At 38.8% G+C, this 72,089-nt stretch overlaps 2 protein-coding genes across 17 annotated transcripts in view; one reads left to right on the forward strand and one right to left on the reverse strand.

Annotated features, from left to right (window-relative positions):
* The window catches only part of LOC139117888 (uncharacterized), a 14,301-nt gene extending 7,053 nt beyond the window's left edge, over positions 1 to 7,248 (reverse strand). For 2 of the 11 annotated variants that reach the window (XM_070681196.1, XM_070681178.1), the window contains exon 1: positions 6,999 to 7,247. The gene's annotated coding sequence lies outside the window, so the exon portion shown is untranslated. Of the gene's footprint in view, positions 1 to 1,485; positions 1,510 to 1,737; positions 2,061 to 3,735; positions 3,861 to 6,998 lie in introns of those variants that run through there. The other 9 variants (XM_070681213.1, XM_070681186.1, XM_070681139.1 and 6 more) reach the window with 7 other exon arrangements.
* Positions 7,249 to 18,653: 11,405 nt separating this feature from the next.
* Positions 18,654 to 56,135, forward strand: LOC139117998 (serine-rich adhesin for platelets-like). 6 transcript variants are annotated; one of them, XM_070681272.1, is made up of 13 exons: positions 18,654 to 19,076; positions 27,588 to 27,840; positions 38,126 to 38,200; positions 44,750 to 44,883; positions 47,106 to 47,155; positions 47,342 to 47,415; positions 48,027 to 48,273; positions 48,898 to 48,998; positions 49,248 to 49,409; positions 50,375 to 50,464; positions 50,756 to 50,921; positions 51,672 to 51,836; positions 52,709 to 54,488. In XM_070681272.1, exons 1-13 carry the CDS (start codon positions 18,961 to 18,963, stop codon positions 53,929 to 53,931), a joined length of 2,856 nt encoding a protein of 951 aa, XP_070537373.1. In that variant the 5' UTR covers positions 18,654 to 18,960; the 3' UTR covers positions 53,932 to 54,488. The 6 variants fall into 6 exon arrangements, with proteins under 6 accessions (XP_070537373.1, XP_070537395.1, XP_070537417.1 ...); XM_070681294.1 differs by lacking the exon at positions 18,654 to 19,076 and adding an exon at positions 26,123 to 26,271; XM_070681316.1 differs by lacking the exon at positions 18,654 to 19,076 and adding an exon at positions 26,393 to 26,551.
* The last annotated feature ends 15,954 nt before the right edge of the window (positions 56,136 to 72,089 follow it).

A 72,089-nucleotide genomic window follows, 5' to 3' on the forward strand; every position in this document is an offset into this window, starting at 1 on the left:
ACATCACAAATGTTTGTCCTCACCTGATTTTAGTCACATTCATACACAATCATCTTCCTTATCCGTTTGGATCTGGAGTTCTCTGCTGGCTCCTGTGTGACAATACACCTAATCTCGGAGGTTACTCTGAAAAAGTACCCCTTTTTCTCGATTTCACGGACCTAGAATCTCCGAGATGACTGAAGAAAAACACCCCCTTTTCCGTGAATTTGGTAACGCGCATGGGTACCCACCAACCCGGGGACTGCCACCACTGGGGAACAAACTGGCTGCCGATCAAGTAGGCCCTACTTTGCAATTTCAGATGTGATCAGTGCGCTGAACGTTATCTGTAGGATATCAATACTACACTATTACAATGCCACAACCGTATGGTCGTTTTGGCGCCAAAAGACACCCAGTCGGATCGAAAGGGTACGGATTTTGACCTGAGACGGCTGGGAAAAGCCAACGATACGATGACGTCATAATAACTTGATTCACTCGAAATGGCACACAAAAGATATCAGGCCACACTGCTACAAGCGGGATCCTTGTGACCCTGCCAGTGAAGGGCAGACTGCTGTTCACCAAATTCAACCGTTGTAAAATAGACAGTTAAACGATGGTTTTCAAACGGAAATGGTACTGTATTCAAGTTTACAGACGTGACACATCGAGAATAAACAATAACTTAAAAGTTCACCCACTATACGGTATGACTACAGCCTGTATAGCATACTTAAATGTAATTACAACAAACTTCGATTTTATCTCGAGTTAAAGAAAATTAAAGGAAATTCTGAATGAAGACGATTGGTTCATAAAATTCTACATCCACAAATGGCGTACGCAAATAGTCTTGCAAGTTCTCCACTCAAAGATTCGGTCATTTTTGTCGTTCTATCGTAAGGTGACCGTTCCATTTTCTGTTTCTTTCTTTCTTTGATTTGTAAAGATAATCGGGTATTCTTGATGCCCGTATAAATGTCTGTGTCTCATGGTTTTGTTGCGCGTATAACTCGCCTAAGATACGAATACCAGTGGCTTTCTAATTGCGACCCCTGTTCGAATTTGATTCTGACGAAATTTTGGTCAGTTTACACAGCGTCGCTCGAACCTACAACGCGTAAATATGCAGCTCTCTATACACTCTCTATACCTCTTTCCCTCCTGTTGTGGCTGTTGAATAAGAGTGCAGGACGAATGTACCCCTATACAAAATAATCTAAGTGTAGGCCTATATCTGTTGCCTAGGATTTAATTATAGAATTTATCCTCTCATTAGACGTAAAACCATGCCTACATTAAAACAAGCTTGAGTATTTATATATCATAAAAGATCTCATGACGATATTGCGATATTTCACACAGTGATGTTAGAGTACTGTGTTGACATCGCCGGCCTTCGTTATCGTACGACAGCAGTGCACGTGGCCACGGTTCGTACACCTTGCGAATTAAACATTAAAGCAAGCTTAAAAATACTATAGACTCGATGTTTACTTGGAAATCTTCGAACATCCTTCCACAAATAAGAATTCTTCTGAAACTATTGATATGTTGCTCCTTTTTTCTAGAGCGGATATTTCGTGTCTTCAACTTCCGATGACCATGTGGGCGTCCGTTGTCAGGCGTTCGAAGTAGCGTGTGAATGACTCGCCTGGTAATATATGCTCGGTTCAACAAACGTGGAAGAGCGCAAATAATTCTATAAACACTCACAAGCTGGTGGAAATAACTTATTAACTAGCCTACCTGTAGAAGTGGTTGTCAGGGGAAAATGTGTGCCAAATTAGAGCGCGGGAAGACTGACGTTTGAACTCAGAACGAAGCTGTAGTGAACGGCAGATGCTCTGTGTATATTACTGTTCTTACCCAATAAAAATTGAGAGCGCGTAAATCCTGGCGCAGACGAACAGCTCCTGGCGGGAAAATTTCTGCGTGGACTTCGGTGAGGAACACAGGAGCTAAGCAGTCGTGCCGTGCACAGCGTACGGTATTTTGGAGTGTAACTATATTTAGAGAGAACTGGTCCGTTGCTGTTACCGTTAAGTGTCGCTCATGAGAGGGTCAGTGACCCATATTTACCGATGGATATCAGTAGAAATGACGTCATCAGAAGGTGCGTCCATACGCCATTTGAATAAGAAGTTGTTGGAGCAGCTCTCATAGTGTTTTTCTTTCACTTTTTCAGAGTACATCGAGTAGAGTCTTGTAAAACATATCAGAATAGATTTTACTGTGAAAATCTTCCTCTTTTCCTTTCTAAGATGTCCACTCTATCGCTCGTCTGCGATCCCCTCTCTCCCTCTCCACCCTCTCTCTCTCGCACTCTCTCTCTCATTTTGATTAAAACATATTCTATATATCATGAAAAAAGTCTCATCTTGTTTCTGTGAATTAAGATACCGATAGCTACTATACTAGCTATACTTAACTTCTGCCCACGGTTGTGACACCACAAGCTAACTTTAGCTAGCTGTAAAACTTCAGAAGTGACCCCTGGGGTTATTCCTGTAGAACGGTGTAGGGGTGCATGCCGCCCAAATTGGTCACTTTTTCTTGGGGAAAAACTAAATATTGGCCAATAACAAAGGAAATGTTCCAATTCTTTTGGGGAAACATTCGCATGCTATAGAATTGTAACAACCTTGATATATCCCCTTATTTTTATCACGAAATTCCTAACAATTCGTCCATTTGGGGAGTATACGTGTGTAGATGCTTTCAACTTTGGCGGGTCCCCGTACGGAAATATTTAGAGTACCCCTTCCCCCTGCAAGAGACCGCACATCGTCCATCCAGGCCAATGGACCTTAATGAAACTCGTCTTTTAAAGTTTGACCCGACAAAACTACGATCCATCTTCCGTCCGATCGTGTTTTCTAACACGTAAGGTATCAAAGATCAAGATCGCGCGCTTAACTCCTGTAATAATGTTACAATACTCCACTGGTTTTCACATTTTTCTCCTTGTACTTTGAGAGCGAAACTGGCAACTTTCCAAATTCTTTAGTGGAATATGTTGTCAACAAATACGTTATTTCGGGCCACTACTACAACGTTCAGTTGTTATTCAGCAGAAAGTAAATATTCGTTCTTGTCTTAATCTGTGAGTTGACAGTGCCAATGTATGTATGTATGCAATTATATATATATGTATGTATGTATGTATGTATGTATGTATGTATGTATGTATGTATGTATGTATGTATGTATGTATGTATGTACATACGTACGTACATACGTACGTATGTATGTATGTATGTATGTATGTATGTATGTATGTATGTATGTATGTATGTATGTATGTATGTATGTATGTATGTATGTATGTATGTAAGTACGTATGGATGGATGGATGGATGGATGGATTGATTTATGCATGTGTGCGTATCTATGTATTTCTGTATCTATGTAATTATCTATTTTTCTCTCTACGTATCAATGTACCAGTGTGTACAGCACATACAGATATCATGTAAATACTCGCCACTATGTTTGTACAGTGATTTTATGTACAGCACCAAGCAGTAGGTTCGTAACACTGTTGACCACAGGCCATTCAAGTATCATTTAACATTTTATCAGAAACTATTTGTCACCAAGATGTCCTCTGCAAAACCCAAACAAGTACAGGGTAACGTGCATCCAAATGGAACGTCTAAACAATCGGCAAAAGAAGTCGTGCGGCATTCATTGAAGTTTATCAATAAACTGATTGAATTTGTGAAATGACTTAAGATCCATCACCTTAAAAAGCCCTTGAAGACTAAAAGGATGCTTTTCTTGTAGAGTTCCTCACGCAGTTGACGAAATGCACAGCCTATTGTGTTCCAATGGCGCGTGTCTGCTGAAAACTGATCGGCGGGGTTTGACGGTGTCATTATGCAAATATTTAAGAAAACACGGACGACTTGCAATGACTCTCCGAAGTCTATGATATGAACCGCACAATGAACCAGGATTTCGACAACAGGGTGATAGCACTCGATCGTATATCCGCCTTTGGATTCATATTCATGGTCAAATACATCGTATCATGCAAATGAGGCATTCAGATGATTACAAAGTTTTGTGGCGGAGTTCCAATTCTACAAACTCTAACGAAGCCTTTCATAGCTTCAAATTTTCCGATGCCCTCAAATTCTATACAAGATATTTCATATTCTCTAGAGAGATCACCCACTGAGAACCTAAAACTTTGAAATTACCGTGTCCGCTTTGAAGAAGGAATGACAGAAATTCAAATCATGGAAAGCTAAGCTTCTTGAACAATGCATCCCTCAAAGGTTGCTAGTTTTGACGAGAACAACGGGGTCAAAGTTAGATAGCCATAAAAGAAGTGAAAGTCACTAATCAAAGAAGGCGTGTTTCGGTATCACTGAAACTCTAAACCATGTACATAAACATAAATCTGTTCATCATTTCTTTAAGTAGACTGAAAGTTTTTACAAACTGATAACATCACTTTCTTAAGACTACTTTACTCATATAGTGTGTCCTTCGTTACAATAAAAAATCACGTGACCTCGTTATGAAAGCTAAAGAGGCTGTCATTTTTGTTGTTACGTCGAAATGCAAGAGTTCAATCTTAAACATGGGCTGTGAACAATATTAAACGTCATTGTTGATAACGGAATATCGGTTTGGACAAACATCGATCTCAAAAACTAGTCAACAGTATCGCATATCGCCCTCGATTCGTTGTGTTGGAATTTCCGCCTTTTTCAAATGAACAAACTTATGCAGGAAAAAAGAAGACGATGTGTCTAAATCATATAACCACAAAAACAAAATAACTGACATGCTATCAAAAGTGACAGTTGTCCCTCAAAGGCCAAGTACTTAACGTAAGGCGATTTTTCCTATTTCTATTTCTTAATGTCATCTGCAGTTTCTTGTTCTACTTCCCAATGTTGAAATACTCAGCATTCTACTTGTCAACTCAGTCTGTACTTGCATGTGTAAACTGCTTTGTTATTGTTGACGAGTGGATTTTCTATTTCAAACGTGAATTTATGTGTAAACAACAACATAACATTGTACAAGTGTATATACTGTATTTACAAACTGAATCGTGGGTGCCTCTCAGCATCCTTTGGGGGAGTAGAACAAAAATTTGTTATTTACATACAAAACAAAACAGAAATAGTGAAAAAAATCATCAAACGTTACAGCCAGCGGCCCTTGATATTGGTTAACTATCGCTATTTCTGAAATATCATGGCCATTAATCATTTTGAAATTAAACAGTAAACTCAACTTTGACTAAATTCTTTGACAGAATTCTAGTCCGTTTGCGTCAGAGTATGCCATGCAACTGTGAAGTTCAAAAAGTTGAACGACCTTATTATCTTGAACTTCAAGAAAAGTATGTGCTTTTGACTTTGTCTTCCAACCATAGAACACTGTGACCCTGATTTTGATCGTTGAAGATTGGCTTTTTGTTTGTGAACCGACAATGGTCCTATGCTTAGCCTTCAATCACTATCACGCATTCTCGCAAGCCAGAGCAATAATTTCCGCTCCGCTGACCTACGCAAAAATCTCTTGGCGGGTAGCGCTGAGCTGTTGCCGTAAAGAGGCACGTGGTTTACGACGATGCTATCACGGTTCTATTGTATCAATGATATCATGAAGAACGCGAAGTAATGGGGCATGCGCTGTCAAGTTATTAGACGTGTTTGGCGGTCGTCACCATCATATTATCATCATCATCATCATCATCATCATCATCATCATCATCATTATCACTTCATCATCATTATCAGCATCGTCGTCGTCGTCGTCGTCGTCGTCGTCATCATCATCATCATCATCATCGTCGTCGTCATCGTCGTCGTCGTCGTCGTCGTCGTCGCCGTCATCATCATCATCACCACCACACAACAGTAACCACCACTATCACATTCTTTTCGTCTTCGTTTTTATCATCGTCGGCAAGATCGTTTATAACTTGGCAAATACCACCCAGCGATTTATCAAAGACGCAAACTTTTCCAAAGTCACGCTGCACATTCAGTGAACATACAATGCACAATTATTTTGCTCATGACTATGCTGCATTGATAATGACTCATTATCGTCTCGAACAATATTAATTAAAACTCCTAGTGCAAATGGATACATTTATTTTGGAAGTCGAGCATAAATTGGCCTTCTATAATGTTACAAAATCATATTGGCAGGTATTGTCCGACTGTGAAAGGTTCGTATCATATAACTGCCATAACCGGTGCCGTTGAAGTAAGATAATATACTTAACCTACTACAAATAGCGAAATATGTATCAACATGTTAATATCTTGCGAGATTCCTTTACGCCATCTTTCATTGCAAATAAGATAAACACACGTCTTTTGTGGTAAACCAGAACCTATACATATCTACAAATACCGTGTCGCCATGTATGTATGTATGTATGTATGTATGTATGTATGTATGTATGTATGTATGTATGTATGTATGTATGTACTATCTGTTTGTACGTACTATCCGTTTGTATGTGTGTGTCAGTATGCATCTATGTTAATGTATCTATACCAATATCTCTAAGCATAACTTTGGCGTCATACAACTCTGCCGTGCACACTCGGAAATCATGTGACACAAAACTAAAATACGATCGCAACACGATCGGATGTAAACGTTGCTCGGTTTGTTATGGAGACGAGGTTATTATTTTGTTATGATCCTCTACTCTGTTGGGCAACACAACAAGATCTGTCTCACTTCGAATCGGTATATTTGTGTTTGGTAAGAATGTTTGCAAGATGCCAAGAACTTCAATAGCTTGAGGAATTCAGTCCGCAGAAATCGATATTAAAACGTGTTAGCGATTAATACTGCTTGAAAAACTCCAGGATGCCCGGTGTTAATATCAAATATGGTATTCTGGCCGCGTAAGCGATTCCCGAACAAAATTTTGGCGCTCAAAGGGGAACTTGTGAGGCACGTGGGCGTCAGTCGGCGTGTTGTGGTGTTTTATCAGTGCCTAAAACAGGCAAACTTACCGTTCACTGCGGTCCTTCTGACGAGCTTGTTTGCCTGTTCAAGTTGAAGGATTGGAAGTCGGCTAGCATCTGAAAATCGAACTAAGGTTGTGTTGATAATGCTCCATGCATCCTGCACACGCGATTGAGTCATTCAACCCCAGTGACCAAAGTCGAGGTCACTGATTTTCCATGGATTCCCCAAGTAAACAACTTCCAACGCTTCCTGCGTTTGATACCGTCCGCGTCCTTTGGTGACCCCGCCATCAATTATTCATAGCTACGCTCTCGTGTTCAGATTCGGCCGGTTGGAGCTCATTAAGATGCAAATTGGCTTGTATTATACTTCTACCATGGAGGTAAGATAGATGTTCTGTAATCTCTTCACACTGAGAGCCATGACAGGCCACTGGCCACACCCATTATTCAATAAAGAAGGCAGACATCTTTGTCAGCGCCTAATCGAACATAACAAACTCCTGTATGTGCTGTATCTGACTGACCAGTAAATTTCGCGTTGATAGTCCAAAGACTGACAATAAAATTTCAAGGTATTTTTCATTTCCTTACAGGATGTCATTCATCAATATTTGTATTATTATGGCGCAATTGCAACAAGCAAACAAGGTTTTCGAAAAATATTCTTCCGCCGCGAAAAGAAGAAATGCGACCTCATTTGATGATAGTTTCTGAGAGGGGCGTTTAGAGTTAATTTCATACTTAATAGTGTAAAATCAAAGAAACCGGGGAAACTCAACTGGTCGACATACACGACAGCGATAACCAAATAGTGTTTATACGAGGTGTACTTTTCAACCTGACGTTGACGGCGCTGTTTAGTTCGGGCACATTCGGCTCAGTCATCGGGTATCCAGTCTTGTTTTGTTTGTTCACAGTGAACAAACTGAGAACGATTTTGAACTAATATCGTACACAATATGAGAAGCCCAGTTATTTCTCAATCATGCGCAGTGAGACAGATTTAAATGAATGCGTTTTATTCTGCGTTTGAATCTCCGACAACACAAAAACTGTGACACAGATCCTGAGTTCATGTACTGGATTAATTACATCAATTTACAAGTAAATTGTAGATGCAAACGACCCGTCAAAATACCGTATACATTCCATTCCCAGGTTTATTTTTCAATTCCAAGTGCGTCAAATATTCAGTTTGTGCAGACTTGTTCAAAGTTTTCGAGGTAATATATGTTTGGACTGAATATTCAAATTACATTTAATCGTTTGCATTCGAACCCCTTTAAATTTATCATTGTTGACATATGAATTCGGGTCTGGACAAAAATCTGGTCTTTAATAATAATATTGGACATGACGGGCTGTGTTGAAAGGCTGCCCACTACTTCAACATGATTTGGGGAATCGAACTTGAACAAGAAACTGTATTTTACGAACCCACCAACTATAATTGAAATGCCTCCTCCAAGTTAGCTGTTGTCATCATACATAACTCTTTAAATGGGAAAATATGCTGTTAAAGAAAGAGAGTTTTTAAACAGTTAACGAGAACAGTTTGTCGCGCTTCGTTCCTCAGTATATCTCTTCTATATATGCGACGGTTGTGCAAAATCAGAATTAAAATGGAAACACGACGACGCGACTCCCCATAGTCATGGAATCAACGAGATAATGATTGGACCATCTATTTAAGATATCAGCCAATGATTGTAAGTCTTTTTTGATGTTCATGCTTTTACACTCCACATTGACATTCCTGCTACCATCAGAGTCCACTGATATATATAGATTGACACAACCAATATAGACGGGACCCGGTCACTTGGCTCTTCTCGGCAGCAGACACTGGCTGGCCAAGCTACCACATGAACACAATGATCTACGCAACAGCCTGACACTACCGCGACAGTCTGCTGAATTTTATTCCTTCTTCAATTTTGATATCTATGCCCACTCAGTTGGCTGGGAGTCAGTCTACTGCTAATACTGAACATTACGAGTCCACTGAAGTCTGGGTTTTAATGGGCGAACTCCTTGAAGCTGCCGAAAAATACATTCTTATTTTGTATAAACAAATCTTACAAAAAGCGATAGTCTGAATAGCCAAACCTTTTTGTAATGTTTAATCGTCTGTGCTCCTTTTTTGTGTTGTTCAAATATATGCCACGTTTAGACGCGTTGACACCTGTTGAAAGGGCCCAGCTGCCCGTCGCTGCTGACACGATACGCAGCGCCCCCTTCAATGAGATTATGTGGACACTTTGTTTTTAACGGTGACCCCTTCGCACAGGTCGCAGCATGCTCAGGGAATATACGGAATATGCACGCTGTAACTAGTTTTTACAAATCCTTTGATATGCACGATAGGAAACAGGACCTTTTGGCCACAAGAAACGTTTTCAAATGGGCATGGAACGAGATCGTCCTTTCAATTTTTTTCTTTACAGTGTATAAAGTTCCAAATAAATTGACAGGGTTGTGTTCATACTTGCAAAATTGTATCTACTCGGTCGCGACGACCAGTGTGTATGTGTGTGTCTGTATGTGTCTGTGTGTGCGTGTGTGTGTGTGAGTGAATTGTAGCAGTATTATTTTAAAAAGTAAATTCGCCAACATGCATTTATTTCTGGCAAACAAAATCGTTTAAGTTAGGCCATGACTCTACGCATCGTCCAATTCAACCGGACAAACTTTCAAACAGTATATTAGAACGCTTTCGTCATATCACAAAGTTAAAAATAAATTGTTTAACAAGTCAATGGTTCTTTATGCCTAACAATAAAATATGGTCGCATAACGTTTCCGTGTAAGAGCTGTAAAATTCTTGGCATTTTTCGTACGAATCCCGCCGTATATTTGAATCGTCGCTGACAGGGGGAAAATGGTTGGATATCACGCGCGTGTGTACTTAAACTGAGTCACGTCATAACAGGTCATGCGCCCTTTATGAGAACGCGTTTGACGCGTGACTATCAGAGCGTGAGAATGTGTACAATCGCTACCTGTTGCTATCCACTTTCCTTGACACCTGTGAGCGTGTCACTTGTGGAGGGGTGCAAAGTCACCCCCGGCATCGCCAAAATCGATACACTGCTGAGGGTTTTGTCCCTGTGGTGCACGCAGTCCTCATTGTTGGTGTTGAGAAATGTATATGTCGGTTAGATCTTTACTTTACTTTTTATTTGTTTAAGATTTTTTCGCTTGCGGAAAAAATTGGCTTGTCACGATGACGCCCTGCCTTGCGCTCGGCTATAAATCCTACCACATACAGAGTTGAGGACAAATATGCGGTTGTTGGTTGAAGCACTGGGCAGCGGAGAAACCGAATGACTGGTCAATATCAATGTTTCCGAGCAATCGTCCTATTCGCATGATTTGGTCAATTCTGCGTTGTGTAGTCCAGTTCGAATAAACACGTCTTTGCTCGTAGGCTGAAATATTCAGATTCGCTTCAGGGGCTCCCACTAAAACAATACAATTAAAATTTCTGTTTTTCTTGCTTGTCATAGTGCGTCTTGTAGGAGTTGCAATTGGCACTCTCACCATGGGCAGCTACTGTTCATTCTCGCTTGACAAAGTTTTGGCCGCCGGCTCCGCACCACAATGAAACGCAAAACCAACACATCTTATGCCGTAAAGGGGTGATACATTTACGACAATGCTGTTCATTACGCTGCAGCCTACGTATGCTTCGGAAGTGAAACATTGAGTTCATGTGGGTGGAGGAACTGTGACTTTATATTTCGTCACCAAAACTGAACATGAATACAAACACACGGTGCCCATGGAACGCTACAAGTTTATAAAACTTTATGTTCAAAGGACCTGACAAAATGTGTGTACACGCCCTGCCGCCAGGTACATCTTGCTCCAACTCAGGGAATTGCGGTGGAACTCGGAAACACGACGCTATGCCTAAAATCTTACAATAATTATGGCAAAAATGGTATGATACAATACCGGTATTGGGGTTCCCTCCCGGGTGCAAGCGTTTCGTCGTAAAAAAAGGTTTTTTTATATCAGCCTGAGAAAATTTTTCTCATGCCCAGTCACGGCGTTATTTGCTCGATGGGGTTGATAACACGGGTCACGGGCAACAAGCAACGTGAGCTGTGTTCCCACGCGCAGGGCAAACCATACCATCATTGTTCATTCATCAGGTACAACAAACTCGGCAATTTGATATTTGCTCGTCGGCTGCACTGTGTTGACTTGGGGCTTAGCAGAGCTTGTAAGAACTAGCCCCTTAAAAACTGCCTCCCCAAAATGCCCCCTTAAACGCCAATTTACCGGGATCAAAGTCTTACCATCGGGTTTTTATGCGTTCGGAAGTTCAGGTGCTATCTGATGAGTGTACTGACTCCATTATCAATGTAAGGTCCGGTGTATTGGAGCGTGTTGGAGCCCGTGTCCTAACGTCTTTGCACGCGGTTTGCCACAACCGCCAAACTGCGTTCATAGTTATTACGACAACAATCTCGTATATGTGCCGAACACAACAATAAAAATAAACGAACAGAACTTCTATTGATCACTACTGGAATACAGGCCAATCTAACAAAGTTGCTGTGCAAAATTTAAGAAAACACAAATGAGAATCCAACAGGTCGTTTCTGAACGCTTGACTTGTACATGTTTTCGAAAACATTGAGCTCAAATTGCCATGGTATTGTCCAAGCTTGCATCTTAGTGTTGTTCCTGGACAATACAAACATAAAGCAAAACAAAAGACAAAATAAACGACGAAGAAAGGCTGTTAACTTCCATTGTTGCGGCAATTAGCGAACCAGCCTGCTCGATTCTGGCTCATTTCACAGTGTTGACAAGAAACTTGCAGGACAACCCTACAGTTCTTACTTTATACGTTTGTCTTGAAATGAACCCACTCGTCAGCAACCAGTGAATCACACCGCTCTCTGTCCAGGGACCGTGTATCAACCTTATTTTTGCCCAAATAAAATCCCACGGTAATAGGCCTACAGGTTTTAAGCAAGTCGATGATATCTTATAAAATGATCCATTTCGTTCGGTTCCCCCTCTCCATAGGCTTAAAGGGATGCAGTCGTCAGAAACGCTCTCAAAAGGTCGTCACATGGGACCCATGCGACCAATGTAACCACTGTATCCAAGATACGATGCTGATTGATGAAAGTTATTTATATTCATGTTCAGTTTTGGTGACGAAATGTAAAGTCGATGTTACTTACACACGAAGTACACTGCAGGCCGCGGCGTAATGAACAGCATTGTCGTAAATCTGTCACCCCTTTACCGCAAACTGCGTTGCAGCTATGATGATGAGATGCGTCTAGACATCATGCACAAAATACATAAACAAGAAAGTCGCACAGGCGCAGTTCCGATGACCGTTTCCCTTTAAAAAGCCAGTAGCTGTACATTTTGATCACTTTTTACTATTATATTTTTAACGTCAACTATAGAGTTTCTTGTTCTACTTCCCAAAGCAAGTTAGCATGTCAACTAAGCCTGCAGGTGTGCGGACTGCATTGTTATTGTTGACAAGTGAATTCTGGTACGGACAAGAATTCAAATTGTATAAACAATTAAATAACAGAGCATTTCACGTGCATTGATAATGTGTTGGCAAGTTAAATAGTAGGTATTTTAACACGCTTACCGGGAAGACAACAAGACCTTGCAATTTGCATAAAAGGAGTGAAAACAAGCCCTCTACGGACAAGACACTATAAGAAGCGAACGCTGTGCGAGAATTTTTCCCTGATGCGTGGTTCAAATTCACAGGGTGTACTTGGAAACACGCTATAATTTTTTTCCTTTATTCAATCTCTGGCTCTCATCTCTACGGCGTTTGCAGACACTTTCTAAAGCCAACTAACCATTTCTTTCCGATTATTAGTCGATATGTGTCGTATGTGTCTTAAAAAGTACACTTTTGGCTTTTTTGTCTTTTAATTGTAACTTACATAACATCAATGCAAGCATTTAAACAGAACAGACTTTGTAACAACGCACTCAAAATAATTACAATAATGATTTATTGCGTACATTCATATAAGTATAATATAACGTAGTGAAAGATGCGTTGCAAGGTAATGTAATATTATATCATATCATATTATATGTATTATATTATATCATATGTTATATTATGTTACATTACATTGAATTATAATACTTAAAACCGCACCCAGCAACGGTATACCACGAGATTTTGACCAGTGCGCTACATATATGCACGAGCGATAGCGAATGCATATATGAAGTAAACTGGTCAAAACCGAGTGGTATACCGTCGATGGATGTGAATTTTTGGCGTGGAACGTCAGAAAAGGATTTTTGCTTTTGCCCTGCAGAAGCGCGAATATACAACGGTTCTCTTCACGTCTCGACCAATCAGATCGCTGCATTTGCGCCATCAACATACTGGTATGGTATAATATATTATATTACATTTGAAATTTGGAATTTCTTAGTTTGTATAATGTGAATGCATTTGAAATGAAAGCTCTCTCTCTCTCTCTCTCTCTCTCTCTCTCTCTCTCTCTCTCTCTCTCTCTCTCTCTCTCATGTGCAGGCGCGGGCGCCGCTTGTCACTTGTACAGAAAACAACGATTTGTTCATTGATATGAACGGATATGGAATAGGCGCTGGGAAAAGAGCAGCCGGCTGATATGATATCAAATGGGTCAAGATAAACGAACGACTAAGCTAGCGAATTTTGAGAGACACAAGACGGACAGAACATAGATGTGTATGTATACATGATACATGTACATATGTATATATATATATATATATATATATATTATTTTATAGTTTTAGAGTTTTGGCGATGCTATTTTTCGATAAAGAAAATATCGTGGCCTATAATGCTTGATAATCGGATATCTTATCAGTAATAATCTTGGGGTTGACATCACAAATTTCACTTGTATCGACAAGGCTATAATAAAATTCACAATAACATCCCCAATGGTTATTCACTTCGTTTAATTTGTGGGAAGAATCTTTCAAGTTAAATCCGCAAGCGTGTCTACATAGGCCTAACAAGAATTTGTATCAGTATAATCCATACGATATCTCACATGAGAGCGCATTCTAATTGCGAATCTGTCTTTACAACATCGCTTGCGGACAATAAAAAGGGAGTTAGTCTGGGCAATTGTGTCTGAATACATTATGCACTCTATCATTATCAGTGAAATACAGACTTTAGCAAAGAGAGCTAATCCAAAAGCGAGGCCACGCCGCCATTTCGTATTTGGTTATCGCGCCCAGAGATATTACCACTCGAGTGTGTGGGACTGGTTACTCACAATAGACCTAACCTTTGAACTGCGGTTGAGACCTGTCGTTAATTGCCAGAACTCGAGCTGTTTGCTGATAAAATTCACACGCCCATTGCTCTCTCGTGGCCAAATTTATAGCAACTGGGCTTGTTCGGTATACTAGCCACGGCTTGTTAATCTGTTGAGATAGGCCTATGGGGTAGGCCAAACCATAGACAGTGTCTATGGCCAAACCTATATTGAAAAATCAAAGAGCGAATTTCTCTCGCATTGGGCAGCGTAGATTTTGAGTCCGACGATATAATTCCTGCAATTTGAATATTGCTTCTTTGTCTGTGATGGGAGTGAACGCTGACCAGCGTTGTTAAGGAAACAACGCTCTTACGTTTAAAACTTGAATCATTTTGAAGTTTTTTATCCATTTTAGCAGCGATCGTGATTTATGATTTCGTGTCCTGAATTTTATTTTCAAGTTATTCAGCGCAGTGCTGTAAATAAAAATAAAATCAGAAAACCGTCTAGACGCGAAGACAGTTTGTGAAGTGGTATCTGTTGAACTTTGACTCATACATCTTACAGAAACAAATTACAAATGTCATAAAAATGACGTCATCCATGATTTGCGGGCTACGACAAGTGTCACTGCACGCGCCCTATTGACATAGTACGCTCTGCTTGGATGTAAATAAGTCTGGACACGTCTAGGTGCGGAACGACAGGTTGTTTTGTTGCTTTTCACTCCCTCATTACATTCATGGGACTTCATTTTGGAGTCCATTGTGGGCCCTCGACTTGTTAATGGGCTCCATTACGACCTATGAATGATAGCGTTGCCATTCAATAACGCCCTCCCCGTGTTTCACTCAAATCCCACGACACTCGCAGGATTTAGATATAGTCTAATACAATTCAATGCCGACAAGCTCATGTGCGGCGACAGGTATATCGGCTGTACGGCCAAATTTGAAATTTTTTGGCAAAGTCCTCACAATCAATAGCCACATACGCATGAAAATTTCCACAATGCCAATAATATCATTTTTTTCTGTCCCCCCCCCCCCATCACACACACACACACAATGCAATCCATTGTAGGCAAAATAGCAAGCTTTCTCAAAGTCTCGGCTTGTGGAGGGAGCCCTCGGGAGGTACTGCATTGGACTCAAATTTAAGATATAACTGTGAGCGAGACTTTGCGCACTGTTTCTTCAAAACCGAACCGCAGCTTTGCTTTAAGTGGTGTATTGTGTTCACGCTGAAGGAATCCGCCTCGAAAACCACCGGACAGAAAGCGCACAGTATGTTGAACAATTAGAGTGTAAAATTGCTCTGAAATGCGTGACAGACAGCTTGTTTCACTGAAACCTGCCATGCGTGGGACCATGGCGGTAGCAGAGACAAGTGGTTTCAATTTTGGCGCGCTAAATGACTTCTCGCCGCAATGTCACAGAAGTGGTCATACCTCGTCTTCTTCGATGTAATTTGTAGGTTGTATGCAACCCGACTCAAAACAAGCTGAGAACTGTCTGTATATGCCATTGTGGAAATAAGCCCTATAGAGAAAAAACATACCTCCAGCATGATCAAAATACGGTTGAACAGTAAATACGCCACCGTTACTTATCGCAAGGAATGATACTATATTTGGAAACTAGGATTGACCCCGATTAACCGGCTAAAACCCACTCCCTCCAAACAGCTCAATATGACTTCTGTTCGGCGCACTGCAGCCGTCACGGAACATCTGTGCGCCATGCTAAAATTTTAGCATACTATTTCGTATTCGGTAAAATTTCGTTTGACAAGATATTTTGATGTTCTATTGTCAATGCTAATTAGCGACCTTCTGACCATTTACAGTTATTAACTTAGAATGCGCCCCAGACAAATCACTCGGACTCTCACGGTTTTTTACCACTTGTGGACTCGAAGTTCATTAAGTTAAATAACTCTTCATCGACTCAATTTCGGGAAAATCGAAAATTAATATTTTCCCCATTGAGTAAACGCATGAAAGGCGGCCATTTTGAATTTCAAATATCGGTAGTTTATAGGAAAACTGGGTGATTTGTTTCTCAGGTAACAAAGTTTGCACGATGACCCCTGATTTTTATTCTTGATTTTTATTTTGAAAGAGAATGGTTAAACGTTTCCTTAAGGGATTTGGGCGGCAGTTTTATTTCGATTGCAATAAAAATAACCTTGGTAAGATATCATGAATCCTTATCAGTTTCTATGTCCATGTTTTTTTTAAACTCTTCCATTTGTCATGGTTATCCTATGACATTAACAGACATACTTGATTTCGGTTCCATGCAAGACATATTTGGAAAAAATTCACTTCTAAACTTTGTTCTCGAGTCTCACATAAAAATTTAAAAAAAATAGAATTGGCCGCTTGAACGAGTGTGACATGCAAAAGATAATTGCAATGTCAATTAATGTAATTCGGCTTCTTTGTTGATACAAGGTTGACTGTTTTGGTGCATGGCGCTAGAAACGTTTCTAGGGAAATGTTTGTGGAATGCGCCATCGGGAATATCAGCTAAGCTTAACCCTTTCACCACCATGGTTTGTCCAAATCCATCGTTTTCTATGGTAAAGTTGGACCTGTATACAGGGAACGGAGGGTCAGCTAAGCTTAATATTCGGACTTTCAGACTTTAAAATAACTTTAAGTTGCTCAATGCTGTTTGGGCTCATGGTGAAGCCTGTGAAACAATCACGTTTTCACTGTCTCATTTTTGCGTCTTTTTATATTTTGATTTTTTTTATTTTTGGTGAAAATTTAAATGTAAACCATAGAGATTGTCTATGGTTAACCTTTTGAATGCTGCCATTGTTCCCATTAAAATTTTAGTGCAACATTTTTACCAATTTTGATGAATTTTTCTGTAATTTTTTTATAATGTTGGACCAAATGGACATCACATTTCATTGGTTATAGTTTTTTATCAAAACTTTGACAAAAATCTGAAAAACATTGACTGGAGTATATTTTCTAAAAGTGACAAAATTTGACTTTGGCGCTCAAAGGGTTAAAGCCGCATTCCATCGGTAGCAAGGGACAATTGAAGAGACTTCTTGCAAGCTAGCGACCAATCGTGAAATGCCTATTCGCTACGTACCTTTTTTGCCCGGCGGTTGCTCGGTCAACGGGAGTCGAGTTACAGCATTTGAACGGCTTAGTCACGATGGAAACGTCAGAAAACATGATACAGCGTATACTTTGTGGACCGGGCCTCGGCTCTCAGTGGTTCACGCCTGCAACCGTGCGACGACCATCGAGCGCAGCGCTGGGGTGACCATAAACGATTTTAATAGCAAACTGATTTAAGTTTTAAACGAGTTAAGTGCAAAATATGAGAAAATTAATGTGGAAATATAAGGCCTACACGTAAAGTTTTGGAACCATACATGGTTCACATAAGCTTACGCGGTGAAGTGGAAACGTTTTTTTTATATATACGTTGCAAGGCTAGTTTTTGTTTTGTTGAAAACCTTTGACTGCTGATGAAAATGTTGAATGCCACAAAGGAGTACCTATTGACGTATATTGCGGCAAGTTTCGCGAGGCCCGAGGCTATTTGGAACTTATTAGCAGTTGCCGGGCTTCGCCCCTTTAGCCAAACAAATGCTGCGCAACCAATGTACACAGTTGCATTTTTTATTTCAAACATATCATAGCACGACCCAAATCCCCTTTCACGCGACACCATCGTTGGCTCTGTCCGCGGTTTATTCACAAAGGCTAGAACACACCTTTTTTTTACCTTCTGATTGATAAAAACAGTCTTGTCGTGAGACAAGCGTTTTGTGGTCTGACAACACTGACATGACCGCAGAGCAGACGTGGAGGCTTTTTATCAAATGTGCAAATTTATCTCCCGCCAAAGTTGAACATGTAGGTGCGAACAACCGGTTCGGTCTCTGCAAAACTTTCAGCTCGAAATCAACCGTTTCACTTTTTGCAAGTGTCGACTTGGCTCGCGAGAAAGAAGCTGATTTTCTGTCTGCTCACGTGATATCCAAGACTGCAGATTATGTGAGCTAAACACTTGTTCTTCGAAGGGTCACGGAGTTCAATATTATCCTGTCTGTTGTGGACGACAGAAGTCAAAGGTTATCGCGAAACAATCGGCGCCCTCTGTACTACGAATTGAAGGCCTGTAATTCCAATAATTGACCTGTAATACCCCGTATTTCGCTCCTCGTGGGACGAACATGAAACCTGCGCCGACGAGTTATTGTAAAGTGGGCAATAAAGAAGTTTTGTCGGCGGTATACCCTTTGTTACGCTCTGTCGTTCACTTGCTTTGTTATTACGCTTTGGTCCCGTTCAGGTGAATAGATAGAGGGCAGATAGGCGTGCGCCCTCTGGAGCCGCAATTTGCACTTGGTTCTCTTTACAAACAGTGTATAGCAGTGGCAACTTGCAATAAATGAACGGATAACTCACACAACTTACTAAAATTTGCCGCATGTTCAGTGTTTGAGAGGTTGAGAGAACTCCAGCAGACCAACGAGGAAAGAGATAACAAACGTGACGACGATACGCACGCAGCCAGCGTATTGTACGATATGGCAATGTGGACACAGCATGCCCCGACGTATGGTCCACAGAGGTCATGTTATGGCATGTGGGGATCGCCGAGCGTGTTTCATCGAATTCGCACCGGTGCTGGGTTTTTTAACGGTTTGCATTCTCCGCGGCTGTTCAGTCCCGCACGGCGATGTCAGCGACACTCACCTACCGGACAGAAATGTCCACGCTGTCCAAATTCATCGACAACAACATGATCGTGGACCTGGTCTTCAAGCGACGGAAGCTGACTTACACGAAGAAGCGGTGAGTAGCCAGGCCGGTGGTCAAGCCGGTATTATTTCAGCCGGTCATGGCATTGATGAATGACCCTGTGAGTTCATTTAAATCAGAAATCGGGGAATCTAGCTGAGGGTATTATAAAACCATCGACGATATAGCGGTAACCCCACGGTGACCATATATCGCTGGAAATGCAAATTTAATATACTAAAATATTTCACCCGTCTAAAATGAACTCAACGCTGTTAAGATTTCTGATAACGTATACGATATGTGGCTCTCCGTGAAGCTGAGCTGCGATACTGTTTTTCACACGGACATATACACAACAGGTTCACATAATATTCTTCGCACTCCGAGCTAACATTTTTCCGGTTGCTAAGTCAGTGGCCGAATTGAAGGTTCGACCAAAACTTAACAGCGTTCGGGATAAATATTTTTTTTCGTCCGAATTAAGCCTGTTTGACGTCCACTTTAACTTTCCTGAAATAGACTGGCGCAATACCACTGGCGGCTGGCCAACTCTACGCTTGCAGGGTGCGGGCATGTTCCAACAGAGAATTCGTGCTCAAAATATTGCTATTTTGGAGAAGATAAAACATGAACAAAAATTTTATTATCATAAATAAGCTTTCATTTATAAATGAACATTCAATTATTATATAGAAGGTTATTGTCTCTTTGTCTAAAGTATACCTGCACAAACTTGAAATTCAGCAGACTGAAGGAAACTGGTATAGTCAAATATATATATATATATATATATATATATATATATGTGTGTGTGTGTGTGTGTGTGTGTGTGTGTGTGTGTGTGTGCCATGTATTAATATGTTTATATATACGTATGTGTCCATATATGTTTGTATATACGTATGTGCGTGTGTGTATGCAAGTTTAGAACATACGCTCGGCTGCATCGGGAACAACTTAGCGGTAAAAATTGACTTATATCCATTGGCTTATGTGCTGTCGGCTGATAGGTGTAATCGCTTCGTGCGAGTGTGGGACACTTCGGTCAGTCGGTTTCAGCGACGTGCATCGATGCTTCATGTATTAAGAAAATCGCTGTGAAAAAATTGTTGAAAAAGTCACGAACTTTTGAATTTAATATTGAAATTCGAGCACCATTACGTATAGCGTAATGTATAGCATTCCATACCTACGTGGTTGCTGATTGACAAGTCAGAGATCAAAACGTAACGCCAACGATTCGTAATTTGAACTTACTCAACCGTGACGTTTGTGCCATCCTGGTCTAAAGTGAAATCCAAGGTCGAAAACACGTTTAGGAAGATGCCGCTTACATGAATGAGCCCCTGCCCCACCCGACACGGTATGCCGGTTTGATCGATATCGTACACCGTTTCCAGCCTGGGCCGCTATGCGGTTTGAGCAGGCTTGATGGAGAGGCGATGTGTCTTATCGTCAATTTGCGTGTGTCACAATTCGCTGTGAAACACCTGTTGCCAGTGTTGGGGAGGGATTTTTTGGAATGCATTAATTGGCTTAGATGATTACCGCAACTTCTCCATTCGATTATTCCATATTGCACTTATATACCTCCATTGTGATGTCGATATTCGTCGAGTATTCCAGAGCTAGGTGGACCGTATGTTCAAGACAAATTCCTCTCTATGTGCGACAGCTTCTAGGTGATAAATCTTCGAGAAAAGGCTAAATTATTCGTCAAGACACAGTCCGGAGGGACTGCGGCGCGTTCCTTCATCTATCTACAATCTCTGTTATCAATTCTGGTGTTTTATAAAGTATCTACATTACAAAACATTCATCGCGATTATCTTAATCCAATTACGTAAATGAGATTTGTAAGCGTTCAAAGCGTACCGGCAGGGCAGATCGCACCATAGACCCTTGAGCTCGAGAAAAACTAGGGTCTACGATCGGCACTGTCCTACTGTCCATGTAGCCGGCAATGAGATGCTAATAATAGGGTCTACGATCGCACTGTCCTCCAGGCAATGGCACATGATGAAGTATGCGAAATTGGTAGTCTAACATCGAGCTTTGCCAAGTTTTGCACTCGCCAAAACACACAGACGAGGGAAGTGGAAGGGCTACGTGTCCGCAGCAAGGCGCGCTGAGCAGCGTTATCCTGTTCGATGCAACAGGCCACTCTGAAACTCCGCCCAGCCTAAAATTTAATACGAAGAGAACAAATGTACCAAAATATTTCATTTCGAAAATATTGTTTCCTTTCCAATTAGCTGTAGAGGCACTATCAGTCACCCTTTACCGTGAGAAATGCTAAAAAGTAAAGAATTTTCGGGCTTCGCGATAATTTGTCTGCCTCCGTCTTGACGACAATATACGTATACGGGAGAGAAAAAATTATATTCACATTAAATTTAGACAAGAGTAAATTTTCGGAAATTGATTTTGAAAAAACAAATCGATGTTAAATAAATGTGCATAATATGTCACATGTTCACTAACTTTATGGTCAGTTCAGTGGCTGAAAATGCATACGTTTTTCTTTTTTGTTCCTTTTTCGTTTTTTCCAGAGTAACTTTCGGTATCGTTCATTGGAACTATAGAAACCAACTTGACAGTCATTAAAATTCCAGCTACATTGTGGACTGTTCTATAGCCTAGTATAGAAACTACCTCAATCACCGTGGACGTATATACAGGGCTCGCCAACAGCTTGCATATGAGAAAGTGTAACAATAGGTGTTTTATTTATGTGTGCACATGCTATAAGAACACAATTGCTATTCGTATCTGCCCTCCCGGCCCGCTACGATATTAAAACTTTCTCATACCACCCATAATAAGTTTTCCTTATCCTCTCCCACCTCCAAGATATCTTCCCGCTACCCCTTCCCGCTTCAATAAAAAAGACTCCTAACCGTGTCTTCTCCTCACTGCGAAAGTTTTCACTGCCATATCTTTCTGCACACGTGGCATATTTTGATCCCCACCCGTTCCCCTCCCCCTGACACATAAAAACTGTACACTTGCCCTGCCGTTCTTTATTAGTTAGAAAAAAACACTATTTTTCAGGGCGCTAATACCACATCCTGAAATGAGACACTAAACCACGTTTTCGCTAGCCACAAATTTCACTGACTTTCGGTGATTACCTGTAATGGATGTCATCAGCCGTAGAGGGCGCAATCTCAAACTGCGCTGGCACCTGCCCGTTCCCTGGTAAAGTCACAGTACCAAAGGAATTATCAACAGCCCCATTTGATGATCTGATGATAGATTTTCTTTTCGTTTTGTTATTTGTATTTCACAAAGTCGGCGTGATCACATAATTCCGTTGCCTTCGAAAAGATACCAGCCTTGTTCTCTCCTGTCTCTCATTTGCAAAATGCCGGGTGTCAGCACAAATCCATGATACAACCTAGCTCTGCATGGCAGGGCTGTGTGTTATTGTATCAGTGGCGGCTAGCGGTTCGCCTGCATTGACTCTAGAGCCTGTGATACAACCTAGCTCTGCATGGCAGGGCTGTGTGTTACCGGCGTTATACGGCCCCACCACATGTGGTGGGAGGCCGTATAACGCCGGTAACACACAGCCCTGTCATGCAGAGCTAGATACAACCCAACTGTAGGCCCTCCAGGGACTAAGCTTAAGGGAGAACCATTTGATTTTGGGGGGGGTATGGAGGAAATGGGTATGGGAGCAAATTTTTTTTTCCTGTCACAGTGACAGCAATTTTTTTTTCTACTGTCAGAGCTGCATCAATTTTTTTTTTCAAATGGAGTAGCAATGCAATTTTTTTTTTCTTTGTCATCAAGTTTGTGATGCGTTGTATATAAGGGAGCCGTAATTATTTACGGCCTGAAACTCAGAAATTTCAAGTGACACCCCCCCCCCCCGTCAACCATGATGAATTTGAGTAACTCCCCTCTCTAACTCTGAAATTTTGACTGATCCCCCCCACTTAGAAAAGTTAAATACAAATACATGTATTTGTAAAATTTACAAAATACAGCAATTTAACAGTAAAGACCTTTGAAATCCTGATGTACTCTGCTAGACTATCATCAGTTATCTCATGATGGTTCAAAAAAGGTGAACCCATCAAAATGAAATTGCAAGTCACAATAAAATAAAGATATAAAAGCTCACGCAGTATCTAACCATATAGTATATTGTTTAATTTGGATGGGTATTATGACAAGGTTTTCACTAGGATATCTGACCGGGCAGAATTTTAAAGTACAGGGGGAGAACACGCGAGAGGCTTAGGGGGAAAGTGTCACAGGGGCTTTCCCGTATCTTGCATGGAAAGTTTAAGATATTGATGTGTGCAATGGTGCAGTCTGGTGCTATCTGAGAGGTGTTTTTTTAATTTTTTTTTTACTAAGTGAAACTGTTAGAACACCTCAAGGGGGGAGAGCACGAGAAGGGGTTTCCCCCTCTTGTATTGGAAATTTTGGGAAATTGATGTGTTTAATGGTGCAATCTGAGAGGAGTTTCAGGTTATTTTGCATTTGGTAAAACTGTTTGAAAATGACATTGAACACTGCAATATTTTACATTTTATGCATGATCAGTGTTTGTGTCACAATATTCAACAACCAAACGATGACAATACAATTTGTGAAAAACAGTTCTGTTTGCCAGAGACTGAAGATAAATAAATATACAGGAACGGAAAATTTGTGACCTTCTTGTGTCATTTCTCATGCTGCCAGCTTCTAAAGCTTGAATATGGTATGTTTAACTGTCAAAATGGTCATTGAAGTGAGGTAAATGGAAACATGTCTCTGTGATAATAAAGGATGAATTCACAACAGTTCAGTTTTGTCCTAGATCCTGGGAAAATTTTGAGAAATTGATGTGCGCCACGGTGCAGTTTAGTGCAATCCGATAGGTATTTTAAATTTGTCTTTTACCAGTAACACTGTTAGAAAAGCCAAGGGGGAGAGCACGAGAGGGGGTGCCCCCCTCTCGCATTGAAAATTTTGAGAAATGGATGTGTGCAATGGTGCAATCTGAGATGTGTTTCAATTTATTTCGCCAAAATAAATTGAGTAACCCGTCCCCCTCTTCCTCTCCACATTTTGAGTAACGCCCCCCTGAAGTTTTCAATTTTTTAGTGATCCTCTCCCTTGTATTCATTACATTTGTTGTTCTCAATTTTTTATTGTCAACTTGTACATCTTCCTAATATATTTATATTGAGAGAATACTATATTGATTTTAACACTAGTTTATTGACTCCTGTCTTGTGTTTTAAATTTTCACAATTTACAGAAGTCAAAAAGTCCCCTTTAGATAGTGCCTATGCCATTGAGATATTGCAACAGAAATCCTGAAATATGATTTCTTGGGTCAGAAAAGGGAAGGAAAACATTGAGTGCACTGAGGTGTAAGTAGACCTATGTAGTGCATGCTTATATCATAAGTGCTGGGAAAAACATAAGAATTGCTTGTGGTAAAAACATTTGCGCCGCCTATGGCGGCGCGCCGGCAAAGAATACATGAGAATAGGGTTTCCAAATTTTGCTAATTTCTGGTGCATTGTGACAATTTTTTTTTTCACTTCTGTCTGTTATGACAATTTTTTTTTTCTCAGGCCATGGCAGGATCAATTTTTTTTTCTTCTATCTCACCTGGCGACAATTTTTTTTTTTTCTCAAAATCCTCCATACCCCCTCCCAGAAATCAATGGTTCTCCCTTAAAGGCCAAACCGAGCCACACAAGGGGCCCTGATCCCAGGCATTCTCTGGTATCTTTTGCCCGCGGCTGAGTAAGACGCATATGTGGATAGTATAAGAGCATGTCAACACTTATTTCCAACGCGTTCGAAGGCTTATCATGATGGCAACATCACGGTCGAGTTAGTGTGGCGAACTTGAAGACTCACAAGTTTGACAATTTCAAGATAAATTTTGGCCTACAAGATACCAGTCAACAAGTCGTCAACAACATAACCATGGTAGTGACTCAACATAGCTAATGAAGCTAAATGAACCGGCAATAGAAGACATCGTAGGGCCCAACCGAGGCATCGTCCGCTCGCACGGGTCCGGTCGGGGAGCATCCATCTGCCCGGACAAGAGATCTTAGCAACTGAGGATGGCTGGAATGTTAGCTCGATGGAGTGTCTCCCTCTTCACTAGCAAGTGAAGATCTAAAACGGTCATTTTTATCGTGTTATAATAAGACTCATGATGCAGTTATGAATTCTAAACTACGACGAAAATATAACCGACATTTTAGGAATGTCGATACCAGATAAAGAATTAGGCCGAGGGACCTAGTACCAGATTGAGAAAGGTGAACAATCAATATAGATAAAGCGTTAGGCCGCCATTGAGAGATTTCTAGCTGAGAGTAAATTTGAAGATTTTCACTCGTCCTTTCGAAAAGCGACAGTGAGTTTCATCATTTTGAACAAATTAAGCAGAGTCGATCGTGCCGTCGCCGAGTGTACCTAATCTCGAGCGACTGTACGTTGAAATTGATGGACACTTTCCTCCGATATTTAGAAGCACCGCGTGAAATACCCCCCCCCACCCAACCCCCCCCCCCCACCCCTTTCCAGTCACTGGCGAAGTGGCACCGCATACGCAGATGACATGAAGGTCGGCCTGACAGGAAGATGCGAGTCCAGACTCTTTCCGGCCCAATAATCCACTAGATAAAAAATTCTTTTTGTGTGTGCGTATAGCTGTCGAAATGACTGTTTTCCGTACTTTATTCATTTAAATTGAGAAATACCGAAATACTTACGAAACTCCGATTCATTAAGGTGATTAACGAATTTCAAAGCCGTGCCTGAGATTTGGCAAAAGTTCATGATCATGTGCGTACATCATCTCATTGTCATAGCGTTTACAACGATATTGTGAACGTTGGTGGCGTCCTGAAGCAAACACATTTCCAGGACTGTCAGCACAGCATCATTGAATACGGCGAGAAATACGGCCGCTTTTACTTGAATTTAACCATTAAAAGCACCTGAAGAGCTACACACATACATACGCTCCTTTCCAAACGGTAGCATTGTCTAATTTTAGCAATTACGTTATCTGGTTGGACCAAGTCCAGAAAGTAGGTGTCTTGCAGGAACTTCGCATGCATTGTTTGGCTCGGTCGCAACAGCCAGACATGTCTGGACATGCCCAATGTTGATAGTCATCGATGAATATTGTTGCGAAGAAGAAAATCTTTTTCGCCTTGACAGGAAACATGGAAACTGTGTTCTGTGTGCCGTCTTTCAACAGATTGAGGTGAGTTACCGCGAAAAAGTGCTTCGATACGATGGTGTCGCTTTGCGGCACCCGGGCGTGGTTTGAACGAGGGAAAATCTGCATACGCGTGAGAATTTCCCGCCATTTTGACGTAGTTGCCGATCAGCTGTATTTAAATGAGAAGTCAACGTCGATGTACACCGCGCGGCCGGCTAGACATGACCTTAGCGTCCGAATACGGCGAAAGTATGGCAACGTCTTCGCAGTGCACGAATAAGAAAGGCGACCCGACAGCGTGATAGTCCAACATCTCTGTCAGGTTTGGCGAAAGATCGGTTTAAACCGCTATGTTTACATGTGTGCGTGTGTCTTGTTTTGTGTCAGCTCCAGTCTCTGTCAGCATGCATGTCCCCCAGAGGTCATGTCAAGGTGGTAAAAAGCAATATGTCTATGAACTTTGAACTTAAGCTGTTTGTCTTTGTGGTATCTTGTCCCATGTTTCCATCCCTTGTTTTGTCCGTGTCGATGCATCGGTATTTGTAAGCGAGAATCGTTTAAATGCCCCGGCCAGTTGGAAGCGAAGGACATTTAAAAGCAAGGGGAATCCCTTCGTAACTGAATTGGCCTGTGAGGGCTGTATTGCTATCACGACAACAAAGGGCGAGCGTGTTGGAACTTGTCGGGGATTGCCTCACAGTGCTCGCATTTCAACACACCTGACGGGTCGCCTTGTCATTTAAAGATCAGATGTGACGACGCAGCCCGACCATTAGCGAGAACGTCTCCGCTCTTGCAGGACCGCCGCAGCATAAAATGCGTCTAACGTGTACAGCCCTAACCGCTCCGATATCTCCAATCAAATATGTCTGTCCGTCGCCTCTTTGTCGCTCTGGCGACCAAACCAGGTGAAAATCATCGTCACATTTTCATTACCTTTAAGCTTTAAGGGAATTTTGGGTCCGCATTTTTCGATTTCGCGCGAAATCAGCACGTGACAAGAGAGGCTTTGCTCTTTAAATCTTCCAATAATGTGCAGCGTTGTTGGTCTAAATATAGCGATACTGCAAGAGGTTTCCGGCCGATCTCTGTGAGAAAAGCGAATGAATCAAATTTTGCGTCATTTTACAAAGTGTAAGAGTTCTAGTCAACAGCCAGAGCTCTGTAGCAGGTAATATTTTTGAAATGGGGAAGCGAAACAAGTGTAAAAGTTTTGAATGTTGTACTTCCCTGTTGAAGCAGAGTGTTATTTCAGGGGTTTTGGTCTGAAATAATACCGTTAGATATTAAGATTCAAATGCTGCTCTTCAAGTCAAAAGCAAGTCACTTAATTTTCCCATTTTTGATCTTCGTTCCAGGATGCCCAAAGGGCATAGAAGGAGAAGGCGTAGAAGATCCCGCTGCGAGTCACGCCAACGGTCCTCTAGTTCCCAAAGCTCTGTAGAGATTACAGCCACAGCCAAATCGCCTCATGGTGGACCCACAATCATTGCCACAGCAACGGCACCGGTCAACTCCCGGTCTGACAGGGAAAGTGCTGCTGTTGCCATGGCAACTATCCTGGCCAAGGAGCTGCAGCCGGAGCACAAGTTGCCAAGCAAAGAAATCACAGTATGTTTTTTTTACTGTTTTACTGAATTTACTTTTTCTGGAAGTTCCAAATTGAGCATTTTTAGGCTCAGTAAATATAGCTCTGAAGAAGTTGGCACACCTTTGTGTCAACACTAATTACTGTAAACAGCTACAGTTTCAAAAGCCAAGGGCTGATGATCTGAAAGACAGCCAGCAAATCCACAAAGTAACATTATGTCCATTAAATGCTCCATTGAACAGAGGAAAATAAACTATTACAGAGCCTTTTTTTGAAATCACTGTTTATCCTTTTGGCTTTGTATTCTTGTACTCACCAAGGGCTATGCTTCATTTAAGTAGTTCTCACCTCAAAAGTGAAAGACTCAAACTTTTGCTCAAATTTTCCTCAATGAAACTTTCAACCAATCTCTTTCAAATTCAAGAATAAAATCGGGGGTCACCGTGCAAATTTTGGTACTAGAGAAACAAATAGCCCAAGATTCACTGACATTTAAAACTCGAAATGGCCGCAATCCCTGTGTCAACTCTATGGAGAAAAATAAAAATTTCGAATTTTGAAAAAAGCTAATCCGGCAAAACTTACACCAAGAGCTTTAAAATGAAACCCCACAAGTGGTAGATCAGAAAAGAATAGAAAAAGTTGAGAATCAGAATATCTGTATCCAAGGCGCGATCTACCTTAAGCAACTGTACCAAGTGTTTTATTGTTTTGATATCTCTCTACTGATAACTTGTTTTCATAGTCTTTGCTGTAATCGGGGAAAAAATGACAGAATCTGATGAATAGGGTCTCAGACGCTGAAATCAACATTGTAGTGAGAAAGAATTTTTTTCTTGACAAGAATGTGTGTATTTGGTTTGATGAAGCACATGTCAATGATAAGTTTGCGTACATATACTTGTATACCTTCATTGAGTCACAGTCAGACATCTGAACTCTATGAGTCCCTTTCCAGATACTGCACAATATGAAACGTTTTCACAACAAAAGGACGGCGTGTACATCAGTGCTTCATTGAATGGGTGTAGAGGGTATATTTTCTTTGATACTCACAAGAACCAGTTTCTATGGAAACCAAGATAACCTCCTTTCTCTGCCATTGAGGATTTCGCAGAGGCAGAAAAAAGGTTAAAAATATGATATGTGTCACGATAGAAACAAAGTCACATCTTTCTGGAGCGTGATACCGGAGATGGCCCGGAATACAAACTTTGAAACCGTGAACCGCCTAACAAGCTGAACCATGCAAATTACCTTAATCCCCTTTATCTGATCCGCATAAAGCAGTTTAATCCCCATAATCCAATATTGGAATCAAATCCACTGAAAGTAAATCAAAAACAAAATCCCATGCCATTTATCATCTCAAGTATTTTGTATGTTGTGATTAAACCTATTCACCCCCATTTCAACATGAAGAGGTCCAACTCTGGCATGAAGACAATAGGACTGGTCCAAACCATAGCAGTAAAATGGTTACTGTTGCTGAACATTTTCAGATTCTGTCAAACGGAATATTGTCATAGACTGTTTGTATTTACCAAGTGTCTATTCTACAAACCTGCGAAATACAAGGCTTCGTCTACAGTCTTATATCGTATATTCTAGACTATATGATTTATATTCAGTATAATTGTAAAGTTATTTGTGGTATTTGAGCATATTGTTGAACAAGGAACGTTGGCAAATAAAAATCGTAATCTTTCAAAACCTTAAGATAGTGAGCATTGCTCAACTGTTAATCTCAACTGTTTATCAGACTACATTTTTATAAGATTCATATGCCCAAGGCAGAGATGAATGAAGTTGATAGAATAGCGGAATTCCAAGGCTGAAAAGTCAGGTCTGGGAAGGTTGTCGCAGTTAGCGGATTTAAAAACGTCAAACAATGGCTAACATGCAAATAGATTGGAGAAGGCCGCCATACAGGTGCGTTTCTCAGAAAATAATTGAAACTCAATATCCATGCACTTCCTGTTGACTGTTAAGTTTCGTACAAATGGAAATTTAGTGGAGCGTACTAGAAAAGGGCTGCGAAGCAGCTACCGAGAAATCAAAATTTTTCAAAACCGTCCAAGGAGAAACTTAAACAAGTGGTACACCCTGTTTCAGCTGCCATACAGTGCAATATTGAATTTATCCAGTGGAGGCTAAACCCTGTGAAAAAGACAAACAGCAAAACTGAAGCTTAGTGGACACAAAGAAATTTTGTTTGAATTTTTAGTAACCTGGGGAGTCTGCCCATACCCACTCTTTTATTTAGGGCCCCTTAAGAAAATCCTTTTTAGTTTGCAACTAAATTTGTGTCCACTCTTCAGTGGTCCCAAAGAAACATCTCTCTCCTGTCACTGTGACTTTGTTTCTTAAATAAAAAGGCGGGAAATAAACAATTATTCAAAATTTGAAAGGTAATTAATTTTCTGATGATTTTGGCAAGATCCATAACCTGTCCCTGATACTGCTACACACATCTGACTTTTAGATTTAAGTAATATTTTCTGTGTTCTTAAGCTATCTTACGGGATGCAACATTACATAACCTTTTCAATAACTAACAGACTTCAAATTTTTTTAACATTTAGTCATATTTATGTTTGAAGAAGGTACAAACTGCAGATTTTGATGTGGTCGAAGTTATCCATACTTTTCTAAAACGTAAAATGAACATGTCTTAGAATATTGTGATCTCTTCATCATCGTAGCGTGAGCTTTTTAGTCAAAATGGTGTTTGTGCAATTGTAGAACCAATAGTTGATAGTTCTTTCATCAGTGAAGGGTGGCCTGACACAAAATAATTAAAAAATTTAAACAGGCATATTTTTGGTCATGATGCAAGAAAATGTACCATGAACAAAATAAATTGCACGATTGCACAAGAAAGTGTCAAAGAGACCACAGCTGTCATCTGTCACATACCAGCTGGAAAGATAATTGTTAAATTGTCTTTCAAGAGTGAAAAATGTGCCGTATTAAAAATGCAAGATAACAGACGTCACATGTCAGTATCCTTGAGATGTAGACAGGGAAATCGCATTAGCAGGGTGATGGACAGAGTTTGTCAAGAATTTGCCGATAAATACTCGAATGCATTGTACTGTCGGTATTTGATGTTTGTTTGAGATGTCTAGTTGACAAAAGGATGTTTTGTCTCTGTGTCCCAGTTCTTTCATCATTTCTAAAATTAGGAAATAGGTCAGAAAGTGTTTCTAAAAAAAGGGAGTGGAACTCTGTTGGTGGGCCGCAAGGGCCTCTTTTGACCCAATGTGACCTCGTAAGGTCGAGGGTCATAGGAAATGTACGTAATATTTGTGAAAGAGGGGGAGAGGTCAGCTCAAGCTGCAGGGGGCATGCTGTGTAAAGTGAATCAATACACGTCACTTTGTTTGAAAAGTATTCTTTTTTGAAGATTTCTGTGCAAAATATGAAATGTGATGTAGGTATATGATTAGAACGTTGCAGGTCAATTTGACATTATCTTGATCTGTAACAGATATTATTATAATTGACTAAAATGACAGTGGATCCTCTGATAAATGCAGGATTCGGAGCTAAATTTTTATCAGTTTGAAAGGTTTATTAAACCAGACATTGCTACAAAAGCTTTTTGCAACTATAAGTTAGCACAGTAACTGTTCACGTATATAAAATCTGTTGTTTCATCTGTTACAATAACCAGTTACTTTTGATGTGTGAAATTAATTTAATCCTTTGAGCGCCAAATACAATTCTTTGTTGCCTGTATAAAATATAACCCAAACAATTTGTTCTGATTTTTTCCAAAAATTTGACCCAAAACTGAAGTTTATGATAAGTACTGTCCACTTCGTCCAAAATTTTCAAAAGAATTACCAAAAAATTCATAAAAATTGGTAAAATGTGTCATTGTAATTTTGGTGGGAAAAAATATCCACTCAAAGGGTTAACCATTTCAAGCCCTAACACTCTGGTAACATAACATGTACACACCCAGATGTATGGGTCAGGCTTGAGTGGGTTAACCACAGACCTTTGAGAAATTCTTGAGGGTCTCAGGTTTAAAGCTGTAAGTGGATGCAAGAAGCACATTAGTTTCTGATAAAATATCTGCCTATTAAATGTCGGAATTTTATGTGCACTACAAAAAAAATAACAGGAAAATTTACAGAAAGTTTAAGGTTGATAAATTTTGAATTGTTTTTCTTAGTCACTGGTTTAAAAGTGTCACAGACTTTAAAGTTGATCGTGAAAGATTTTGTATCCAAATATGGAATGGAGATAGATTCTTCCTTGATGAGTCATAATGTCATAAGTATGTAATTTGTAGCATGTCTTAGAATGAATCAAGACAAGTGTCTCAAGACACAGTAGAAGACAGATAATGAGTCTTCAAGATAAAATTATTGTTATCTCTGTTTTCACAAATGGAGTATCATTACTGAAATGTCAGAAACAAAATTATTTGGTCAACATTTCTGATTTGCGTCTGTTTGAAGGAATTATACTCCGACAAACCTGACCTACCGCAGGTGTTTCCAGGGACCACCTACACCAACCCTGTATATAACAAGGAAAGTTCCAAAATGATGAATAATGTAACGTGGGTGAAAAACAATTTGCATTTTTAAATATGTGAAACAGGCAATCACATTCCAGTGTTGCAGCAAGCAAAGTGTTAATGAAATCGCTGTTTGGACTATTTTTAGGGTTTTGTATTCCCGTGGCAGTCCTGACATTTGCTTTGCGGGATTGTTGTCGGCAAGCACTTAGAAAACAGGACCTCTTAAAACAAGCAATGACAATAACAGGCATATAGAAACATGACAAAATTTTGCTTGAAGGTCAATTTCAAAGTCGTGTCAAAATAAATATTAGTGACAAATCTCAGATACATGAGAAAAAGTGCAACTAGTGATCGATTTTCTACAAAAATTTATACTCAAGATTTTAAATTTCAAAGTGAGAATACGTAGCACTGTCACATTAAACAGATCGCATTGAAGAGATTTTGCGACGTCAAAAGGTGTAATGAAACTTTTAATTACACTGTAATTAGAGTTAAGTGACTTTACAACAAGGTTGGACAAATTACGTGGCTTTTTTAAATCACAAAGCCAGTTGCCATGTCAACATAGGACTCACAACAGATCCTCAAGGTGTCTTGGGACTTGAGGTGTCACTCCCTTGGCCCTGAGGTAGAATTTTCGACTTTTAGGTCAAAGTTTAGCCAGATGTTTAAAGTTAAGAATGAAAAGTTCATGCCGACAAAGAATACCGGTGATATTTTTTCATCCGACATGTCAGGGCAGGTCGGTACCTCTCCATGTTGGCTGTTATCCAGAACAAATTGTTTGCAAGTGGCGACAAAATTCCTGATAATGGTGAGGTCGGCGTTGCTCAACAATTGCCGCCCTGCCCACCCCTAATTCTTGTGCCAGGCAAAAGAATAGGCCTGTTGTAATCTGTTGTAAAGTGCGACTATACCATTTGTAGATAGGGTTGGCAGAGTACAATCTGAGGGGTAAAAACTTCAAGATGACTTGTTGTATATCATTTAATCAGAAAACATTGGAACTTGAAATAATATTGTGAAGACGGATTTGTAAAATGCTACATATTACTTCAAGAAAAAACACTTATCTTGTTTCGGTAAAACATTATTTGTAGTAAACATTCTTACGGTCAGTTTTCCAAATTCCTGCAGCAATCAAAGTCACTGCCGATGGGAAAAGAAAATCTTCAAGTTAAAACCTTATCCATAGTTTGTCTGAACTTTGGATTGGGATGTCCGAAATTTAAAAATCAAGTAACATACCAATGATATTTTATTTCAAAGAGCATGGTATACATGTATTGTGTTTATGTTTGGTTTATGTTATTCAAACTCCTGTTTATTCCTTCATTCTTGTTTTAAAAACAAATTTTACAATTAATTTTTATACAATGATAACTAGAGTTGGGACCTCAAAGTCAAAACTTTTTTATCAAATTTCAGATATCTGAAACATTTTGCTTGTTCGGTCCATTGTCATAGTGACAACAAGTTGCAGAAGTCATGGCGTTTAGTAGATCTACAAGAGTGATTTGTCAAGTTTGGCAATATTTCAAAAACGGCATCTCAGTATAGATTTCTCATTGAACAGGGGCATTTTTGTGGTTAATTTTTTTTTTCGGTCACAAAAAGAACTGCCGTGTGCAGCTTTGTTCAGACTTGTCAATTTCTTCAAACGTCCCCGCAAGGTGTTATCGGTGTGACAAACGTTGAATCAGTGTTTAGTTTTGCCAGGTTCTGTTTCACCCACTATTTAGACTTTGTCACCGGCAGCATGTTCTCTCTTGTTGTCTTCTGTTTTCGACTTGTCCGGGCACCTCTCCCGTGATTGGCCGAGAAAGTTTCATTGTTTAATGCAAGGGGGAAGGGGAGCAGTGAAAGATTTGTTGACCCCTGTACATGCACACAGTCTATTGTTTAACAGATGATTTGATAGCCCAGGTCTCCCATGGCAAAATTATTGAACAAAGTCGATTGTTCCCGAACTTTTTTCTTGGGCTTCATTTCATCAAGAGTTAGGTCGATTTTTGTCGCATTTATAAATATAATGTAGACAATTTTTTTCAATTTTATACAAGTTTTGTTCAGACTTTCCCTAAATTTTGATCAAAAACCGTAGCCAGTAAAATGTTATGTCAATTTGATCCAAAATTATCAAAAACATCACAGAAAAAAATTCATAAACATTGGAAAACTGACACAAAAAAATGTTGGCGGGAAAAATTGCAGCACTCAAAGGGTTAATGCAGCTGTGTCAAAATCACTTGAAATATCTGCAGTCAAGCACTTCTTACTCGACAATGATCTTTATACTTGAAAACTATTGTCTATAAACTTTATCATAGTTGTTGTCAAACTACAACAAAATAACATGTCAAAACATTTATGTAAATTCTCTTCAAGACAACACCTGGACTGCAAAAACTATTTTCTCTCACTTGGCAATGTTTCTGACAAGTGTTAAACGGTGAGTTGCATTACCATGAAGAAAAAATAATTGGAATGTATAAAAGTTATATGAAAGTACACTATTAAACTTGTTTGATTATTTTTTTGCAAAATATATTCATAAGACAAGTTTTTGATATAAATTCAAAGTGAATGTAGGAATTTCATTCTTTTTAGTCTAAAATGGATGTCATATTTGATGAAAATTGATGAAAAATGATGAAAATTGTCAACTTTTCTCGGATGGTATCTGACACATGTTGAGTAATAGTTGCAAATGTTGTTACAAGCTGTGGGAGTGTGTAACAGACAACAACATGCGAGTGAATTGTCGGGATTTGGTATTGTCAATTGTCGTCAAGTGGCCTACCCAACCACATCCTGGGAATCGGCTATCCGGTCTGTCCCTCAGTGCAGTAATACGGCCCACAACAACGGCATTGTCATGTGATAGCCGGCGTTGTCGGGAAAACAGAGACAGTGAAGTGTCATTGTCCGCAGCGTAGGCCGGAGCATGTCAGGACAGGCCACAAGCAGGCACAGAAAATCTTGTGTCATGTCTATGTTGGTAAGAAATCACAATCTTGTTTGAAGAAGCCATGATCTTGTAAAGTATCAAAGATCTTGGGAGGCTGTTCTATTGTTTGTGTCTAGATTAATTTGATTTTAATCTGATTTGAAGACTCCATAGAGCGCTCAATTTGTGTTTTGCCATTTTGTAGTGTGTTCTATTGTTACTTGAGCTAGTTAAAGAGATTAGAGCTGACAGCAGTAAAGTTGAATTGCTATACCAGTGTACATAGGCTATAAGGCTTTAACTTCTAACAACAATATCAGTTCGTAAGAATCTTATAAAATATGCATAAGAAAGGACCTATTTCTCACAACGAAATTGCTTTTTTAATTGCTTTTGTGTACAGCTGTGCTGGCTTAAACAATACGACAGACATGTCAAAATCTACAACCAGCCTCACCTCCCTCCCCCCAATTCCAACCCACCTGTGTACTCCCCCGAGCACTTTCAAAAAAAATAGTTTCAGCAACTCGAGCTAGGTCACATTGACCTCAGGAGGTGGGAAAGACGCTGACGGAAATTGCTGGAATTTGGAGTTTTTTTTCACTCAAATAGGGAAGACAATTGTTTCCGTCACAAAGACATTCCAAAGGCTGGAGTCAGTGAGGGAAAAATCTTGAATTTCAAATGCAGTGTATCTTTAAATGCATGACCTTGTTGTGTACTTGTAAACACTTCAGCAAAGAAATACAAATGATTGTCATGAAATCTCTGTAGTGGAAACACAGAGAGATATTCTATCAGTATTTAGTTTGGGTTAAAATGATAATTTTGTTACAAAATGATAATTTTGTTACAAAATGGATGTGTCAATTGTCTTTTCATGCAGCGAGAGAGTTTCCCATCCTGTATGTGAATCCTCCCCATGATGAAATGGTTCAGTCCAGCCTTGAAACCCATCCTTTCCAAACCACTCACCCCCCTAAGTACAAGTGGGCACTTGGAAAACTGCCACTGTTATCGCCATAGAGAAAAAAATATTGATTTCTGTCACGCAAGGAGTGATAAACATGTACATATCACGTTCGTTTCTCCCCTGTGATAATTATCTCTGCCTACCTTCAAGCGGTTGATGAGAAACGTGTTCAGGGTTGTACTAGATATTGCCGACAGCAACTTGAAATAAGATTCGCTGTTGTGTGCCAACACTTTCATCAGATAGTGTATCAATATCTGTCTTACAAATATTGAGAAGTTGTAAATACTCTTTCTTTGCTCATTGAACAGCTTAGCAGCTAAACTGATCTTCGACCAAAAGAAATTTCTGATACCAGAAAATTTTATACATATTAGCCATACTACATGTATAAAGGGCAAGCACAAATATTTCTAGAAATTTCTGGGTGGATTTAAAGAGTTCAGAAATATATTGAGTTCTGAGAGGGTATACTATTGTAGAACCAAATTTTACCCTTTCACCACAATGGTTTGGCCCAAGCCTATTGTTATCAATGGTGATTGTGGACCTGCTTACTGGGAATTGGGGGTGAACAGCATAATAAAAGTAATAAATTTTCAAAATGTATCAATCTATAGTGCAAAGCCTAAACACTAAATCATTCAATGTTCTTTGATGGTCAGAAAAATACTGAAAAGAGAAAATTTTGAAGAAATACTGAAGAGATGAAATTTTGTGCAAAAGGAAAATACATGATACCAACATTACATGTTGGCAAGCCAAATTTAAACATGATTCGAATCCAAGATGCTTTAGATAAGCACTGTGGTATATAAGCTTGTCGGCTTTTTAAAGTCAATTTTAAAGCCACTGGCAAGGATTCAAAATTACCATCTTCAACATGAACCCACACTTAATCTACAAGGCTTAACTCATTAAAATGGTCTCCTCAACTCGATGTGTTGTACAAAACAAGATTAACTGTAATCTCATTTTAAGCGGCAGTTAGTCAAGGATTGTTGTCAAGGTGCACCATTTGAATCAGCCTTTGACAATTTTTGTTGCTGTAACCTTAATCAGAATGAAGTTAAAGCTTCGACATGGCAGCTGTGTGTGAAAATTGTTGCTGTAATTCACTAAAAAAAGAAGTTAAAATAACAACTTTTTAGATAATTATAGAGAATCTTGCCAACAGTATTATCATAAGCACTTGTTCATGAGCTTGAGGAATGGTTTTGTAGATAACTATAGAAACTAAAAAAGTTTGAGAGTCTGAATATCTGTCCTGATGCATATTCTACATTATAAACTTCGGTATGTTGTAGAATAGGAAAATTGTAGAAAAGCACAGATATTTTGTTTCAGAAAAGGAACAGTGACAAGAAGGGGAAAATAATACCGCCTCATAAACAGACGTTTTTGACCTTGCTCATGAATGACAGATCATGGATGCATGCTCTTTTTAGCCGCAAGGTATCAAGTACATGATGATACGCAAAAATTGCAATCTTTCAAACTATCATTTAATTTTAATCGATGTCCTCGGTTTGGGTCGTCAGTTTGTCCATGGCTGAAGTTTTACAGTGCTTGCTATCAACTTCAATAATCTACAGTGATGGAGATAAGAAGATCTCTCTGTAAACAACAAAAGATACATACCTGATACATAGCACACATGAAGTGATCAATCCCATATGCTGCCACCCACTCCACTCTTAACCCTCCCCCTCCACTTCCCACTCCTCGCAAGAAATTTTATTTTGGCTGTCTTCTTTAATTTTTATCCTTAAACAGACAAAAATGATAATATTGTGAGCCCTGATAACTAATCATTTATTTTTTTTTTGTCTTCAGGTCCGACCCAAGCCAGCATTTCTTGAACTGTTGAACTCCGTTGGTGCAAAGGGCCACATGTTTACAACCAGACAGGTATGCAGTGAATTTTAAGTTGATTAAATTCCTTGATCATGGAAAAAACGCCCAGTCAATCACATGTACAGAGCAACTAGTTTTAGAGTTTGTGTCGTTTGAAAGATACTGTCATATCAAACTGCTGTGTGTGTGTCGACATGAATGCATTTGTGCGGCTACAGTTTATATTCGGTTCGGAACAATAGCACCCTTGAAGAAGTTCGTCAAAGTTTCCAGTTGCCAAGCGCAGATGATTCGAACAAAACTCGTCTTGTAGGTGGTCTGACTCAAGTTGCACCTCATTAACAGCTCAGATCTATAGTGTATTCTATGGTGTCGCTGACCAACACTTTTCAAGTGTCTGGCCCTTTCAGCGATGAGACACACACACTGCCCTCTAGCAAGAAAAAAAGGCAATAGCCAAGACCTGTTCACTGGAGCGGTAAACGCTTCCCCAGGGTACAGTCGATGCAGGTGATGTTGATTGTTTTGGGGTGTAGTGCTTGTTGTGGCACATTGATTCGGTGGGCAATCTTGCTTGCTTTCATGAACATCTACGCCACAGGAAATAACAACATCTTGTGATGTCAACAACCGATGAATTTGTATTACGGCAGCTTGCATCTGAAGTTACCTTAGCTCAGAGATTTGTCCCGTAATTCACCTGGTAAACAGACGTAGTTCCACACCTATTCTGGTATGATATAGGTCTGTTAAAAATGCTTCTGCATTAAAGGATGGGGTGAAGGGGAGGCGGATAGGGAGGGGGTTCCTGTCTTTCTTGTAGCATCTACCATAAAATTAATCATGTTGCCATCACTTCAAGTGCCATCAATTGAAACTTCTAATGCATTTTCCTAGTATTTTTGTTCTGTTTGTGAAATAATCTTTTATTCTAGTTCCTCGTTGAAATGCGTAGAGTGGTGAAAACATCGTGACAGCGCCGTGTGTTTAATCTCCGATGTTAATTTTGACCACTGAATTTTAGTTCAAACTACTGTGAAATTCGTTTTTGAACATAACATTTTATGCACTCTGGGAAGAGGCCATGTTTGTCAACAAGAAAGCCATGCAGCTATAGACAGGATAATCCCTCTCTAAGAAGTCACAATGCATAATGTTAATCCGACCAATACTTTGTATTTTGAAGTACTTTTTGGAAAGAGAGACAACATATTTATTTTATAGAATAAAAATAATTCGAATAATATCAAAATTTACCCCTGTTGGCCCTTTATCCCTGTCGCAACCATGCGTATATTGAATCCAGTTGTAATCAATATGTTGAGTTAGTACATGTATGAGTACCGTGAATTGAGGGATGTTTGGGGATGAAAATGCAGGGATTTTCAACCGAGAAGTTTGACGTGAAAAAGTGCAAAGTTACTCATTCATCTGCTGTGGATTATAATTCTGTCTCTCACTTCCTATTCAGGTACACCTGTAGCTCGACTGTTGTCCACATGTAATGGAATTCCCCTGAAATTCCATGAAGATATTAACCCTTTAACCGCCAAAGTCAATTTTTGTCACCTTTAGAAAATATACTCCAGTCATTTTTTTTTTCAGATTTTTGTCAAAATTTTGATAACAAAGTGTACACAATAAAATGTGATGTCCATTTCGTCCAAAATTATCAAAAAATTACAGAAAAATTCAAAAAAATTGGTAGAAATGTTGCACTGAAATTTTGGTGGGAACAATTACAGCACTCAAAGGGTTAACAGTTTATTTAGGAATATTCCATTGAAAAGAAGCCATTCAAACAACAGAAAAACATAATTCAGTAGAAAGTCAATTTGCTTGGATCTGTGTCCCATGTGTTCTCCATACATTGTGCGTACAACATTCATGAAACAACAAAAAATTATTCAATTTGAATAAACCAACAGTTTTTCGTGGATTTTGGTCTATTAGTCTCAAAAAGGTGAAAATTGTGAATTTTCAGTGAAACGCTACAAGTGTACTGTGCAGTGACTTTCCACCAATACTGGAAATTTATCTGAACAAAATCTTCCGCATAATCTCCCTGGACTTTTTTGTGTGCACAACAAAGTGGAGTACAGATGTTAAATCTCCCTCGTAAACTCACTTTGATGAGAGGGTTACAATGAGCGTACTCGAACTTTGTGTATTCTCAATCAGATACGATGCCCCTATGTCAAACCTGCTGGCTGGTGAAATGGTTTTTCTCAAATGATAAAACATGATAAAGGACAAAGTGAGATCTTTATGAAGTTAAGATTTCTTTTTCGTGCCCACAACACTACCCGTCCCTCCCTCCCTCCCCCCCCCCACGCCCACCATTTGGCCAGACAGTATCACTTCCCCATCTGCCAAGTCAGTGTGTAGCAGTGTTGAACCAAAACCCAGAGCACCACTAGTATTTTCACCCAATTTGCTGGATTTGTTTATAGCAGCGTTAGTCTGTATAAATGTTTACAGTATCTGTATTTTCAGGGGCCTTCGATACTTTGATATTTTGTTAAAATGCACCGTATTGGACATGTTGTGCTTCACTTGTTTTAACAAACTTGACCTGAATGGTGAAATATGAACTTGGCAAGATAGAGGTTAATATTACGTACTTTTCAGCTGACCAATCAGAATGTAACCAGAAATGTTAATTTCATAATTGTCATTCAAAAGTGTAGTCATGAATACAGAGATACCACATTCAATTTACAACTGTGAGCAAAAGGTATATATACAACGATTTCAAAAATTTCCATTACTCATTTGATCCTAAACTGTAAATGACTAATTTTGATATATCTAGACATGTTTTTTGATAGAAAACAAAATTTGAGTATTTGGTAGTAATTATTGAAATATTCCATTGAGCAGATATTCTAATATTGGAAGTTTTTGTATGAATAAAATGGAAAGAAAAAAAATTGCTGAAATTAATCGTCCTGGTCGTCTAGAAAATCCCGTATCTCACAGGACTCTATTGTTGGCAATTGTACTCAGAGTCAATTACATGTTGCGTCTTGCATTGTATCAAATTCCATTAACAAGAAATTTCAACACACAGCGCCAGTTTGGACAAGTCGAAACAAAACTGCCAATGTTCTGATAAATCATCAACTCCACCTCTGTATACAAATGCACGCAAAAAAAAATTTTATTGTCCAAATTTAAACTCCATTATTTAGTTATCTAATGTCGACAAGCCTTGATGCCTTTTTGTTTACATATAGTTCATTAAAGCAAGTCCCTTCTTGTATGTTCAGTATCAACAGCCACTCCCTATTTCCTTATATTTGATAAATGTTCCGGCTCCACTGTGCACAACTCTTGAGGGCGCTGTTCAAACAAAAACTGCATGCTAAACTCTTGCGATGGTAAATTTTGTTGTAGAATTGATGACCAATTTGACACACACATCTCAGACGCAAACTTCAGTATGAACATTTCAAAACATTACCAACATGATGGGCCATTAATATTTTCTCACAAATTTTCAATTGTTTTTCTCATTTATGTTACCCAATGTAAAATAGCAAGCTGCCAAGTTGACAGCAGGTTCACTAACAGTGTAACAGATTATCTTTACTCACTTTTTTAACAAAAACTCATTTGCTTTTGACTAAGTTATGGCATTAGCTTTCAGAGATTGCCCTTTTTTCTTGCAAGGTAAATAATTTTTTGCATGACTTGAAAAACAGAAATGGTATGAAAGACTAACAGCTCATTTATAAAGAAGGCCTTATCCCTTTGAGCTGATCTACCTCCTTCTCCCCTGTTCACAATGGTGTATTCCATCTTAACTTTGAAAATAACTGAGTTATGTATGGAATGTTTGTTGATTTGTTTCTTGTTTGTTGTATGTTATTACTGTTCCAGACCTGTTTTATGTTGAAATGCAAATTTGAAAGTTACCTTTTGCAGTTGTTGAGAAACGGACACAAAGGGTTGTGTGGACAATGAAACAAACGTCAGTTTCATTTCGTGTACGCTAGAGTTTAAAGTGTGCAAACAAGTGGGCAATTTATTTCACGTGTTATGAAAAACTCCTGAAACAGACCCACGTAAACACCACTCTGGAGTGTATAGTTTCAACCACCAATGTTGGGTTCCTGGTTACATGTCAAATCAAAACAATCAAGCACTTGAAAAGAACAGAACCTGTCGATTCATGCTTTCATGGAGATAACACAGGTACTACCGTTTTGTACACAGTTTCCTAAAGTTTGGAAATTCCGCACACGCACAAATATTTTTTTTCACAACACTTGTCTAAGAATGTTAAGTGTGCAACGTTTTTCACTGGATCTTCACATGCCTTTAGTACTGAGGAGAACTGCCTTGCATATTTGCATATGTTTACACGTTTTTACTCGACAAGTACCGAAACTGTGTGTCAGTTGTGGCTTTTTTCGTTGAGAGGGGAAGGTTAATCAGATAATTTTAAGGTGACCTTCCCCTTGAATTGAATAGCTTTTTTGCCAATGACATTTCCAAAAATAAAGAAATTTAAGTTCCAATCAACCAATGTAAGCCCCTAGTCTAATACAATGCAGGTAATCCTTTGAGCGCCAAAGTCAAGTTTTGTCCCCTTTATAAATACATTGTATACCCAGTCAGTTTTTTTTTCCAGATTTTTTGCCAAAAGTTTGATAAAAATCTGCAGTCGGTGAAATGTGATGTCTGTTTTATCCAAAATTATCAAGAAAATTCATAAAAAATTGGTAAAATGTTGCACTAAAATTTTGGTGGGAAAAATGACAGCATTCAAAGGGTTAAATTGATGTATCAAACACCAATAGGATTTTGCTGGAATATTTTTATAGTATTCACTATGGCACCAGAGATTTCTGGCATGTAAGACAGTCAAGGGTTTAACCCTGTCAGTGCCATGGTTTGACCCAAACCCATGGTCATCAATGGTGACTTTGGACCAATTTACTGAAAATTAGGGGTGAACAGGTTAAGAATAATAAATGTTAATATTTCATTAATGAAAACAAATATGCATATTTAGAATGCTTATATGGGCATTACACAGACAACATATCGAAAGAATTGTAACGGTGAATATAGTGTGATCTGCAATTTCATCACAAATTGAACATGTCATACTTTTCAACTAAACTCTGTCTGGTAATTGTGGACTGTAAGTGCTCCCCCTATTTGAAGAAGGATTAATCATATTACATTTAGTAAAACTGGTAGAAATCAAATATTTTGTTTTCGAACAAGTTAAAGTAACACTGCGTTCACAAAAAAAAGGTTGGGGGGGGGGGGGGGCTGGAGGAATTCAGGGGGGGGATTCGAAAATTTTGGGGGTAGTGGAGGGGGGGACTTGAAAATTTTGCTCTACCTGTAGGGGGGGGACTTGAAAATTTTTGGGTCCCTTTTGAGTTTTACATTTTCCAATTCCAAGTTTTTGTAGGTAATTCAATGAAAAATGAATACCATTTATGTCATCAAAATGTTGTAATGTTAGTAATAATTTAACAAAATCTAGAACCATTCTGTCACATTTCATGACTTTTATCTCGAAAAAATCTAAACGTGTGATTTGTCGTAAAAAACAAACTTGAGCCTCGTAAAAGGGCAGAAGCTGCAACTGTTAATGATTTCTGCAATATTTCTATGCAATATGACAACTACAGTTTCTTGCTATCTCCCTACAGCATGCTCAAACACACAATATTTAGTTTGACGACAAAGCCTGTATATATAAATATAAATATGTATTTGGTGATAATTTAATTGGAGTCCAGACTGACAGTCAGTTGTCAGTGATACAAATGCATGGTACACATACATAGGCTGTGATAGCAAGCTGAATACTGGACAATTCAACATGCTGTAGTGAGTAGAACAAGAACGCAGTTGTAAAACTGAATAAAAATATTGCCAAAATTATCAAAGTTAATACAGCTACTGCCTACGGGTAGTGTCACTGTCACTGCATACCTGAACAGTGACAGAGACAGCTCTGACTCTGGTGTACATGGTAGTTGAAGAAGAGTTTTGGTCAAATGATACTCATGACAGTGAAACTCACTTGTACACAAGATCAGGCCAGAGAGCAACACATGGAAGAAAACATAGAAATTTTTGAATTTTTGGTAGGTCACTGTGCAATACGGCAATTAGCCAGAATTCACAATTTTCCTACTCTCTCATGATGCATTTTGTGTGCTCTTCAACAGGAGCAATTGACCTGGCCAGAGTTGGGTTAATTCAAGTTGGCTTTTAGACCAATAAATCTAAAAAATTCACGGATGCATTTAAAGAACTTGCCTTGGGAATATGACTATAGAAAGTGCTAAAACAGGTTGTGTTGAACACCTGTGAGCAGAACGGCGCAATACATGTTTATTTGTTCTGCGCTCACATCCTTTACAAATATGCGGGCCTGTGATAGTTCGGGGGGGGGGGACTTGAAAATTTTGACCATATAGAGGGGGGGCATTTGAAAATTTTTTAGGGTACTTAGGGGGGATCTGAAAAAAAATAAGATTTCAATCGAGATTCCTCCAGCCCCCCCCCTAATCGTTATTTGTGAACGAAGAGTAACACTGTCTATATATCATTTTCTGTCTTTTGCAGCTCTTGTCATATTTGATCAAATATATCGGAAATCGTCATCTATACGATGAGAACGACCCACGGAAGGTGTATTGTGAAAACGATCCACTTGGGAAAGTGTTTGGTGTTGCCGGATTCACCATTAAAGATGTCAAGTAAGTAGCCCCTCCATATCACAGTTGGCTCTCCCTATGAGTTGCATCGTCAAATCCACTTTGAAAAGATGGCAGCCACCATGTTGAATATTTAGGGGTTGTGGCCTTGCCTGGGTGCAAAGGAACAATTTCATTTGAAGCATTTCAAGGTTATACAGCTGAAACTTTTGACGCATGTTCAATTATCTTTATTCTGTTTTTGAAATACTCTTTCATATTCTCCTCCTGAAAGCATTACACTACTCTTTCAGTGCTCAATATGTCTGTACATGTCTGTAAGTCTTGTTAGAATGTACCTCAAGTACAGATATTGAAACCCCGAATTTTTTTAAATTCTTTTTTGATCTATCACTTGTGGGGGCTCATTTTGAAGCTCTTTTGGTGAAAAACTTTCACCGTCTAATTTTTTTTGAAATTAGAAAATTTAATTTTCCCCTTAAAGTTCACAAGGATGACTGGATATAACTTTTAACACGATGCTCTGGTCCCTACTCAATGCAATTAACCATGAACTTTAAAAGTTTTGAGATTAACCTTGAAATTGCAAATGAACTTTACTCATTTTTGACATTGTAAATATTCTATTTACACCGCTGATAACCCATAGATAACTATAGCACTGTGGAAGTGACATATCAGAGTGGAGATTAAAACAAATATTGTAAATTATCTTTAGATGCATAATATTTTGACCATTGCCCGAGCAGTAGGATGACACCACACATTCACAGTAATCGTAATGCATTCAAAATTTACAATATGAAAGCACATATATAAGGTTTGAGCTGCCTTGTCTTATATGTACCTATGATGTATTTCACCCTAGCCTAAAATTGTTCTAGCTCTGAAAATCTCATGATCACGTCAAATTAAGCTGCTCACCCAGATTCCCTATAGACAGGTCCAAAATCATCACTGATAGCAATGGGTTCGGACCAAACTACGGTCATGAAAGGTTTAATCAATGCAATTACATAGGCAGGGATTCGTGGACAGTAAAACAATCATGAATGAAAGACGCGATCTCCAATAAAAAAGAAGGTGAAAAGGAAATTTTCAAAGTAGATATAAAATTGTCATTCATGTTAGGTATATCAATTTACTTTGACTATGCTAAGTCTTCATTTGGTCATTAATATTTTTTGGAAGTTCAAGGTTGGTGACTAACTGTCGCTTATCTGCAAGAAGAACTTGCCCCAACAAAACTCTTTGGATTTTATCTGGTCACAGCTAATTTTAATCCCCAAATCTAATCTGCTGTGTATCTTAATCTTGTGATAGTTTAAGTTTCAGTTGTGACAGCAATTTAGAGCATATCTAATGATAAGAAGTGTTTTTGCCAATTGGATTTCCACAGCTGTACACAGTTTTCCCCATTTTCAAAATTCTTGAAAGAAAGCTTTTTAGTGGGTTTGTAGAAGTATTTGAGAGATACCCCATTGCCAGCATATGCAAACCTGACCAAGTTTTCAAACAAAGATAAAAAAGCCATACAACAGGATTAATGAATAAGTTTTGTAAGAAGATAGCTGATTGGGTTAGTGACAAAAAAGATTTTCAAGTTTTGTCAAGTTGTTGCATGATTTTATAAGAAGACTTTGCACAAACATGTCTACTCTGACAAAACTGTATCGTAAAGATAAGAATGTGAAAATGATGACAGCAATGAGTGTGCACATGTTTGGTTTGCTCGTGAAGAAATTGTTGTAAAAGAGAGGAAAAAAACAAAAAAAATAATAAAAATTAATCTTACTGTGATGAGGAATATTACTGCTGATGTGCAGCGTGCTCGGAAGGTTATATCTGATTGGTCGTTTGTCACTATTCACAGCAACTTAGGGAGTCTTTTTGTATTATTGAATCGGTATTACGGTAAGATTCAGTCACCCAATTGGACATCAGCTTCCAACACGCTGCACATCAGCCCAAATATTATAGTAAATATACCGCCCTGTTTTCCAAATTCTAAACCCTTTCACCACCATTCTATAACCCAAACCAATTGTTATCAATGATGCTTGTGGACCAGTCTACAGGGATATGGGGGTGACCAGATTAGTAGAAAAAGAGTCACACATTGAAAACAGAAAATTTGATTTTTGAAGATCCTCGAGACGTGCTGTACAATGGAAGTGTGAAACACTTGTAAAATTTGTAATCTATATTCAACAGAAATTTTATCAATATAAATAACGTTTTGGTATTTTTGTTTTCGTTTTCAGAAATTTGATGTTCGCTAATGTGAGTGTTGTCAGTGATCCAGCAAACCTTGGTAAGTGTTTCAAACTTTAATGTTTGTCTGTTTATACATCTGTCACCCGATTTTACACTATGTTTGTGGACGAAAACACCATCAAGGATTGTCCATCGGTTGAAAAATCAGCCTTTGCTATATACACAAGAATTTAATAATTTTATTTCATCACAAATTTCTTTCTTTCTTTCTCCATTTCTGTAGCGGAACACCATAACCCAAATTACCAACATCAAGTAAGACAGTCGTACTACACTCTACAACATCACCATCAGCAGGTAAGACTTTAACGCCTTTGTGAAGTTGTTGTATAGATGTGGGTTTTAGTGTTGCATCAGAAATTGAATACCTCTTAATAGTAGCCAATCTGTTCATTAGTTACTTTTAAGTATGGAAATCAATAAATGGTCATTAAAATGCATTTTATGAATTCCAAAAGTGATATGAAATTCAAATGTGTGACCATGACTTTTTGAAGCCTCTTTAATCATGTTAGTGCCAAAGTCTATTTTTGTCCCCTTTATTAAATAAACCCCAGTCAATTTTTCTCTGGTTTTCGCCAAAATTTTGAGAAAAAACTGCAGCCAATGAAATGTAATATCCATTTGGTCCAACATTATCAAAAAATTACAGAAAAATTCATAAAAATTGATAAAATTTTGCACTAAAATTTTGGCGGGAGAAAATTAAGCACTCTAAGGATTGAGGACTGAACAGTGACAGTAGTAGTTTATTAATCAATGTAGCCTAAATGTGCCAAAATTTATCTTGATGAAACAAAACAGCTACCATTGTTAAAATGTATGTAACTTTTATAGTTTGATTGAATTTTGTCAAAATGTGTTTTGAAAACATCTCAAACATTCAAACTATTCAATCGCTTTTACAGATGGTGTCAAGGAAGGAGGCAGGTCACGTTACCATGGCATCATGCTCCACCGCCAAGGCGGCATCCTCAAGTACTATGGCAACACCCATAGCAACAGCAGCCAGTGGCTCCATGCCAGCGCCCATGCCACCTGTTGTCATGGAAGCGGCGGTATCAACCAGCTCCACCAGGTCACCTTCAAACTCTCCAGACTCCAAGGTCAAGTCGCTAGGTGGCGCTGCTTACATCTCACCTGCAAGAAAACCAGGTATAGTTGCACATGTAAATGAGAGTTAGAGTGTTCCCTCTGAGTGAAATGACACACCAATACTCAAGAAAGTTCTCTTTCAAGCAAAAAAATGTTGCATATAATATATTCCGGCATACAGCTGTTAATAACAAATTTACAGAAGTTTGTTATATGACTCAGAGAATTGAGAAGCGTCGCAGGTTAGAGGGCGCTATTCATGTTGCTTTGAATGTAGACTTAGCTTTGTCTTAGACCATCTAGAACAGGCAAGCTCTGTGTTTCAGGAGCTTGTAAAACATGCCGTTTTACAAAATAAGTGTAGTTGAAAATAGGACACCATTGAGCTATTAAAATGTAGCATAAAGTAGCGAATAGCGTAGCATTATATGTGTAGGTAAATGTATGAGAAATGGTACAAGTACCGGTATGCTTGCCCTGATTGGTCAAGATATTCTTCTAAATAGGCACATTGTTTCCTTTTTGTATCACGGCCATGCTTCTTTGGGAGAGAGCAAGTCAACAGGTCAAAGTTCATGCAATTGTAATGACAGTGTCAAGAGAATGTTATTTCCAAAGAAAAATTATGTATTGAAGAATATTGCTGATTTTCAAATCGCCATGTATTTTCTACTTTTTCCACAGATTGCGTGAGCAAGGAAAAAGAACCACAATCCTCAACGGAGTCCTCGGCAACAGTCGAGAGCAAAATGTCACGGAAAAGTACAGACATTCAAAGTTTACAAGTAAGAAAATTATTCTCCTTCAAATTCATTAGCTTTGTCTGTAGAAGTGTCGACTTAACCAACTGTTAATTAAGCATGATTCTTTCCTTTGATCCCATTTTGAAACACTTTTTGACAAACAAATCAATTTTTTCCCCAAAATGAAGATTTTAATCAGTTCCAATCTTATGATAGAATAGGTTGGTCTGTCACACATGTACAGGTGTCATTTCAGAGGTATAATTTGTATTCTGCTTTCTAATCACCCAGGGACATGAGACAGCATACGTTGCCGACTCATCAGACGATCTCTGGTTCTTGGAAGAGGATGATCATTTTTCCGTTGAATACGAAGTTGAATCTGAAGCCAGTGAGGGGTATCAGTTTGGCAACACTACGTCAGAGACAGACAGTAGTGATGCATCCACAGAGGTCAGTACTGATTCCATTATCAGAATAAAACTGACCCTCCGATACAGTCACTCATTAAAGGAACAGTATTCTGTTTTTTAAAGCCTAATCCTGCCAGACAGTATCACTTCCCCATCTGCCGAATCAGTAAAAAGCAGAATTGAACCAGACCTATACATATTTTCATCAACTTACATGTAACAAGGTATGTTGTAGAGGGCTGGGTCACCAATCATCATATTTTTATGCATATTCTAGATATTCAGGGGCCTTCAAATATTTAAGTTTTTGTTAAAATGCAACATATGGGACCTCTCACGCCTCACTGGTTGTAACCAACTTTATCTGATGGTGACATAAGAACTTGGCAGGTTAAGGGTCAATATCAACTACAGTTTCTTGTTCTTTTCCCCAAAGCGTGTTGAGATACATAGTATTCAGCTTGTCAACCCAGTTTTTAAGTATGTAGGACTGCATTGTTCTTGTTGAAAAGTGAATTCTGGTCTGGACTTGAATAAATTCAAATGTACCGGTAAATGATAACAATGCATTTTACACATACAGAGGCTAAGTTGACAAGCTAAATAGTTCAACTTAAAATCATACTAGAGTAGCGATAAATGCTTTACAGAAATCAAATTGTCTGCAATTTGCCACGTCTAAGGAGAAAATACACTGATATCTCTACCCTTTCACAACAATGGTTTGGCCCAATCCTTCATTATCAATGGTGATGGTGGACCTGTTTACATGGAATTTAGGGTGAACAGATTAATAAAGGTTCTCTTTTCAACAAAATTTTCCACTGTAAACAGTGATCATTTTTTGTGCTTTATCGACTTAACTAAAACTGATTTCGACAGCGACACGTCACTATGTATTGATAAATATATCTCCGTTTTACTTAAACTGTCCACATTCACTCTGAACAGAATTCAACCTTCTTGTATCTGGACTAAATTTTGTCTCTGATTCCATCATTCCAGGTTTATGAAGTTTTGCAGCTTTGCGATGACAATGATTCGTGTTTTGCTGATGATGACAGCAGCGACACTGATGGTGAACTTACGGATCAGGTGAGTTGTGTGTTTACAGTAGCTGTTGCTATGGCAACCTCTCCTTTGAGCCATACATATTTCACATAGCTGCCGGCTGTTTAGAATATTGTAGGTTTAAGATTATTGCTTTGGTCAGTGTCATGTTTGATTATGTGTACACAAGAGCTTCTGTTGCTTTTGTGTCTGAACGATGATGCTATTGCTATGGGTAACCATCAAGTTGGATGATGAATGATTACCATGGTTACTGTCACATCTGGCATGTCAAAGTTAACCGGAATGTCTCTCTCACAAATCTCCAACTATCAGGATAAATGGGCTTGCTCCGAATGCTCTACCTGGAATTCACCCATCCGGAGGAACTGCATCCGGTGCTGGGCCTTGAGGAAAGGATGGCTACCGGACAGCGAGAGACTGTCCCAGCTCAAAACAATCCGGGAAAACCGTCAACTGCAGAGATCAATATCTGCGCCAGGTAAGGAAAGAAGTTGATGTTTTATCTAACAACTTGAAACCATTTTCAGCGGTGATCTTGACATTACGGCTAAACTATCGTCTCACTACACCAAACATCTGTACCCAGTATTGTTTGACCCTATCATGGCATCCATGCAACAAGTCCACGAATATGTGTCAAAAAATAGCCGAATTTACATTAAGTCTGTTCAGATAATTTCAGTGTTTGATATCATACTGCTGATTAATTATTACATGAATACATAATTATGTAAAGTGCATTGTGGGTAACATTCTCCACTAACAACATGTCATAAAATTTTCATACAGAAAAAAATTGTTCACACACTTTGCATAAATGATAATTATTCAAGCATGAGATGTAAATTAACCTGTTCTACTCGTTGACCCTTTGAGTGCCAAAGTCTATTTTTGTCCCCTTTATAAAATACACCGCAGTCAATTTTTCTCAGATTTTTGCCAAATTTTTGAGAAAAAAACTGTAGCAAATGAAATGTGATTTCCATTTGGTCCGAAATTATAAAAAACGACAGAAAAATTAATAAAAATTGGGAAAATGTTGCACTAAAATTTTGTCGGGATAAAATTACATCGCTCAAAGCGTTAAAAAGTCCGCAATTACCTCTGATAATGATAGGTTTGTGCTAAATTATGGCCACTGGGTGAAAAGGTTAAGGGTTGCATCCTACATACATACGGCCTTCACTTTGACAAATTTTCCAAAATATCCTGTCTGTTTTGATCACAGATGCAATACTACACCAGACTTCATCAGCCAGCGGTAGCGCCTCCGTGAGACCAGGTAGCGGCGGTCTCCATCGTCCCGTGCCAATCCGCTGTGGGGAACCAATCAGTAGTCTGGAAACATCCATGAGGTCAGTCGCCGTGGGTGGATACGATGAACCTGATATTGGTAAGCAACCAGAAATTGACATCACTCGTATAGAGTTTGGATTCCTTGTCTTATTTTCTGTTGTCTACACTCTTGATGCAGTATTTTTTTCAGTGATAAACCTATTGTGTTACCTGGGTAGAATGCGCCTCAGGGACAGATATTCAGAATCTCAAACTTTTACAATATTCTCTTTTCTAGCACTCTTAGGGGCTAATTTTGAAGCTTATGGAATAGATAAATTTTGCAGGCTTAGTTTTGTGAAAAGCAGGAATTTTATTTTTCTCCATAAAGATAACTCAGGGATGGTGGCCATGTTGAATTTCAAATAACAATAAATATTGAGTAATTTGTTTCTCTAGTACCGAAATATGCATAGTTAGCCCCAAGATTTATTCTTGATTTTGAAAGAGAATGGTTGAAAGTTTGAACTGCGTTAATTAGTTCAGGGAGCCCAGGAAATGCAAAACTTAGAACAGAATACAAAGATAAAGAACTCAAATTCCTAATGAGTGGCATGACAACAGAACTTACTTGCCATTAAAATGTAATGGAGGCCAGGGCTTTTGGTTGAGTTATAATTAATTAATTCAAGTTAGGCACTGATCACATTCATGCCAAGATTTTAGTATCACAATTCCAGTAATTGACATTCTGCCTTCATCAGGGTCTGTCTAACCTGCTCACCTCCATTTCTGTATAAACTGGTCCACACTTACCATTGATAAGGATAGCTTTAAGCCAAACCATGGTGATGAAAGGGTTAATAACAAAAATGGCTTAATTCCTCAGCAATGAATGTTCATGAATCAAAGTAAGTTTAGGATTAACCGTAGTTATGTTTCCAGGTTGCAATTAATATGTTTCTATTTTTCTTTTGCTCTTTCATTCAGGTATTCCAGGAGAACGAGGAAAATCTTCCCAGACTGGACAAAGTTTGCAGAATTCCCCATCACGGAAAGGAAAAGATTTTCCTGATAGTTCATCCAGTGGACCAGATGGCCCTGAGTCTTGCACAGTTGATGATGCTGTTGGACAGAGAGAAATCCGACTTGCCGAGGATGAGGCCGGCATCTGGCCGGTACAGGGGCACCAAGCTGTGCCTGTCATTGCTCCCGGTGATTTGCCAGTTGCAGCTGATGGAATTGGAGCACCAGCTGCCGGTGATGTGCCAGACACAGACCCATCAGATGTGGCTGGCATTCCTTTGGTCTACGCCCATGCCGGTCCACACGACGTTCCGGACACAGATCCAGCAGATGTCGCCAGCTCTTCTGGAGTCGCTGCTCAAAGCAGCGGTGCCTTTGGAACGTCAAGTCCTCAGGGCACAAAGCGGTCATTGTCAACGGCTTTGGATTCGCCGGAAAGACTTCCCCTGAAGAAGCGGAAGACGAGCCGGGATAGCCAGTCTCCAGGAACCATCAGTCCTGGAAGTGACCGGCTCTCTCCATCTGGCCGGAGACTTGATTTCAGCTCACAAACAGATACAGATGTCAATGAGTATGACGCAGAGAGAAATACATCGCATTTTCAACTGAGAAGAAGTCCCCACATCCAGACGCTGAGGAAGGATTCGTCTCAAACCACCATCTCACCCCAGTCTCAGGGTGACCCATTCTCCCAGCATGCATCTGGCTCTGATGATAAACTCTCACCTCGACTCAGAATGCAGCGAGAGGGACGCAGTGACTCAGGTGTGCACATGACTTCACACTCGTCACTCGGAAGTGAGGTGTCGACATCGAGCAGGACGACGGGACTGTTTCACCCGCAGCCTGTGTCAGCAGCATCAGCAGCTTCATCATCATCATCACCGCTGAAATCGTTCGCCGAGAAGCCCAATCCAGCGATGGCGTCCACGCCATCTACGTCTCGTACGAGTCCAACCCAGCAACCCGGACCGTCATCATCTACTCCCAAGCCGCGAGACTCGCACAGCTTCAGCGATATGTGCATGATCTGTCTGACACGGCCAAAAGCCGCTAGCATCATCCACGGCCGAACAGGCCATCAAGTGTGCTGCTACTCATGTGCCAAAAAGCTTCGTCGCCATGGTAAACCATGCCCGGTCTGCCGACGCCCAATCCAGCTGGTCATCAAAAATTACCTTGTCTGAATATTCCAGTGTATTATTTATTGACCCTTAACCTTTAACCCTATTGACCTTCAACTGTGTATACCCTTTGACCCCATGAGATCCAATCATCATACTGAAGCTGTAAAATTAAACCAAATTCATTTTAGGGGTCAGAGGTCAAACTCGTTTTCTCATTTAAATATGTATGCAACTTTAAGCATTTATTTTCATAATAATCTTGGTCTGAAATGAAAGAAATTCTGCTTGCCAATAAATTATTTTCTGCTTGGAAACTGATTTCACAAAATCAGAGAAGCTTTGGTGGTTTTTCAAACTTTTATGCAACCTATATCTACATGATTTTATTGATTTAAGGAATCACCAGTGCTACTAATTGATGTTATCATTCCTTGTTTAATTACAATGGTGCAAAAAAAAATCTGAAATTTTTGGTTTGAGGAGAGAAAAATTGACATTCTCATTATAAAATTTACTGCATGTTTTCAAAAATCTGCATCTGCATTTTTGTCATGGTACACAGAGTATAACAGTTTGTAAGATAACTGATTAAATTTTAAATATGATTTGGTTTTATATATGGAATCCTGCTTTTCTTCATGATATAATTTTGACAATCTAAAGTGATCCAAGTGTTTGACTTTTTTAAAACATGGTTTATATCATATGTTTGAACCATTTTGAATTGAACTCACCGACTGAAAATTAACAGAGAATATTCTCTAAATAATCACCTATTTATTATCTCTGTTGTATGATTTTGACAGAAAGCCTGCGACCAAACGTCAAACTTTTTCAACTCTCTGTGCCTATGCCACTGTACCAGTGTCAAAGCCAGGCATACGGGGATCAAACCAAATTTTGATGGTGATGCATTTTCTGTTCTCACACACAACAGAGTTTTTTTTTCAAAAAGTAACATCAAACGGACTAAGTTTTGATAATGACATGGAGCTGACCTGAATCGCCAAGGTTATACATAGCTAAACTGTATACTAAAAGCTGCTCAGAATAGATTGCACATTTGATGAAGACTGCGGCCATTTTCCAGACGGCATGAACAAGTGCTTGTCTCAGGGTGCCTTTCATGATGAATAAATACAAGCATACCCCATAGGATAATGTTGAATTGCACTTTAGCTCACCACGGGCCCAGTATGACTCAGTCATCCCAAATAGACATATTGTCCTCTAGCAGGTGTACAAAGTAGTCAAGTAAAATTTTAGTGAACCCTATTGTATTCAGAGAGGTTTTGCAACTTAACCTTTTTAGCGCCAAAGTCAATTTTTATCGTCTTTACAAAAGATACCCCAGTCAATTTTTTTCAGATTTTTGCCAAAATTTTGATAAAAAACTGTAGCCAGTGAAATGCGATGTCCATTTGGTCCAAAATTATCAAAAATATTACAGGAGAATTCATAAAAATTGGTAAAATGTTGCACTGAAATTTTGGCGGCAAAAATTGCAGCACTCAAAGAGTTAAGGTCAGCTCAGCTCAGTTCAGTTTCAATTCATTCAGGATTGGATATTTTTTACAGTTATAACATTCCATTCCATTTTCACGTTAGAGAAATGCCGTCAATATTTTTCCAGAGCTTATTTACATGCCGGGAATGAATGCCAAGGTCTGGTAAGGAATTCCGCTCTGCAATAACATGAAGGGAGAACGAGTAATTGCGAATGTCAAATCTGCTCTGATTAGAACAGAGACCACTTGGAGGGGTTAAACTGTATACCAGCTAAAATCCCAAATTGTTAAAAAATGTGAAATCACACTACCACATTCTGTATGTACTAATTTACACAAAGCGAGTCTTGCGGTAGAGAAAACACAATTTACAAAGTAATCATTTTCGTGCCTTACACAAAAGAAAACGCTCTAAGGTGATTCCACTCTAACTTCGGGTATAATTTGTTGCTTTCAGATAAAGAGAAATTTTTAACCTGCAAAATGCAGGGAAATATAATATTAATGTCTAAAGTTAAATTTCCATGAAACTTTGTTGCGATACTCTGTTAATTTCTCTTTTACAAGCTGTATAGGATAATGTATTGTGGCAATTACAGGTTCACTATTTTAGCCTGCAGACCCTGTTTCTAAATGGTTTAGTCCAGATGTCAGTAGATAAGTTTATTTGCAATTGATGGACCATACCACTGGTACAGAGAAACAGGGAATATAACACTCTAACAGTGCAATACAAAACATTTTTTCATTATTTAATCAGTGTAGTGTTCAGTTTTAGTTTTGTAAAGTTTTAACTTTCAAGAGTAACATTTTGAATTTTGCTTCATATTTTATTAGGTCCACAACCATCATTCTCAATCAGTTACACAAAATGTACCCATTTTTTTTTCACCCAGTAGATCAAACCCTTCATGTCAGAGAATAGGGCTAAATTATTTAACTAAGTGGTGGGGAGAGTCACATGTGGTTGTTAAACAACTGATTTCTAGTTAGTTCCAGATGGCCTCCAGAGGGCGCCCTCTGGAACTGTTGGTTTTGCACGTATTCTTTGGGCATTTCTTTCCGTTTGAGAATTTTAGTTGATTTGGTTCCCAATTGTATCAGTTTTTACGATGGAATGCTTAGATCATACTGGGAAAGGCAGTTTCTTTTGCAAGTGAGTGCAGATTGAGAGCAAATTTCATGTCTTCTTGTCTGAAAACATCTTCAAAGTTAATACATTTAAAGAGCCAATGCATAAACTTTGAAATTTCAAATTTTATGTGTTCCTTGGAAATGTAGATCAGAAATATCTGTTAAGTTTCCGCAGTTCAGACTCATTTTTAAGGAGTTATTTTGATTTTCCATCACAATATTGCCAAGAGAATGACAGTCGCTGGATGAAAATTTATTTTTTCATTCATAAACTGCGATTACAGAGACTATTGTGAAGCAAAGGGCTGTTTTTGTGACAGCCGAAGAGGTGAAATTTTGCAATACGACTCTGAAACCCCTCTTTTGTATTAACATAGATTAAAATCACTCCTAGAAAATCCTTAATAGTGAAGCTACAGCATGTAGTTCGTAGAGAGATGTATGAGATAATTCTGTACCCATATGACTCAGTAGGTCTATAAACAAACTAACTTTACACATCATTGTACATAAGAAGTACATATAGGTTTTGAAGCAATGTAACAAATTATTCTGCTTAACCAAGCAATGACGCATGTAATATGAAACTTTGTCAGTAACAAGAACTCGGATGCATCATAGTTACATGGCACCATAGAGGGCGCTCTGTAACTATCTAGCTAAAGCAGGTGACTTTTCTTTTGTAGTTGGCAAAACTCTAGTGCTTCTCTGTCCTAAAATTTGGATGTTAATTCAAAAAATGTGCTCTTTTCGCGGGTTAAAATTTTGATAAAAAGTAATCTGCAGAAGAATTGATTTGTAAAAAATATTAAATTTTGAATATTTGTCAAATTTTGCCATTGGATAACAAAATGTCCATTAAACATTTATTCAATTTATGCATGTCAGGGAAAGAAATTATTTTGATGATCATCATCTTCGAAAAAGAATTGTTGAGATAAAGTTTAAAGTGGCCAATTGTCATTTCAAATAAAATTTTTGACAGCAAATTCAAAATTTCATCGCTTTGATTGTATTCACCCATCTTTGATGAAGTTAAATTATTTCAAAGTATTGTTTATGATTAGCTCTTGCATTTGGGTCAAAGTTCATGATTTGAATAATGTGAAATGTCACATTTATCCATATTGGGAGTTTCTGTGGATAAATGTGACATTTCATATTGTTCATGATTGGCTCTTGGTGTTTGGGTCAAAGTTCATGATTTGAATAATATGAAATGTCACATTGATCCATATTTGGGAGTTTCTGTGCTTCCATATATGGAAATAGCTGTACCAAATATGGGGACCCTCTTCCTTGATTGTGGTATAATGGAATGTTCGTACTATCAAAAATAATGTTACTGTTATCATGTACATATGTTTAAAATAAAAATATATTGAAATCAGAAAAGTATTCTTGTCACTGTCTTTGTTTTTTTGGCAGTTCTTCAGTTTTGTTCTGTCCCAAGCCATCACGATCACCAACTTAGCTCAGAAGTTAAATGTTATGATGAGAATATCAAACGATGCCAATCGGATCTCAATGTAACTCAAACACCCCACACCCCGTATGTTGGTTTTTCAACCACAGAAATTTTATTCGAACAGCGCATGTCGACGGATGTTTACCAGTTAGTTGCTCCATGTCAGAAAACTTTTCAAATGTACCTCTAAAATACAGGGCTGCCTGCTAACTACAATTCAATACCTGTACTGTAAAAAGTTGAAGAATATTAGGAAATTTATCCAAGTATAAAAAATATCAGAGCTTACAGAATCATAAATTTCATATTACAACAACGATTATCTCAAATCTTTGCAATACTTCTAAATTTCTGGTTCATTCTGAGATTTTTCAAAAGAGCCGACGGATAAGGTAATATGGGGATAATATGATTAATTATCAACGAGGATGATCGAGTTATCAACGAGGGCGCTGACATCACTCAACAAATCCACAACAGTGTGAAAAGGATTTGGTATGATCTTACCGCTGGGGGCGCTACGTTACCGATTTGTCGATGTGGGTGTCTTTGCAGGTACAGCACAGTGCAGCACATTTCAAGGATTGTACAAAGGTGTGTCTGTGTCTCCCTGTGAAAAATTAATCTCGTATAGTCGTCTAGAAATCTAACAACTCAATTATAGACCAGCTCCCGAGTGCCGGCGGACATAGTAACATCGAGCTCTGGAAGGTAAAATTCTGGGAATGACACCTGGTTTATCTTTAGTAAAAAGAATACGAAATGTTTATGAGAAGGACTTCGTCTGCCTTCACTTCTAACGGCATGTTCATGTCGAAAAGTCTACGTAAAGGTCCAGGAATGTGTGCCGTGGCGATAGATTATTAATTTAAAAGAATAACAATAAATTATTTATCAATTTAGACTAATAAACCATTTACAATGAAGTCACAAGGCCCATGCAGGATGAGTGCCTAGGTCACCATTTTACCGTATTTGTCGTTCTTCGTTCGTTAGTATTTATTTGGATGTTTTTTGTTTTATTTTATTTCTTTTTTATATCACCTTATCGGTACGCTAGTTGTTTTGCGGCCGTTTTTGTCGTCTTGTTTCTCTAATCATTTTCTATTGACATAAAAGCAATAAAAGCACAACATCCAAATTTTGTAGCATCAACGAAAAGGTTGTTACACAGCCTCGTTTTAATTTTAGTCTTGAGGTTCTTGGCATCGTTCTCTGCACTTCATTATTCCACTCTATTTTGCAGTTGGATAGGCAATCCAACTTGCAATGTTTTTCCAGTTTTTACAACAGGGTTATTTGATCGTAGCTGTAAAAATGTGTATCATACATCGCATAACAATTTTAGACTTATAGTAGTATGCACCTCGAAAGTAAAAAACAAATCTTTTGCTCTAATTTTCCTTAAGGAATCTTTCAACTATTCTCTTTCAAAATCAAAAATAAAGATTTGGGATCGCCGTGCAAATTTTGGTACTAGAAAAACAAATAACCCAAGATTCACCGATATTTGAAATTCAAAATGGCTGCCATCCCTGTGTTAACTCTATGGAGAAAAATACATTTTTCGAATTCCGAAAAACTAAGCCGGTGAAAAGTTTTCTTACACCAAGAGCTTTAAAATGAATCCCGACAATGTGGTATATCAGAAAAGAATAGTAAAAGTTTGAGAGTGCGAATATCTGTCTCCATGGCGCTTCCAACCTTCAAGACATGGACGAAGACAAATAAACTAAGAAAAGATTTTATCGACATGTGATTTGATAGCTATTAAGCTTCTCCGCGACAACAGGTACTACAGTATAGGCGTGTGTTTGCAGACATTGTGACTAGACATGGCTCGGCGTTTAACCTTTAAGGTAGAAAGTGGACCCGATGTCGCAGGTGGGCTTTCTGGAGCGAGATGATAAAAACGGGAAACAGATGATGCGAGTATAGGAATGCTTGTCTGTGCAAAGGTGAAAAGCCATTTAAAGTGGCGGCATGCCCGTCGGAAGACACGATCAGTGAACTAATGTAGTGCAAGTTGCCGAAGAGCGTTTGAATAATTTAATTGCAGCTAGAGCGCGACGACACACTAGCCAGCTTGCGGCTTGCGACATTTTAGTTTTGGGAATTCAGTTTTTGTCGCAGAGCTTCCCCTTCAAAAGATCTACAGCGAGAGACGTTGTTATACAAGCCTTTAGGGGAAATGACAGCTGGAGCACGCAATTAAAAATAATGGGTCGTGAGAGATGACGCGTTGTGGAGAGACTGCAACGGCAAGTAAAACTGCTCACACCTTTTGTAGAATTATCCAGCTTCTGCATCCATTCGACGGAAGGACTTCATAATAAACAAATATCATCAGCATATATTAAGTGGTTTATGAAGCAACCCCTTACATATCACCCTGCTAAAGAATTTGTAAGCCGTACACTTAACTGATTAACATAAACATTAAAGAATTTGAGCTGATGATTTAACTTTTGTTTAAAATTTCCTAGATAATGTAGCATAGCATACTTTGACCGTGAACTTAGGGAACGTTTGTAAGGTTGTAGGCCTATATATTGCCTGTGTCAACAATTTTCAACTTCCTAGTGGTATTAAACTGTTTAAAATGGTTCTTTCATAGCACAAACGTGGACAAATGTTGCTTCGATTATTAATTAATCGAAAGTAATGTTGTTTGGAGACTGTATCTGTACAAAACGCTAAATGTACCACATTTAGTTTCGCAATATTTTTAGATATCGCAAGCCGACGACGCATTTAAACTCTGGTAGATGTAATTTTGATATTTTTTTTGCATATGTTCTCATTTTTTGTTCTACTTCAAAATCAGTTGGAATGATGAGTGTCTAACCCTTTTACCCCCATTTCCCTGTCGGGAGGTCCAACTTTACCATAGGAAACAATGGGATTGGCTCAAACCACGCTGCTGAAAGGGTTAAAGGCCCAGTAGCTGTAACGTTCGATGAGCATTTCTTTTCACTTTTTTGTTAAATGTCAACTACAATTTCTCGTTCTACTCCCCAAAGCAGGTGAGGGAGACATTATTAAGCTCGTCAACCCAGCCTGTACATGCGCAGACTGCATTATTGTCGATAAGTGAATTCTGATACGGACTAGAATTCAAATTTAAACAATAACTATTGTACATATTCCACGCATAGATGCTGTGATGACAAACTGAAAAGTTGGAGTTGCAACATGCGTGTAAACAAGGAACTGTATTGACATGAAAAACATAAAGGCAGCATTATACAAGTGGTGTAGCCACAAACTGATGACGTCAAATCGCCGTACACAAAACACAGACGCCTTGTAATTACGGCACGGTGTATTGTGTACGACTATTTAACGTCATCAGTTTTTGGCTATACCACTTGTAAAATGATGCCCCAAAACAGTAGGAAGAATCAAATGTTCAAGGTACTGGACCTCTAACTTGTCAACTCCACCTGTATGTGTGCTATGTACAATATCGTGGTCGATAAATGAAATTTAGTCTGAACTAAATTTTATTTGTTAAAGGTATACAGTCACCTGTAATCTAAATATGCCCATATATGGTCAAAGGGGCGTTCCTTGGTATTCAGAATGCCCTGTGAGGGCGCTGTTTTTAAAAGGCCACCCGCTTAAAATCTGTGATTGGTTAGATTTTTTCTTTCCATGGTAACTGTGGCAAAATTGGAACAGGTGACAGTATACCTTTTACTATCAAATCTCATACGATACACGATATAATTGTGTTGGAAAGGCTTATATTTTCTGTTTCCACAAACTGGATGGAGAGGAATGAGAACGTTTAATTTGTTTATTCCTCAGTAAAAATAAAAGATGTCTTGTCCCTTCAAACGTTCATGTATTTTTGTAACGTCGGTTGTACCATCACTGGATGTGTAGCAAAGACGCTCAAGCATTCCTGCAGCGACTATTAGTACTTGTACAGTTCTACGGAGCTCAAGTCTTCTCGATTGGTCTGATTAATTGAGATCAGAAACTAATATCCGGGACATGACACAGAGCTCCCAGATGTCATGTAACGTCAGTGATTACGCCATTACGGGTGCCTGAAACTACAAGCAATCAGGGAGGTGTGATGATGGATGGATGGACGGGTGGTCTAAGGGATAAATGGATTGATTTGGGTGTTCAGGAGGTCAGCGGATGTGCGTCTTGGAGAATACCTTGATTGAAGGTGGTTGATAGATGGAACGGTGTATGTATGTATGTATGTATGTATGTATGTATGTATGTATGTATGTATGTATGTATGTATGTATGTGTGTAGGTAAATATGTATGTATGTATGTATGTATGTATGTATGTATGTATGTATGTATGTATGTATGTATGTATGTATGTATGTATGTATGTATGTATGTATGTATGTAGCATGTATGTATGTATGTATGTATGTATGTATGTATGTATGTATGTATGTATGTATGTATGTATGTATGTATGTATCTCTCTATCTATCTATCTATCTATCTATCTATCTATCTATCTATCTATCTATCTATCTTTCTATCTATCTATATCTATCTATCTATCTATCTATCTATCTATCTATCTATCTATCTATCTATCTATCTATCTATCTATCTATCTATCTATCTATATATCTCTGTATCTATGTGTGGATCTATGTATGTATCTGTGTATCCATCCATCCATCATTCCATCCATCCATGTATTCATGTATCAATGTATGTATGGTGTAGATTCATGTAGGTAAGGAGTGTCTGCACTGATTGATGAATGCCTGCCATGATTTACATGTAGCCTGTCATTATTAATAGACTGTTGAAATTAGAAACAAGTAAATGGCGGGCGAATGGTTTGTTTAATGTAATGACTGGTGAACAAGTGATGGCGACTTGCTGATGGATCGACTGGACGAATGGTCGCTGTCGGCCAGTGTCGCCCTTGATGGCCAGTGACAAGGGACAGGAGACAGTGTGGTTGAGACTTGGGAGTCAATTTAGTACCTAGTGACACATCATGTCTGTGGCTCTTTAGAGCAGAGTAGAGAATAGAGATTTAATGAACGTCCCATTAATGGTTTCTCATCATGAAATCCCCGAGTCTTTCGTGAGTGAGGTTTAACCTACAACCCGTATTTCGAAGATTAGTACACAGATCCAACCATTTCTAAGTAAATCTGAAAAAGCCATTAGCTTTCAGCTATTTTTTCTTTATTTTTCCTTAACATCAATTTCCTTCCGTTCGAATCTCTGAAGCATGATGAAACGCTCCATGTTTTGTGTCACGGTCCTCCACAGACTTTTGTAGAGGGACCGTGTTTGTGTGTAGTGAGCATTGTTAGTCTTCTATTAAGGTAGTATGCACCTCGAAAATGAAAGACTTAAACTTTTGCTCAAACTTTATTCAAGGAATCTGTCAACTATCCTCTTTCAAAATCACGAATAAAAATTAGGGGTAACCACGCAAATTTTTGTACTAGAGAAACAAATTATCCGATATTTCCCGATATCTGAAATTCAAAATGGCCTCCACCCCCGTGTTAACTCTGTATAAATTTTCCATTTTCTAAAAACTAAGACGGTAAAAAGTTTTGTTACACCAAGAGCTTTAAAATGAGCCCCCACAAGTGGTAGCTCCGAAAAGAATTGTAAAAGTTTGAGAGTCCGAATATATGTCCCCGAGGCGCGCTCTATTAAGCCCGAACTTTCAAACTTTAATGGATTTGTCAACAGGACAATATCATTACGCATACTCGGATAGAATACAGGGCATTTTAGCATGGTATAAGAAATTCAACCCATAGCAAAATACAGTTTGTACATGGAACACATCTGCTGCAAAATTAGTCGAAAATTACGGTCAAGGGATTTTAAATTTCACCCACCAACTTACATGCACAAGAATACGTCTAGCCATAGGGCTGAAAACTTCAAAATTACGAAATTTTAATTTGGATTTAAACGTTTCAACATCATTCCCTTATTTCCACAATTGCCCCCCCCCCCCCCCGAGGATTGTCATCAGGAAAGTCTCTAAGACGGGGGAGGGGGTCAAAATGTGGATTCGTCTGTTTGCCCAGGGTGAAATCCATCTCTCTGATGATGGGGGCTTCTCAATCCCCCGATGGCTGGAAGGTGATCCGTCAGCTGCAGATGATCAAACGTTCATTCGGGAGAGATTAGACCGATCAGCCGGAATCAGCGTGAGAACCACGTGCGGGACGTGATCAGACTAAAATGAAGCCACTTCGATGAGAAGTGACAAACACGCTTCGCCCGCCCCCGTGTGTCTAGACGACAAAGAGCATAGCTTGAGAAAGCTCCTTCTAATCCCAAATGACCCGCTAAAGAATCTAACTCTACCTACTGTGTCGATTGGGACACAGTCCGATTAGGTGTGACACCCCCGGTCTTACTGTCGCCATCAACCAAAAATAGGTCGTCGTTCACAAGAACTGGGGTGCGGCTCGCGTAAAATGCGCGAAAGTTTCTACGTCCCAGCGCCGTCGAACTCTTCATATATCATATAGCACAGAATAAACAGAAGAGTTTTTAATTATCTGAATTTCTTCGGTGACATGAAAGGTGTTACGCTGGCGGGAACGAACCATCGATTACCAAGCGTTTTGTAATATGTGTTTTTAATGAACTCACAAGTGGCTATTCTCTATAGGGTTTTCGCTAACGTCCACAATAATTAATCATGGAGCGGTGATATTTAGTAGGAAGGCAAATATCGCTGCCTAATATCCCAAGTCACAATTTGAAGAAAATTGTAGAATAATTTGTATGGCCTGCAAACATACATGCCGTGTTAAACTTGAGTCGGTTACCCAGACTGCTCTGCGGGACTGTTACCCACATTACAGAGACAAGTGTTAAACTTGACTTTCTCATTTGTTTCAAATACACCGACCAATTAAAGCTCAGTCTCTCTGATTCGAATGCAATCCGTAATCTCAACAAACATTTGGTTATTTGGAAGATCCTGTATTTGAGAAGCAATGCTGGTATAACACGAACACTTTTATTTCATTTAATAATTTCATGAAGTTAATTATCTGAGACAATGCACAGATGAAAATCGTTTCTTTCCTCACGACAGCACCAAATATTTTGTTTGTTTTTTTCACGACTCTGTCAACTATATGTGCTACCCGTACACCAAAATCCGGAGCGGTTTATGTCAGCTAATTTTCTCATTTCACTGCATTCAAGGGAGAACAGGCGCACAACAAAGTCAAGTTATTTCAAAAGTAATGAAAAACGTGCCTTAAGCCTCGTTTTCAAGAATCGTTCGATTTTATGCCATGCCGTTATTTTTTCACTATTTCCCCCGAAATGAAATCTCACAAAAGATTAATCAGCGCGATAAACAAGGATGGCATTCTGTCGAATTTGACAAGATTCATATATTTTCACTTGTTGATATTACTATTCGACAAGCTTGCAACTTTTTTTTAAAGTCTAGACGTATCGTTGACAATACAAAAGATTTGTCAGATTTTGAAGATTCGAAAATCTGTTCCCGGGGCAAATCCTGCGCATGCCCCGTGCTAGCTATTTCTTAAATATATTAGCTATCCAGGGAAGACAAAAACAGGCTGCGTAAATCTCTGACAAGGGGAATCAGACAAGATATATCATAAAAATCTGCAATCTACGAACTCTTGGCACACTGAAGCATCGATCAAGGGCACTTAAGGAAAAGGATTACACAAGAATATTCACGACATTAATAAATCTTCAGTAATTAGTCGCCAGGCGAGCTCGACAAGCGGATTAATATTTTCAAGAGAGTTCAGATTTTTAGAAAGTCTAAGTGAAACAAGCGGTTGCAAAGCCTGCTTAGGGTAACTTTAAGATTTATTTTCAGAGGAATACAGATTACGAAATCTTGCAACAAATACACCCGCCGGCAATTTTGTGTGAATTTTCGCTAGTTGCCGTGTCTATGTTAATTATGTATTTTTCCTAGGTACACTGTGTCAAAATATCTTATGCGGCGATGTGAAAGCACTAACATCTTTCTTGCTATTTTGCGTTATTTTCAACTTCATGAAATTTCTCTCCATTTGGACTTCACCTTACATGTCATACTTTCATTTCCTTTTTTCTTTTTTTTTTACTTTTGAATATGCTTTAGATATTAGCCCTTTGAGCTCCAAAGTCTACTTGTGTGTCCCATTTATAAAATAAAAACCCAGCCAATTTTTCCCAGATTTTTGCCAAAATTTTGAGAAAAAACTGTAGCTAATGAAATGCGATGTCCATTTGGTCAAAAATTATCAAAAATATCACAGAAAAATTCATAAAAATTGGTGAAATGTTACACTAAAATTTTAGCGGGAAAAAAAGTACAGCGCTCAAAGCGTTTAAGGACCAGTAGCTGTAATTTTTGATGAATGTTTTTTCACTATTTTTGATTTGTATGCCAATGTTGACTTGGTTCAAGTCTGTGATTTGTGAACGTGTGGATGGGGTGAACGCGAGTGCTCTGTTTTCATATGAAACGTGTGAATTGGTTGAACGCGATGGATGGGCCGTACGCGACACAGGAGAGTTTCACTCGGAATCAGGCAGAAACTAACTCGCTACTGCTCAGACTCAAAGGTAACGCATTCGATCGGTAGGAAAACCTGACCTGGGCTGCCAAATTTCAAAAAAAAATTGTGTGTTAAGAAGAGACAAAAGACAAACTGTTGCAAATTATTTTTTAATGAAAATTCACCGACTTGAAAAAAGTCTGATGCCAATGTTGAAACAACTTTCTTTCTCTACTCCGCAACTGTACATGCCGCATTGTTCTGGTTGACGAGTGAATTCTGATCCGGACCAGGATTCGAATGTAAATAATAACAGTGGATTTTGCACATAAAGATGTTGTGTTGATAAGCTAAATAGTTGGTGTCTAAACATGCTTGGGGGAATAAGCGAAGAATTTTGTAATCAACGCATAAAACAAACTTTGTGAAAAATATTACGAAAAGCCAGTTACAGCTACTGGTCTATTGTTGCGCGAATATCAACACATCTTATTGATAGTTTAAACTTCAGTTTTTTTAAAATACTGCATCTGTCTGTCTGTCATTCTATATATTTTAATCAATCAATCAATCAATCAATCAATCAATCAATCATCTATTTATCCATCTATCCATCCATCCATCTATCTATCTAGCTAGCTGGCTATCTGATCTACTAGTATCTATCTATCTGTCTGTCGAACTGCTAGCAGTTACGTATGACTTAATCTGAATTATTTATTTATTTGTTACTTATTTATTTATTTATTTATTTATTTATTTATTTATTTATTTATTCATTTATTATTCATTCTACCCTTTGCAGGCGCTCTGTGTGCTTTCAAAGTCCTTGAACTACAACATGGTAATTTGAATTTTAAGATCCGGATTTCGTTTAAGTTTTAATCGCATCATTGAAGGTTTGTGTCGGAGCTGATTCGCCTTCAAGTTGTAAAGACTCGCATGTTCAAATGCATTGAGAATGATAGATCAAAAAGCATTAGTGAATACAGACATTAATGACAACAGGGAGATTTTTGCTGTTGATCTTGCTTATTTGAGATTATGAGTTTTCGAAATTCAAAGCAACGGAACTAGTTCCATCTTTTCTTTGATACATTTTTTTTCAAAAGTTGAACTTCAGGTTAACCCTGCCTATTCATCGTTGTCGCAGTTGCTTAGCAACAGCACGCTTGTTTGTATCTCCTTACTGTCAATATTGCAACACTAGAAAATTACAATTGTATCGGTGTATTAAAGGAATAATTTGAGTAGTGTTCAGTCACAGTTCAATGTTTTATATTAGGTTAGACTCTTTCAATCGAGTACAATATTGAAATGAGTCACTCAACTATAAACTATTACAATCAACATGTAGATACATGTAAACTCTCTCTTCATTCATTCAAGAGTATAGTGCGTTTGAAAGTGTACGGTATTAATAAGAATTGTTCTTTTAATCAGTAAAATGTTCAATTGATTTGCGCATGCGCGTAGACAACTAGCAAAAGTAGTGCTGAGCGTACACGACTTGCATTACGTCAACATGGTAATAGCCTAAACTCAGACCCAAGGTTTCAATATGACAGTGACATTCAGATATTTAGAACGGTGTGGAATAGTATTATCTTTGAGCGTAAATGTTGAGTAAAAGTAATGATTTGTTGCGGAAAGCCCTGCACTTCAAAGTCCACGCAATACCCGTATTTGCTATCACTGTTCTTGAATTCGGATTCTAAATTGTTTCAAATACCACGTAAACTGATTTGACCAGAGAATGGAATATATCTTGATTTTGCTCGTTTCTTCGACACCGCACTTCCTGTACGCCCAAACCAATGAGAAATGTCTTTAATCGGGGGACTTTCCTTGGAGGATGCACACTCCAAGTTTAAGTTTGAAGGGGTTCAGAATCACGGCTAGGGTTAGTTTTAGGTTAAGGATTAATTAAGGTTGTGGTAGATTCTACAGAAACAAGGGGGAGGGAGGGGGAGGGGAGTTATGAAGAAACTTTCCCTTTGAAGGGCACTTTTACGAATGTCAAAGACAAGATGGGATGACTTTTTAAGATATAGCAAAAATAACTCGAAAAATGGAATTCTCGCGATTAAAGAAATTCAGGGATTTTCACGACTAAGCTTATGTATTAACTCTAAGCTTATAATCTATTTAGGTAGAACGCGAACGCGAACGCGCCTCGGGGACAGATATTCGGACTCTCAAATTTCTACAGTTCTTTTCTGATCTACCACTTGTGAGGGTTCATTTTAAAGCTCTTGGAGAAAGAAAAACTTTCACCGTCTTAGCTTTTCAAAAATCCAAACTTTAATTTTTCTCCCATAGAGTTAACACAGGAATGGCGGCCACTTTTGATTTCAAATATCGCAAAACGTTGGGCAAATTTGTTCCAAACTTTGCACCGTGACCCCTAATTTTTATCGTGGATTTGATAAGAGAATGGTTGAAGGTTTCATTCAGGAATGTTTTGCAAAAGTTTAAGTCTTTCACTGTCAAGGAGCAAACTACACCTTGACCTATATTGATGGCGAATCGAGCAGAGCGTTTCTTTCAGTAACGAGGTCGGATATATCAATACATTTTCGACAGTTGAAAATATTTACCTCGACCACAAGTCATCCCGAAAACGTCCTACATTTACGTTCGCAACCTATTTCCTGTAACCGTGTGTGTTTGTATTTTAACGAGTTCAGAGAAAATCCGGTTCCTTTTCACAATTTTATCCTGTAATTTCCTCTTTTAAAAATACAAGCTAGTCTTTCTTCCTCTTTGTCTTCAGGGCAAACCTTGAGATCACAGGAAAGGATAAATGTCTGTCATTTAAAAGTGCACGTACCACTTCAATGAAAGGCAGTAATACTTAGAATGTTTGACTACTGTGTGTGTCTTTTTTTTCTAACATAAGCCGAGATGGGTATTCCTCTTGTATGACTTAAAATATCATCTGTTATGGGAGCGTGACGTCATAAACCCGTGTCGTGACTATGTAGTAGTAGTAGTAGTATTTATTTATTAAAGTGACATGTGACATCACTAAAATCATATACATCACTTATAAAAAATACAATATCTATAGAGTGAGTGGTCACCCAGCCCAACGGGCTTATAAGTCACTATAGTATTGGAACCATTGAAATACATTTGGCACTCAAATAAAGTACAACAAAAATCTATTTAATATCATTTCTGAAATAAAGTGCTACGTCGCCTATGAAATGCCTTGACTATATACTTCGCTGTAATTCTAGTATTATTTTCCATTAGGAATGCAAGTTTTCGAGTGTCGTCATATAAAACAAAATCTTGGTTTGAAAGTCTTAATGTACTATATAAGTGGTCACGAAGGTCATTGTACAAGGAACAGTGAAACATAAAATATATTTCATCTTCAATGAGCTTTTTATCGAGTGGGGGAAGAGGGCAATGCATGATCACTGAGGCGCTGAATTTTCGCACGTTTCTCGAACATGAATTTTAATCTCTTGCGCACATCTCGGTCAAGGAAACGTCAAACTTTTCTTGAGGCAGAGACGAAAACTCGACCCTGGGTGTTGACGTCTGAAAATTCGGACGGTACCGATACTCTTAGACCTCCAGATGGAATATTACGAAAAAGTTAATTCTACACAACAGATCTGGACGGTCTCTATTGCTGCACAGTAGTCAATGGTTTATGAAAAAGAAACTTTGAAAAAAAAAACTTCCTTTTCCCTGTAAGTAGGATCAAGCGTGCCATTGTTAGCGTTAGGGACGAATAAAAGGTCTAGAAGTAAAAGACGAACAATCGGATCTCGTTGAAAAGTGGATCTCTGTGTGCGTTCTCCGCGAAACAGAGGTAGGACAAGTATTTTGGGGCATTGTCAAAGTTTCCTCACAGAGATTACTAAAAGCATGAGAGAGAGAGAGAGAGAGAGAGAGAGAAGAGAGAGAGAGAGAGAGAGAGAGAGAGAGAGAGAGAGAGAGAGAGAGAGAGAGAGAGAGAGAGAGAGTCCCACCCTTCTTGGCTGAATTTTTACTGGGTCGTCGTTCTTGAATGACCTCCTCGCTGATAAATTCAACATCTGTGCTCTGCGCTTCAGTTTATCGACTGGCTTTAAGAGTGCTAACTAATTGAGCAATAACATAGACCGTTGATATTTCATTGACATTTTGGATGTTTATTGTCATCCCTGTCGTCATGACAACCACATGTTGCCGCCCGACGAAAGGACATGACCGAGAAAGAGAGAACGAGCGATAGCACACATCAGTGTAAAATGAGGGTAAATCTCAAAGTAAAGTGAAAGATGGAGAAAGTTTCCGCGTCAAATTGGCACGTTGTTAGCGACGCATATGCTGTATGGCAACACCTGTTGGTGGCGCAATACAAAACGCATGGTTTGCACGTCAAAATGGATGCAACACTTGGTCATTTTTGATTGAAGAATAAGAATAAATTTTCTGTATGAAATTTTCTCGAGCAAGGTAAATACATTGTTAAGTAAATTGGTAGCCCTAGAGATCGACAAATATGAATATGAGAGAGAGAGAGAGAGAGAGAGAGAGAGAGAGAGAGAGAGAGAGACTCGCTATTAATTGTATATGGGCGATTGTTGGGAAAAGTTAGCTTTAAATAGCAAAACCGCATATAAAATAGCAAAAAGTGAGATGTGTGCATAAGTCATCACAAAACTTGTATGTAAGACAATGACACCATTGAATGTAAAAAAGACATCGCGTATTTTTGGACTGAACACGGCGTCGATTTTCATCTTTTTGTCGTCGGAGCGCCACCCCCACCCACACCTCCCCCTACCCCCTTCAACTCCATGTCTTCGTTCAATCACGACAAATACTTCGGTGACAGAGTCCTGGTACACCGAGTCCTCATTTACAAATTAAACATATATCCGATATGCATATCTGAATCGCACAAATTGAACATGCAGACAGCTGTACGTGAAATCTGAGAGCAGTCGTGATCATATACCGAGCAGGTGTCTTCGTATCAGAATGGAGTCTGGAGCAGTGAAGTCGAAAAGACATCGTCTCATTTCCGTTGACGGGTAATTACGACAACTCAAAATCATTGCATGATTTAGCTTCTGAATTCCCAATATTATTTACTTGAGGTTAGTTATTACCCATAATGCCCATACTGAAATCCGAGGATCCACAAAAAACGTGCCTCTGGGACCCACTTTCTGGCGCATGTCTAGAGGAACTGCCTCGGGGACAGATATTCGGACTCTCAAACTTTTTCAATTCTTTTCTGATCTACCACTTGTTGGGGTTCATTTTAAAGCTCTTGGCGTAAGAAAACTTTTTACTGGCTTAATTTTTCGAAATTCGAAAATTTTATTTTTCTCAATAAAGTTAATACAGGGGTGGCGGCCATTTTGAATTTTAAATATCGGAAATCTTCGGTTATTTGTTTCTCTAGTACTAAAATTTGCATGGTGACCTCCGATTTTTATTCCTGATTTTGAAAGAGAATGATTGAAAGATTCCTTCAGGAAATTTCAGCAAAGTTTGAGTACTCTGTCACGTTGAAAAGTGATCTACCATATCATATCTGTTTTCTAGAATTTGTCCTCAATCTGGTTCG

This window comes from Ptychodera flava, chromosome 2 (assembly GCF_041260155.1).
Source record: "Ptychodera flava strain L36383 chromosome 2, AS_Pfla_20210202, whole genome shotgun sequence".
In the NCBI taxonomy this organism is placed as follows: Eukaryota; Metazoa; Hemichordata; class Enteropneusta; family Ptychoderidae; genus Ptychodera; species Ptychodera flava.

What these genes read in the sequence shown, in the direction of transcription:
- LOC139117998 (XM_070681272.1), top strand. Translation starts at nt 18,961, where the DNA reads ATGTCAGCGACACTCACCTACCGGACAGAAATGTCCACGCTGTCCAAA. An exon ending in TGCCAAGCAAAGAAATCACA is followed by an intron (nt 27,841 to 38,125) that starts GTATGTTTTTTT and finishes TTTTGTCTTCAG; the next exon opens with GTCCGACCCAAGCCAGCATT. An exon ending in ATACGATGAACCTGATATTG is followed by an intron (nt 51,837 to 52,708) that starts GTAAGCAACCAG and finishes TCTTTCATTCAG; the next exon opens with GTATTCCAGGAGAACGAGGA.